Genomic DNA, 72,089 nt, shown 5'->3' on the forward strand with positions numbered 1-72,089 from the left:
ACTCTCATATGCTTCTATAAGTTCCTCTTTCGTAAGTTCGCTCATCAGTTTCTCTTGCTTGCAACCAAGGACTCAACTGCTACTCCTCACATTTCAGCTTTTAGAGGCCTATTGCTTCATATCAGCATACTCACATAATCACCTGGTTTTGTTTCCGAGTAAAAGGATTAGTTTAAGGAGCCACTTAGTCATCACTTTTAGAACTGTATAAAATTTTTGGCTAAGTACCTAAATTATTTTCTCAAATTATCAGATATCCTATAAGAAAGCATTTTGAATGTTTTTATAAAAGTATTCATGTTTCTATAAATCGAAAGACAATACAGGTTGCGATTAGATGTCACTAGATTAAAAAAAAAAAAAAGACAAATTTCATTCAACAAATAGAGGGTGAAACAGCTTTGCTTAGCTAACATTCATTCCCAGAGCTCTTTGTGTGTTACAATGAATACATAAATAACAATACAACTTTCAGTTTACAGAAAGCCTAATCTTTGGTTTGTGAATGTGGAAGAATGAAGGAACGTAGACCAAATAGCCGATGTAGGTAACACATATAGTATTGAAGGAGTTGAAGAAATAGTAGTGTTAGATTAATGATTCTTTAAACCCAGTGTTCAAGGGAATGTAAAAGGGACATTCCAGAGGACCAGAAGAAAACTGTGTCCATGATTCTCCCATGGTGCTCTCCTGATCTTTCTAGTCCTATTTTGCTCTCAATCTGTCTCACATCAATCTGGATCTTGTCTATGCTCAGACCTTCAATAGAGTTTAGCAATGATGTTCATTCAGCTCATCTTATGATTAGCAAAAAAACAAAATGCTGAAAACAAATGCTCCCTGTCAGTTGGGGCTATGTTGAAATGGTAGAACCACTCCATCCCTAAGGGATCTTGTAGAAGCATACTAGTCCTTGATGTAAAGCAACTTTCCTGCTGCAGTTGTGGCCCTGGTGGCTTCTCTAGAATGTATCTTTCCTCCAACGTGTTGGACTAACCAAGAAAAGAGAGCTAGAGAGACCATATGACAATGCAGTGCTCTATTCTTGTATACTTGGTATTTGAGTATAATTCTTAATGTCCACCAAATGCCTTAGCAGTAAAAAATAAGCACTTTGAACTAACATGTAATAGTCCAAGCTATCATTTTTGGTCATCATTTTACTAAGTGCTAGCTATTATACCAGACAATAGCAATACAATAAAAGGCAAAAAAAGAAGAAAGAAAAGAAATAGTCTATGCAAACCAGCTGTTTGTATTCTAGAAGAGGTGACAAATATTAACTAAATAATCACTTAAACATAAAATTACAACTCTGGCATTTAATATAATACAGAGATATGTAGTGTTAAAAGGGTCTATTAGATATTTGAGCTGATATTTGTAGGATTAGCAAAGTTAACAAGAATGAAATGAGAAAAATATAGTGTTTAGGCTGGGGAAGTCCAAAGCCCTTGAGGCAGGAGGAAGCATAGACAGAGTAAGGCTTGTAGAAGGTCAGTGCAGGGGAATACAGAAAGTGCTGGAAAGTATGCTGCCCAAAGAAGATGGAGAGCTGGGTAGAAGCCATGCCATACTGGCACTAAGCTGAGTGATTAATGAGATTGGCATTTTGTGGAACCACAAACAAAAGCTTCTCAGTATTGTAAGGTGCCACCCAAGGGGTTGCATGGGGCAGCCACATTAACATCTGCCATCTGGGCAGAGCAAAATGCATGAGATGAAACATAGACATTAGTCACTCAGCTTAGTGCCATTATTGAACTGGCAAGCCTCACACCTGCCCCTGGTAAGGCTCTGTCATCTTTAATCCATTCAAAGTGGATTAAAGAAGTTTCAACATGTGGTCTCTGGGAAAGATGGTTGCCCTGAATTAAAGAAAAGATAGGAAAGGGAAAGGAGAGAAAGAGAGAGAAAAGCATAGCCTATGGTGAGGTAGGGAAGGCGAGTAGCTCAGGGAGACCAGAGAAAGACCCACCCATTGAAGCAACACTGAATCAAAAGTTTAGGCCGTCGCTTGTCAGTTGTGAAGGGATCTTTTCCAGGGGTCCTATCAGCTCTCAAGGTTCCCGCTTTGGGGAGGAAAAAGCTCCCCATGTCCCATGATCCTGTACACACCTAATCCTTTCACCCACAGCCACCAGCAAACAGTGCAAGGCAGATTAATCCACAGAGAATAGTGTTTAACATCCCATAGGGTCAAATCCATTTTTAACAAAGAGGGACTTTACTGAGAGGGGCCTCTAAGTCCCTACATTTTAAGAAGGACTCTAACCTTCCTATGCTGGGCCTCAAACCCAAGCTCAGTCAAGCGTCCTTGCCTTTTATTCACAGCTGTAATCCCAGCACCTTGGGAGACCAAGACAGGTGATCAGGAGTTCCACCAGCCTGACAAACCTGGAGAAGCCCTGTCTCTACTAAAAAATACAAAAATTAGCAGGGTGTGGTAGCACATGCCTGTAATCCCAGCTACTCGGGAGGCTGAAGCATGAGAGTCGCTTGAACCCGGGAGGCAGAGGTTGCACAGCCTGGACGACAAGAGTGAAACTCTGTCTCAAAATATATGTAAATAAATAAATAATTAATTAATTTTGAAAAGCGGGGGACCTTTAATCTTCTTTGTCTTAGGAGAGACTCTCCTAAGTTGGGCCTCTAACCCAATCCCATCCTTTACTGGGGTAAAATGTACCCGACCACTTGCTCAAAGTTGATGCTGCAATCTATTTCCTTTGGGTCCGGGGTCTTCTCAGTATACTCCCTTCATGGTCACCAGGAAGATGTTACCAGAAAAGGGTCCTGATCCAGACCCCAAGAGAGGGTTCTTGGATCTCACACAAGAAAGAATTCAGGGCCAGTCCACTGAGTAGAGCGAAAGCAAGTTCATCAAGAAAGTAAAGAAATAAAGAATGGCTACTCCATAAGCAGAGCAGCCTTTTCTCCTAAATCTTGACAATAAATATATTTCTTTCTAATATTTGACAGTTACAACTCTCATGTGTTTTTTTCTTTAAACCTAACCATTTAAGGGGAATATGATATCCCCAAAAAAAGTGGAAAATATACAAATGCCTTTCATGGCCTTGTTTATTAGATTTGCCAAAAAAAATTCACTGTATCTATAAGCAAAAGACAATATTTCTATTTTTACTTTTTGGGTAAAAAAGTACTTATTTATATATAGTTCCCAGGTTTTTATATATTTGAAAACATGATTACCATTTTGTTTAAGAGATTTTTCACTGTTTGTACAGAGTTTTCACTACTCCATGCCATAACCAACTTATTTTATAATAGTATCTTGTAACAAGACCTGCCATCTGAAGCAGGTTCTCATTTAGTTTCATTTCTTCCTCATGCCTATGGTCTTTCTTCTCACAGTTTTCTTCCTGTAACTTTAGTGAAATGTATCCATAGTCAGAAAGCCTGTGTTCAAATTTGTGTTTATTCATTCACCTATTGTATGAACTTGGACAAGTCAAGTGAAATCTGGAAACTTTGGGGTCTTCATTTGTAAAAAGCAGATAACACCTCCCTCCCAGGTTTATTTGAACACTGAATAATATTTTTGTAAAAACGCATCTGTTTATAGCTTTTAGTTCTTAATTCTCAATACAAAAGGCAATTAATTCATTCAGAAATATGAAATGCCACTAGCCAATCAGGGTTTTGCTATTTTGTAGCCTTTCCTGATTCCATTACTCTCTCTTGATTTACCAAAGCACTTTGTATGTGCCTATATATTACCCTTATTACATTATACCATCATCTTTTGCATAGTTTTTTTCTCCTTGGCTATATTGTGAGCTTTACAATTAGAGAACTATTTTTAATAGACTTTATTTTTATAGAGCAGTTTTAGGTTTACAGAAAAATTGCCCAGAAATTAGAGTCTCCATACACCCTTTCCATCTCTCCCTTATATTTCCCTTGACACATTATTATTAACCAATATCCATAGTTTATATAAGATTCACTCTGTATTGTACAGTTCTACAGGTTCTTAGAAATGTGTAACTGTCATGTATCTACCATTATAGCATCATACAGAATAGCTTCATTGCCCTAAAACTGTTGTGTGCTCCACCTATTTATCCCTCCCTTCCTCAACCTAACCCCTGGAAATCATTGATCTTGTTACTGTCTCCGTAGTTTTGTCTTTTTCAGTATTTATATAGTTGGAGCCATGTAGTATGTAGACTTTCAAACTGGCCTCTTTCACTCAGCAGTATGTGTTTAAGATTCTTCCATGTGTTCTGCTTGATGGCTCATTTCCTTTTATTATTGAATGGTATTCTACTGTTTGAATGTACCCATTTGTTCACTCACTCACCTTTTGAAAGACATCTTGGTCGCTTCTAAGTTTTGGAAATGACGAGTAATCCTGCTATAATCATTTCTGTGCAGGTTTCTTGCTTGTGGACATAAATTTTCAACTTGTTTGCATAAATACCTAGGAGCATGATTGCTGGATGATGTAAGACTATATTTAGCTTTGTAAAAAAAAAAAAAAAAAATGCCAAATTGTCTTCCAAAGTGGCTGTGCCATTTTGCATTCACACCGGGAATGAAGGAGAGTTTCTGTTGCTTGACGTGGAATGGATTTTAGTCATTCTAATAGGAGTGTAGTGGTGTCTCATTGTTTTAATTTGCAATTCTCTAATGGTATATGACATTGAACATATTTTCATATGCTTATTTACCATCTTTATATCTTCTTTAGTGAGTTACCTGTTCACATCTTTTGCTTATTTTTTAAATTTTTTAACTTTTTTTTAACTGTTCAGTCTTTAGAGGTCTTTTTATGTTTTTGTATATCAGTTCTCTATCAGATATTTGTCTTGCAAAAATTTTCTCCAAGTCTGTAGTTTATCTTTTTAATCTCATAATAGTGTATTTGCAAAGAAGTTTCTAATCTTAGTGAAATTCACCTTACCACTTTTTCCCATGGATTATGGAAAGCTATATATTTTTATTATCCAAATTTTTGCTTTTTACTGCTACTTACTGAGGTGGCTCTACTATTCATTTGTGTATCCACTTACCTATCACCATGTCTAGAATTTATTCAGAAGCCTTCCAAGTAGTTTTGATAAAGTAAGTAAGTTTAGCACTTTCGGAAGGTATATCAGACAGGATCCTAAAAGGAAATGGCTAGTATAACAAGCTGGACATTTCAGGAGTGTTTTAATTAAGGGAGTACTGAGGTGTACTTCCTTAGAGGTGTGGGCAAGTTAAGAGAACCCACATGCAATATTGCAGTATCTACGGACCAGCAGCAGCAGGAATCTCAAGTCCAAAGGGCAAGGAGAGGAAATAGTTGAGAGCTAGAACCTCAGACAAGGTGACACCTGATGGAAGTTGTGATTGTAGAAGAACACAAATGTTAATCAGTCTTTAGACTCAGGGAGGGAGCAGGAGTACCTCCGCCTCATCTCCCATCTCCTGCCAGGTTCTTCAGTAAGCTGAATTCAGCCGGAAATCAGAAGGCAAGAAAACCTGCATGATAAAGCCTTCAGAAGTCACATTTCAGAGCAGAACAGAAAAGAGCAAATGATGGGCAGGGAGGGAAAGAAGGGCACAGAGAGAGTAAACAGCTCAGGCGGTTTCTTTAAAATTAATTGGAAGTAGGAAGAAGTGGGGATGCAATCTTAACGAAGTAGCTCTCTTACTGACTGGCAAAACTTTTGGTAGGGTGCAGTGGCTCATGCCTGTAATCCCAGCACTTTGGGAGGATGAGGCGGACAGATCACCTAAGGTCAGGAGTTCAAAACCAGCCTGATCAACATGGTGAAACCCCATTTCTACTAAAAATACAAAAATTAGCCAGGCGTGGTGGCATTTGCCTGTAATCCCAGCTACCCTGGAGCTGAGGCAAGAGAATCACTTGAGCCTGTGAGGCGGAGGTTGTAGTGAGCTGAGATTGCGCCATTGCACTCCAGCCTGGGCAACAAGAGCAAGACTCCGTCTCAAAAATAAATAAAACAACAACAACAACAACAAAACACCTGTCCCCAATTATTAGAATAGTGCTAACAAAAGTATCTTGATAACTTCATCCTGCCTTGATATAACAGCTCCAGGTTCCCTCCGATTTACCACATAGGTACTTCTTCCAAATCAAGCATAAAAAGGCAATATGGTATATAATAAAATCCAGGGCCAAAAGAGGTAGCACATCTGTCAACCCATTTGCCAGTATGCTGTGCACCAAGTAATCGTGACTATAACACATGATACACAGGACAGGTGTGTGTTTAGCGGAAAGTTAAGGTCAATGATCAAGACAAGCTACAAGCAGGTGAAGGAGGGTTAACTCTGAATGCATCTCAGGGTGATCAGAATATCCCATGGCCAACCCAAGTCTTTTTTTTTTTTTTTTTTTTTTGAGACGGAATCTTCTCTGTTGCCCAGAGTGGAGTTCAGTGACTCGATCTCAGCTCACTGGAAGCGCCGCCTCCCGCAACCCAAGTCTTTTGAGGATGAATAAGTTGTTACCACCTTTATCCAGCTCTACCTGGTAAGAAGATGCTCACGGGAAAGTAACTCTTCCTATTGTCTTTTTAAAAAAGAGCTCGTACCATGGCTGATGCTCTCCTTGAAATAAACAGCATAACTAAATTGATATCTATAATCTACTTTTAGAGAATGAGAAATTGCAAGGTCTTATATTTTCATTAAACATAAATATCAAAAATTAAAGAAAGACCAACACAAATAGGTCCAATTGTTTTTGACGACAGTGCAAAAGCAGATTAACAAAGGATACCCTTTTCAACCAACAACAAATGGTACAGGTGCAATTGGACATTTATAACGACGCCAACCAAAAAAGAACCAGACCTAAGTCTCTCCCTTTATACAAAAATCAACTCAAAATGGATCACAAATTTACATGTAAAATGTAAAACCATAAAATTTTTAGCAAAAAACATGAATTATTAAAGCCAAGGGTTAAAGAACTTGTAGACATGACATCAAAAGTACAACTATAAAAGGAAAAGAAATAATAAATTGGATCTCATTAAAACTGAAAATTTTTACACTGTAAAAGAACCTGCTAAGAGGATGAAAAGAAAAGCTATAGACTACCACAGAATATTTGCAAACCATATATCTGATGGACTAATATCCAGAATGTATAAAGAATTTTCAAAATTCGACAATTAATTTTTTAAAAAGCGCTGGGCACAGTGGCTCATGCTTGTAATCCCAGCACTTTGGGAGGCTGGGGCGGGTGGATCTCCTGAGGTCAGGAGTTAAGGCCAGCCTGACCAACATGGTGAAACTCCATCTCTACTAAAAATATGAAAAACTGGGTGCGGTGGTGGATGCCTGTAATCCCAGCTACTCGGGAGACTGAGGCAGGAGAATTACTTGAAACTGGGAGATGGAGGTTGCAGTGAGCCGAGGTCACACCAGTGCACTCCAGCCTGGGCAACAAAGCGAGGCTCCGTCTCTAAATAAATAAATAAATAAATAAATAAATAAATAGCAATGCTAAAAATACAAAATAGTGACAACTTCAAATGCTGACAAGGATATGGAGAAACTGAACCAATGTTAGATTTATGGTGGTAAAGTGGAATAGTATTACCACTCAGGAAAACAATTTGGCAGTTTCTTAGAAAAAATAAACATAAACTTACCATGAAACAAACATGAGAACTTTTTACACATATTGCCATTTCATCTTTATACTAGTTAATGAAATATAGAATATATCAAATTGTTATAATGCTAGTGCAATAAATTTATTATACAGGGACACCATCTCAATAGTCTGTATGCAGATGATAAAATGTAGTGTCCCTAGTCAAAATCTATAACTATTTTATTCAATTCAGAATGTGAACTCTATTTCATTAAATAATTATAACCTAGGATTCAGGCTCCTATCACTTAATGTCAAATTAAACCACTGAATTACACATAAAAAAATCAAAATACAAGAGTCAATGACACACCAATTGTCTTGTAATGTCATTTTATTTTCAGCTACATAGACATCTTTTTCATGTATTGTTACTAGAACAACTTGTATAGGGTTTTATGGTTTGGGGTAAACATTTTAAAAAAGGAACTTGTCTCTATTATACAGAGTTACAATATAAAAATGATTTATAGACTATATTTTTCAGCATATAGGTAGCTGCACTGTAATCCTGTTGAAGAAACTTTCCTATTTAAGCTTATAGGATGAAAATATATAATTAAAGTCTTCTGATCATAGCTTGAGACCATCAAGGGAATGTTTAGTTTCCTCCACAAAGAGCCACCAGGATTTTTTCATAATCTCCCTTGGTTTCATCCTGTTGATTCAAAAGTAAAGTATGTTACTCGAAACCATAATTACTCTAATTTTTTTAATTATACAAGAATTATTTTTAGACTTAGCTGTAGATGAGATTATACATTACCATTCATTTAATTAAACAATATGTACAACAGATAACTGACAATTTTTTCATTTCATTAAAAAGCAATAGCCTTCAAGACTGAGATTACAAACTTCTCTGAATTAATTATGTTTTATATTAGTGCCATTATTTTCTATGAATGAAATATCATACAGAATTAAATAAATATAACACAATATAATCTCATATCCTATGTGAGGAAATACCTGATTCACTTACTAGAAGAAGAGAAACGTATAGTGCCTATAATTTTCTCACATTTTCTGGGTAGATTTTAGTTATCCAATATGAATAATTAATTAAATTTAAATAGTTATCTACCTTTCAATAAGTCCAAAACCCTTGACTGCTCTTTGTCATATTTTTTTAACATTCTTATGAGATAACTTGAACATAAGTTTTAAACATTTTACATGTGATAAAATTAAGATAAATATTTTGAATAAGAAGTTTCTAATCCTCTGACCAATATTAATAGCAAAATAAACCATAATGTCTATCTACTTTAGGGGGAACACTAGAATATTTTGCTTTCTGAATTTATGCATGGGAAACTAAATGTTTCCATGACTTTGGTTGAAAAATGTACCTAGTATTTCAGTAGAGAACTCACTAGTAGATTTTACCAGTGAAAGTTCAACTTACTAATGAAGTATACACCATACTATATTAAATTAATCTTACATATTAAATTTATAGATACAATAAGTCAATTCTTCTCTTTGAAGAGCTTGCAAAAAGAACTTTCATTTATGGGGATGGCATTAGAGGAATCACAACATACCAGGATGGCTTGGCAAAGGGAGATACCATACATCTTCTGATAGAATGCTTTGATATCATTCATGTCAATTTCAGAACGTGAAACCATAATCCTGATCAATGCCTTATGGCGAGTTCCAGCACCCTGGCCAAAACAAATGATGGTGTCTCTTATATTCAGAAAATACTCTCATTAAAGAACATCAATTTTAAAGTTAAGGCTTCTTACTCTTCCATATAATTTCTATAGAGAAACTAGCTATACACACACACACACACACACACACACACCCCTTACACAAATGGTAATGAAATGAAAATAAACAATCCTCTACATTAGCAGTAGGTATAGAGAGCTGTCAACTTCCTAACTCGTCTCTCACCATCCAGTCTCTACACTATTCAGTAATTACAAATAAAGGGAACTTCTAAACTGGAAATCTAATAGTCTAGTCTATCTATTTAAAATACTATCAGTGATCTTCTGTTGCTCTTAGGATAGAAACTAATCAGGGCTTACGATATCCTGCCTAATTCTTTTCAAGACTTACAATATCCTGCCTAATTCTACCATCTCTTCCACTGTGCGCCTTCACTCTATACTTATTGTCTTGAAAAGGTTCTGTTAAAGCCTGTGTGTGGGTTACTTCCTCCTCTTGGATCACCCTTGCTTTATCCCCCATCTCTTCCACTCTTGCCCTCATCTGGCTCATTTCTATTCAAACTTCAGGTCTTAGTTTAGCTGACAGCAATGCTACATGAATTTCCAGAGTCTGGAGTCTATGTCCCACTTTGCTCTTCCATGGCACCAGGTGTTCATCATTACCCAACGAAATATCACACTAGAGTATCACAGAAAGGGGCAGCAACTATGCTAACCACTACAGAGCAGTACCTAGCACGTCTATCATTTCATAGATGCTCCTTCATATTATTCAAACAGTTAGATCTTTCTCTCTTTCTCTTTCTCTGAAAACCTCTTTATTTTGGAGCTGCAAAGAAAAAACGAAGATAACTTCATACTCTTCATTTATGGGCTCAAACTATCAGTACAGAAATGGCACCTTGTATAATGCCATGCATGTCAGAGAGTAAAGTAAAAGTGACATAGCTGATCTCAAATACATCTTTCTACATCCTTAATCATAAAATGACATTTCAAAAGAGTCAACTATTAATCTGTGGCATGAAAGAGTAATAAAAACGACAATTCAGACTCATAAAGTGGGAGATTATAAAACTCACAACCATAGAGGAAGTAGGCCACTAAAATTACGCATTAAAAAAGAAAGTATATCACCTTCCCAGTGGCCACACAGGTTTTAAGCAAATCACAAGTGAGCTATAAATCACTTACCAGGCTCACTTTACAATCTCACCTGTAAACAAAAGGGACTGAATCTAACAGAAGTTTATTCTAAGAAGGTAGTGTATTACCTCTTCCATTGAATAGAACAATGATTCTCTCTAATGGGAAGATATTAAATGTGTGATTTTCAAACAATATGAGGTTTTCTGTTCTTTCTACAAATAATTCTTCCTCTAAGCAGGGCATATAAGTAGAATGGTACGTACTTTCATGGCCTGATGAAGTTTCTCTGCAAAGAAAGCTGGTTTGCTTGTGGCACACTTCACTGTAAGAGGAGAAAATTTTAGTTGATGTATTTACCATGAAAAAAATGAAATATGCATATGAAAGAAACAGGAAATGTAGAATTTTGCCAACAGGATTCTATCCCTCATCACCATTCTTCACCTGTCATCTCCCAGTATAGGGCAGTTAACTTACGAGAAGATATATGTGACACTCTAGATGGTGGTTTTGAATATTCTCTCCCCTGATGACCAATTTTTTATTACCTTATATACATTTCAACAGCAATTTCAGTAGTTAGTGCTATTCTGCATATATTCTCCTTGGAAATGGAGAAACCGCTAGGTGTTCAAGGCTATATAAGTACTTTATTTATGTTACTATAAGAACATTTAAAAAGAACATTCTGTGAACAACAGACACTGCAGACTATGAGAGAGGGCAGGGAGAGAGGGGATATGGGTCAAAAAACTACTTATTGGGTACTATGCTCACTATCTGAGTGCAGTACACCCATGGAACAAACCTGCACGTGCACCTCTGCGTCTAAAATAAGAGTTGCACAAACAAATAAGTAAAAATAAATGAATAAATAAATAAAACACTCTGGGATAGGATGGGCTTAAATATAAAGCAGAACCCAAATAATATTAGCACATGTCAATTCATAGTGTTCTTCATCTTGTTGGGATCTACGGACCAACAACATTGGCATCAATGGGGAGCTTGTCAGAAAAGCAGAATCTAAGCTCCACCCCAGACCTGGGGAATCAGAATCTGCATTTTAACAAGCTTTCCAGGGGATTCAAGTGCGTAGTCATGTGTGAGAAACACTGTTTGAGAACATAGGTTCCCCAACCCTAATGGCTTTCTGAATAACCTGGGAAATCTTTAAAAAGTACTGATTTTTAGAAGCCAACTCAGACCCACTGAACCAGACTTTCCTGGACGTGCCCAAGATTGTACAATTAACAAGCAGTAGACCAAGACTTGAAGTTACATTTATCTGTTTCCAGATCCCGTGCTCTCAATGACCATTCTGAATTGCCTCTGTGGTGTGTGCCCAGCCTGGTACATTGCTTGATGTAAGTAGGTGCTCAGTAAGTATAGTCTCTCTCTCCATATTTTTGAAAAGGGGAATAATATCTGTTGTTATTAAGGTTATAGTACTCTGACAATCTTTTATGTTGCTTCAGTTGAAACAGATGCGCTACTTCTGGTTGTTTTTTTCTTTTATTGGTTTTGTTGCTGTTGTTGTTGTTAAGTATAGGATAGCATTGAAAATACAATTTCTAGTTAGAAAACTCTTTCAGTTGCAGGACTACATACCGATAGCTGTGAGGCATTTCTCAATGTCACCTTTCAACTCCAGGTCCAGAACTTTGTTCATGTCATGCTTACTGTACTTGGTGTATTTCTGAAACACTGAATATTAAATTTAAACTAAGATACATACAAAACATCCTTTTCTTTAGAAAACTTTAGCAAAATCAAGGCCACTGACTCAAAAAATTTTTTAGAATAACAACTTTGGCTAAACCTTTTAAAGCAATATACACAATTAATCATAACATGAATACTTAATCCTCTCCTAGGAATGTAACTCATATGGCCATTTTGGTATTCCTGTATATTTTGGGGAAGTGTTTGCAGGCGTTGACAGTTATTAGAAATGGCATGTGATTGACAACCGTAACACTTCCTACAGCAGTTCTAAGAACCACAGCAAATGGATCTTCCCTTATATAAAGACCTGTGCACTAAGTTTCTCTTACATTTAACAGTAGAAATCAGTATACTATTATAAGATGATGAACTTTGGTAATCATCATGACTTTTGTGCCTTGGCTTCCAAGAGGCTCAGAGCTAAATCTTGCCCTCAAAGGCCAGGCCTTTTTCTGAGTTTTGTCTTCTTGTTGTTTTTCCAAAGCACCTACATATTTCTTTCTTCATTTAGCTCTAAGGGTTTGTTTTGTTTTGTTTTTCTTCATACTAATTTCATTTGTTCTGTTATGCATGTCTTTTCCCACATATATTCCAAATCTTTCAGAGGAGTAAAAGCAGTGAAAATAACAAAATGATGCTCCACATGCCCAAGTCACAAATTGTATTAAATATTATAAAGTAGTGGCTGTACAAAATTGGACAAATGGACAAATAACAACAAGTCAGGAACGCTATATCTGTTTGATACAGGAGAGATATTGATAAAGGGTTCTGTTTTTACTTTCTCTTATTTGTTCTCAAAGAAGAAAATTCCATCTTCCATAAACAGATTCCAGAAAAAAAAAATTTATTGTTACCTCTGCGAAGATGTGGATAGCTTCTGGTGGTAAGGATGGTATTGAACACGTTTACATCTGTCCCCTTTCTCCTTTCTCCCGCTTCATACAAGGCCTGTCAAGAAACATAAAAGTAAACACTTCACTATCTGCTGAAATGATATCTGCACAATAATGTTAGACCTTGTCAAAGATTATCTAGGCAGTCGCTTTGTGCCCAATACAATCAGAGTAGTCAACAATAAGATTGCAAGTTCTTTAAAGATAGGGACCTTATTTTGTTTGTCAAATATCTCCCACAGTTTCTCTCAAGGTGCCTTGTAAACACTAGAGACTGAATATATGTTTGCAGAATAAATGTTTGCTGAACTAAATTGCTTCAAGATTATGCTCTATAGCAAGACAACTCCACGGGGATCTCTAAAAAGATTTTTTACTCTGTTGTTCAAAGTAATTATCAGCAAATGTTACTTATAAATCAATAATTCAACCATAACCTGGACCTTGCATTTTGATGTTAGAATTTCTGGATTCAAATTCTGACTCTGCAATTTCAAAGCCGTATAATCTTAGACAAATATTTCAACCTTACTAAATTACAGATTTTTTTCTATTATATATGAAAAATCTGATCCCTGCCCTATTTGTCACAAGCAGTCTCTATTAACTTTGAAATGTTAACTACCATCATTCTCTTGGGTCACACTAATCCATGTAGCCTCCATAAATATATATTAAGAACCCTGATAGTCTTAAAATGGAAAGCAAACTCAGAAATGTCAAAAGCAAATAAGAATTTTTTATTATGGGCAATTATTCAAATGCTAACTCTTGTTCTTTAATGTGCTTGAACAATTTCTATTGAAATGATAAAACCTCCAATGTATGTAAAAAGTTATTTTGCACTTTTCAAGCAAATTGATCTGATATGTATGCATTTATTGAACAAAGAGTTCATGAGTGCCAATTATGTGCATGATAATGTACTGGTATAGCAGAAGTGGGTGGGGATACACAAAGAAATCTCTATCCTTAGTGAAGCATTGTAATGAATTCTCTAGAGAATACTCTTCCATGAGAATGCATAATGCAAACATTAGTTGTCTGTTTTAAATGGAAATTCCAGACTTTAAAATGGTATGATTTTTCTTATGTTGTCAGTGGTTTTGCATATAAATAACCAGCAATGTCACTGAAACTATATAAAACAATATGTTAGAAAGTATATATTATTATAATTTATCCTATACTCTTATCATTGCAGTAATATTTTAACAATATAAATCGACATCTATAAACCATTCCAAAGTTCTCTGTTAAAAATAATGTTAAGTATGCTTACTCTTTCCATTGCACATAATAAAAAAAATTACATTTCCTTTTCTTATACTTAGTTCAATGAAAGGTCAGAGGTTTTTTTAACAAACAGTTCTTGTGAATGACAAATCAAATTTGTATTGTCCTTCTTTAGTTCTCTCTGGTTTTATGAATAATGAGAGATATTGAAAACTTACAAAGACTACATTTTTTCTCTTTTGGGCTACAGAAAGTCATGCCTCATTCAGGAAATGAACATTAAGAAGCCATTGGTCTCTCAGGAGATGTTAGATTTGCTTTCACAGGGCATCATGTGGTAGCCCCACCTAAGGTAGGAAGATGGACTGCAGCAGTATTTTGTAAGCACTTCCTTACCCTGGCATCTGAATCAGCCAAGTCTTCATTCACACCAAAGTCCTCAGATCGGTCACCCTGAAAGAAATCCCATTCTATTGTAAGTTCTTCTCTAGCATGTAATTGCATGATTTACTTAATTCTTTTAACCTCAGATAAATAATATTTTTTGAGAAAAGGATATTCTACTACTCATTTCTAAATGGAGCTCAGATCCAAGATTTTACCTGCGATGGTTTTAGATGTTCTTCCCCTCCAAACCTAATGTTGAAATTTGATCCCCAGTGTTAAAGGTGGGGCCTAGAGGGAGGTATTTGGGTCCTGGGGCTGATCTCTCATGAAGAGATTAATGCCATCTCTGGGAATAAGTTCTAGCTCATGAGAACCACAAGAGCTGGTTGTTAAACAGGCTGGTGCCTCCCCATTCTCTCTCTTGCTTCCTTTCTTGCCATGTGGTCTCTGCACACACCAGCTCCCTTTCCTCTTCTGTCAGGAGTGGAAGCAGCCTGAGGCTCTCACCAGACACAGATACCCAATCTTGAACTTGTTAGCCATCAGAATCCTGAGCCAAATAAACCTTTTTATCTTTAAAAATTACCTAGCCTCAGATATTCCTTTACAGGAACACAAAATGGACTAAGAAATTAGTCTTTATAAAACAAGAGGCATTTCCTAAAGTATCTGAGTTGTACCTTAGCAAGAGAAAGCAAAGCGTTCCGAAAATCTCCAGATGTGTCTGAGGTTATGTCTTTGGCCAAATCTCTCTTCAGTTCTGAGAAAAGAGAAAAATAGATTTTATAGTAAACCAGTGATGAATAATAATAAGAATGTCTGACATCTCTTAAGTTGGTTGAAAATTCACAGTGCCGTAGTGTTCAATGACTTATGGAACACGTTTCAAAATATTATCATTTTTAAATAAGAAGAGAAAAATTAAAGCAGATAAATTTTTGGATCATTGAATTTATTTCATATGAAGTAATGGGAGCAATTTAGATAGTACTGTGATTGAAAATTCACAGTCATAAAGCTTTTGTTAAGAATAAATTGTATAGGTATACATTAGTAATTCTGAAATACAACATGGCAGAATTTAAGCAATAGAATGAATAAAATAATTGTTTAAAAGAACAAAATGAGGTACTTGCTTGAATACAAATTATTTATTTAGTTTAAAAACTATAAATGTCTTAGAAGTAACGCAGTTTGATGACTTATGTGTATGTAAACACTTCTGCTTAACTACGTAAAATTATATTGTAATAGGAAAAATAAATTGAATTTATAATTGACTAGTGCTATGGTTTTGATATTGTTTGTTTGGCCCTGCCAAGGCTCATGTTGCATTTTATTCTCCATTGTTGAAGGTGGGGCCTGTTGGGAGATGTTTGGATAACGGGGGCAGATCCCTCATGAATGGCTTGGTGTGAGTGATTTCTCATTTATAGTTTCTTTAAGAACTGGCTGTTTAAAAGAGCCTGGCACCTCCTTTTCTCTCTCTCCCTCTCTGCACATAATCTGCTTCTGTCTGCTTTCTCCCATGAGTAGAAGTAGTATGAGGCCCTCATCAGAAGCAGACGCTGGTCCCATACTTCTTTATAGTATTTCCTTTCTTTATACATTACTTGGTCTCAGATATTCCTTTATAGCAACAAACAGACTAAAACAACTTGAAACTGAGCAATTTAATAAGCTATCACTGGCCTGTATCATGGCATAATGAAAAAAAAAAAACACTTATTTTTATAAACTCTGTTTTATCAAACAGAAAATTATTATCATCACTGATACATGGATCTAACATAAACATTGGTAATTAAATAAGAATTGCAGAAAATGAGGTTTAAAAGCTTCTTTAGTTTTATTATTTTATTAAATTCCTCTGAAAACGACATGCAAAAGCTATTGTATTCTCCATGCTTGGTATGAGAAGCAAGCAGAAAGATCTTCCATGTGCCACATATTGGGTTGGGAAAGCAAAAAAGCCAGCAGCTCAAGGAAATGAGAGAAGGAAAATGGTAACAGATTTGCAATTACCCTCTTTTTAGTGTTGAGCACGTCATTTAAATGAGATGCTTCACTGAAGAGACAAAATAAGCTAAGACTAGTCTTTTATTCTGTGAATTTAACTGGAGATAAAGAGTGAGTTGCTTATGTTCATAACGATAAAGTTAAGGTTTCCAACAGAGAATTATAAGCACCTAATTCTTTACTTTTTCAAGGACAAATGAAGAACATTTTGTTAGAAGATTTTTTTGTTATTATGTATTCTTTTCAAAATAAATGACATTGGGACATTTTTATAAAACACATTCCAGAATAATAGAAAAATGTTTTTCAGAAATTTTTAAAAATTCGGTGCTCTCAACTGAGGTTTCCATTATAATCATATGTGGCCATTTATCCTAGAGGAAAATTTTATATTAAAACGCAAGCTTGTTGGGGATTGGGACACCATCTCCGTTGTCAGCAACCTAGCAACACAAGCATTGCCTGGTAACAGCATTTAATAGACATGTGCCAAACAATAAAGAAACATTTTGATATGTAGAGATTCCAAAGCTGCCATAATTAACATACACATTCAATTTTAAGAAAGTATATCAGATTTCCTTTTCAACTAAGGAAATCTTGGTCCAACAAGATTGGACTGTTGGACATTACAACTTACCCTCTCTGTAGACCCTGTTAATGTCTCTGATTTCTTTGTTAGTTCTTGATGCCAAAATCTCAATCAGAGTGTCTTCATCAGTTCCAAGGCCCTAAATTTGAAGAGAAGAAAAGGAGAAATGTAGAAAAAAATCTTCATTCAAGAGGATCAACTAGTTTTTGGTGTTCCAAAATTTGTTTGACTCTGTCATTTAGTAAATTTCACCCACAATATTTAATAATTACAATAAGCTCTATTACATTGCCCTAAAACAAAATAAGTTTATCATCAATATTTTGGGTAAAAATAAAAACGCAAATATATGACTCATACAGTGACATGACGTGGAAGGTGTTAGTGCCAACATTTACGTTTTCATGTATATATTAATTCCTTCATTGAGTTATTAATTTATTTATCCTTCAACTTCCCACTGATTGATAGGCACTGTACTAGATTTTGAAAAGAACATAAGCGTAAGTGACTTGCCCAATACATCCTCTTGAGGAAAGGAGTTTGCTTAAATTGGGTGATTTACCTTCATGGCAGCACGAAGTTCATCAGCATCAAATTGCGCTGGAGTTTTTAGCAGAGCTAAAACAACCTCCTCAAGGTGACCCTTAAGGGCTTTCTTCAGTGTTTCATCCAGGGGCTACAAAAAAAAAAAAGATTAGAATCAGGGCTTCAAATAAGTAACATGCTAGGTTAAAAAAATGTGGTATTACCTGACTTTAAGTCATCATACAACTCATCCCTAAACCCAACTATCTTTTAGGGCTTCTTTCCTTCACATAAAACGTGTACCAAATATTTTGAAACATTATCTTATTCTTTTAGATCTAGAGGGATTAGAATAAAATTTACTGAATTCATCGATAACTTCTTAAAGGATAAGTTAGTAGTCTTTTATACAGGGGAGAAATCACAAAGTGGACTGTGTGCTAACAGAAAACAGAAGTAAAATTACTTTTAAAATAATATATTCATGTTTCCAATTTTTGAGGTTTGTACTTCTCAAATAAGCAGTATAATCAGATATTGAAATTATATAGTTTTCTAATTTTGTTGCTTTAAAAAACTCATATTTGGTATAAAAGACATAAGGTTTATTTTTAAAGTAGAATTATATATAAACTTTAGGCATTAAACAGCTCAGTTTAAATATTAGTACATTTCAATCAGACCATATTCTTTATTGACAACAGCAATCTTGGTGTTTATGTTCAAATTAAAAATTTGACCCCAGAGCACCACATCTGCAAAGAATATACACCAAGATGACTAATGTGTAAAAATAGGAAATTTGATAAAATGGATTCAATTGCAACGAAGTGGATAAACACTACAATCCCAATCATAGATATAATGAGAAAACAGTGGTTAGAAACTTAAAGAACTAGGTAACTGTGCTTCCGAATCCATGGTTAAGTATAAATATGCTGAAATTAAATATCTAACTTTACCACTCTAACTCACCTTTCCTGTTTCCTGGAGATATGCTGCTTTGATCTGTTGACGCTGTGCATTGTTTCGCTTAGTTAGAATGTCAATGATGGTTGCTTCATCCACACCTGGAAATAAAGGGCCGACAGCCTTTAACATCAATTTTCTTCATCATCAGTTGACATAAAAGAATTCATTATCGAGATGTTCCAAATGAACTTCTTAACAAATTAAGAGGTATAAATTATTTATCAGCATAGAAAATCCATGTTATACTACATATCAAGGAAGCACTTGGGAGAATGACATTTCATTCATTTGAGTTAGAAAGGAAGAGACAATTAACTTTTCCTGGCCCTCAGTGTTGCACTGTTTGATCCGAGTTCCAATTCTATATGTGAACAGAGGTTTTAATTTCAGCATGGAGTTTCTGCTAGAAATGAGCTAGTAATATCTGCTGTAACAGTAGAGATTCCATGGATTTGAACACAATTTCCTCAGTGTTAAGTAAATAATTATATCTTCATTTGGCAAAGAAATTTTTTATCTTTAAAATGAAACAGATTCTTCTCATTGCACATGTCTGTTTCTTGACAGTCGTTCAAATAGCCATTCTGAAATGTCCAGGAGGGAACTGTTTTGAGGAAACACATTACCTTTAACCATTATGGCCTTGTGCAAGGCAGCGACATCTGAGGATGGATTGAAGGTGGGATAGGGGCTCACTGCTGATCCAGGACCACCTTTGGATGATTTCACAGTTTGCTAAGAATGAGAGAGAAATAAATTAATGGCCATTTACTTATATTCGTTTTTATTTCAATATTGCAATCATCATTTTATTATCACTCTACTTACAACATATTCCTGCTCTTCATTTTCAATAAACCAGGCCTGCTTGAGGAATTCTGATACCATTGCCATTTTTGAAAAAGTGTCTGGAAAGAAAACAGGTAGATGCTTTTACAAAACAAATGCACCATACACAACCTCTCCTTCCTCGCCTCTTACATACATAGAGGCAGCATTAGAGAGTAGCCTTGCTCTTACTTTCCAGGATTAATTACATTTAGGAGCATAACAAAATGTAAGACGTAAGTTGTTTTTTTTTTTTTTTTTTTAAAGGAAGCTTTTATCCTTAAAATGAAGCCATACCCTCCTCTCTGAAACTGAACTCTTTCTTGGCATATTCAATTCTAAACTTTAGGGATCAGACAACTACTACAAGTAAGCACGCAGGCTGAAGAGAGGAGTTTGTGGTTCCCTACATTGTTCTAAATTTATAGACCATCCACCATATGCCAAGCACTGAGAGTACAAAAACATTGAAAAATCATCTTATGTACCCTCAGGACTTAAAGCGAGTGTGTGTTCTCCACAGGAAAACATAAAGGCTAAAGAAACTTGTTAGAGTAGGCCCTGGCTGACCCAAGCCTCTCTTGAAATGAGTCAAAATTAACCTGGCAGAAAAGTTAAAGAGCACAAACAAGAAGCTTGTCATATTTGGGAAGCTGAAGAAAGTTTGCTGGAGCAAGAAATGTTGGCAAAAACTGAAACAAGAAGTTTAAATGTGTCCACAAAAAGGGTTTCTTTTTATTTGTGTGTTTTTTAAAGCAGCATGGTTTCATTTATGTTTCAGAAAGACCATTCATCCTGTATCATGGAGAATGGCTAAGAGATAGACAAGATGGAGGATTAGAACACTATTTAGTAGACCATTAGACCATCTATGAGAGCCTGTCCAAAAGTAATGGCTAGATGAAAAGCTTAGTGATTGCTTTTGTTCTTGTTTTTGTTTTTGAGATAGAGTCTTGCTCCGTCGCCCAGGCTGGAGTGCAGTGATAGGACTGCAGCCTCCGTCTCCTGGGGTCAAGTGATTATCCTGCCTCAGCCTCCTGAGTAGCTGGGATTACAGGCACCGGCCACCACACCCAGCTAATTTTTGTATTTTTAGTAGAGACGGGTTTTCACTATGTTGGCCAGGCTGGTCTTGAACTCCTGACCTCAGGTGATCTGCCCACCTTGGCCTCCCAAAGTACTGGATTTACAGGTGTGAGCCACCGCTCCCAGACAATGATTACATTTATAAGGTAAAATAATTTGTGACAACCTGTACAAGTGAATTCAGATTTAAAATTTTATCTGTAAAAAGATATCCAGGTGATATTTCTCCCTGAATAATTTAGTTTCCTTTTCTATTTCTTGGTATAAAATTATTCAGCATTGAAATAATTACTGTCTTCACATTTCTTCCTATTTGAGCTGTCTAAATAGTAGTCCTACATATTTTTCCACCCAACACAAAAAATCCAGAAAAGGATTATTTTATACAGGATTTTTGGTTCTAACGGGAAGCCTAGAGGTGAAATTGTAACATGCATGTTCTTTTGGCAAACTCTATCTTAAAGGAAATTTCTTGAATTGCTATCGTGACTTCGCAGTATTTTTATTTAATGAGACATATAATTTTAAGATCTTAATTATATTAAAAATTAATGTATTCTCTGTTTTGGTCACACACACACACAAAGCCATCACGATCCTTTTAGTCTGGGGAAGTTTTTCAGAGGCCTTGCTGAAGGTCTACACTGATCTGTCTATCCACACCATTCTGTTTCACCCCTCTAGAGACTACTCTCATGAATGCTTGCGAGAGAGGTTGAGAGCATAATCTTGGCAGTTTTAAATTCTTGATATGAAGATAAATGACTCATGAGGCATAAAACCCATAAACTAATTCCACAACAGCATGTTCAGACAAACCCTTTCAATTTACACCTGCTAAAAAATAACTGGAGTTCCAAGTAATAACACTGAATGCATGAAGAAAATAATATCCAAAGCAGAAACCATCTCCACTTAATTTTCATGGGATTGCTCTTATTACTATTCTGTCATCTGTGAGAAGAACCATTTCCACTCATTTAAAGTAGCCTCTGTCCTAAATTTAATCGATAAATTTAAAATTGTTTCCTGAGGTGAAGTAACAACGTGCAATTTTGCACAAAGTTTTAGTTCCCATTACAATCTAGTCTGATGCAATTGCAGTTGCCACATGGAGTTTCATATTCCAACTTCCTAATTGGCACACCCAATACTTTAAAAGCAATTCTAGCAGCTTCAGGCACTCTAAATTTCCATTTTCATCATCTCATCCAAGCCTTCGATAAAGAAGAATCATCAAAATAAGTGTTATAATTCATCATTTGGCAAAGTACTACTCCATCACTTATAAAAACATGTTCATTAATTCCATTCTTTTCAATTAGCAAATAAAAACTTCAAAAGAAAGCAAAACAAAGACTAAAGATATAGTCCAGTCTAAAATTAAAGGTGTCTCTGATAACTTCAAAATAAACTTTACAAAAACTTTACCATAGTAGTTTTTTTGTTTTTTTTTTTACTTCTAAAAAATACTTGAATAATGTCCATTTAAAAAAAAAAAAGCTAGAGCAAGCCTAGGAAAAGGTATACTAATTACACAATACAAGATAACAAAAATAAGTGGTTTCAGTCACTTATTTGACAGAGAGAGCATCCCTAGAGGAGATAGCTTTGTGATTTATATCTTTTAAGTTCCTACATTCCAGCCTGAAGTATTTGGATAGACTAAACGCATAATCTAGGAAAGAAAAGCAGCCAATAGAGAATTTTCTTCAAGAAATCAATTAGAGAAAAACAGAATCTGAATTCAGCCAAATTCACCACTAGCTCTTAGCAAAGATTAAAGACAGGAGCATCAAGGCAGGATATAGAAATTGCTCTAAAGGAAACAGATTTTATCACATGCAGCTGGTTAAGGGCCCAAAGCCAACTGCACATATTAACTGAACTTCCTAATAATTATAATACATCTAACAAATACCAAATTTCTTATATATATATATTGGCCAAATTCTATCCATAAGCCATTCTGACTCTTCAATACCTATACTCTGCATGAAAATCTGCCTGTGCCAATGAGTTCACAAAAGGTTTTCTTTTTTCTTTCTTTTTGTTTGCAGTGTATAAAGCTTGCAATAGATCTTAAAGAGCCTGTTCTATCAACTTACAGATTTTAACTAACTCAATACAGATTTCAACTAACCAACAATAAGCTCTAAAACTAAGTTTATTTAAGTATTTAGCATGAGCTCAATGAAAGTGAAATTAGCCATTTATACATAGGCTAATCTATAAGGAAATTAACAATATTTCACATTTCTTCTAATTAATGGTCTTTTTGTGAATATGCATTGCCTACCAATGTCAAATTATCTATTATTTGAATGTATAACTTTCTAAAGAGTAGCATTTTTTGCATATTTATGTGTCCTAAAAGAGAACCCCCTTCATTTTTCCATCTCTCGGCCTCATGAAAGGCTACCTCTAGTATTTGTGACAGAGGAAGCTGAGTTTTGTGGTTGATTATATCTTCCTGGTTACAATCTAGAACTATCAGAGTTTTGCAATGATAGTAACAGCAACAACTAACCCTTGCTTGGAATAACAGCCTTTCATCATTATCCTCAGTTTCTATCTGGGAAAACTGAGTATTATTTTCAGGCAGTCTTCCTGCTAGTACTGGCAAGAATGGCGACATAAATCCATCCCTTTTGATTCCAAAGTGGTGTATATTTTGGCTGGGCATGGTGGCTCACGCCTGTAATCCCAGCAATTTAGGAGGCCAAGGTGGGCAGATTACTTGGCGAAACTCCGTCTCTACTGAAAGTACAAAAATTAGCCAGGCGTGGTGGTGAGTGCCTGTAGTCCCATCTACTCAGAAGGTTAAGGCAGGAGAATCACTTGAACCCAGGAAGAGGTGGAGTCTTCAGTGAGCCAAGATCATGCCAGTGTACTCCATCCTGGGCAACATAGCAAGACTGTGTCAGAAAGAGAGAGAGAGAGAGAGAGAGAGAGAGAGAGAGAGGGAGGGAGGGAGGGAGGGAGGGAGGAAGGAAAGAAGGAAGGGAAAGAAGAGAGAGAAAGAAAAGAGAGAGAAGGAAAGAAGGAAGGAAAGAGGAAAGAAAAAAAGAGAAAGAAAGAAAGAAAAAGAGAGAGAGAAAGAAAGAAAGAGAGAGAGAGAGGGGGAGGGAGGAGGGGAGGAGGGAAGGAAGGAAGGAAGGAAGGAAGGAAGGAAGGAAGGAAGGAAGGAAGGAAGGAAGGAAGGAAGGAGGGAAGGGTGTTATTCTTTTAAATTAGTGACCAAAAATAAAACGACATGATCAGTGTTCTTTTTAATAACTCACACCTGAGAATCAAATTCATTAACAGTCAACTTGTGCAGACCATGGCAGGTTTCACCCCAGCCTAAAGGAGTTTATTTTTAAATGCATGCCTTGTGCATAGTTTTTCCTCGAATATATATTTCACAAGTCCTTCCACACCTTCCCTGATGAGAGAAGGCAATTAAGACTAGACAATGGCATGATTTACAAAAAGCAATTTATGAAAGGTAGCCTCACTAATGTTTTGCTTCCGGGCTTTTCGATAGGGTGTTCTTCTTGCCTGGAATACTTGTTCCTTCTCCACATTCAGTTCTCTTTGCCTAACTAATAGCTACTTCTAAGTGAGGCGTCAGCATTGACCTCATCATGTTCTTCAGAAACCCTTCATTCGTTCCTCAGTCCTGGATTAGGTGACCTTCCATGCTCTCCCATAGCATCCTGACTTCACCCCTACACCAGCCCCACCATTCTGTATTATCACTTTCCATTGGTTTATTTATATTCCCCAGGAGCAGGCCATGAGGCCCGTGCTAACATAATAATATTCATTATGTATGTACTTCCAATACCTAGCAAAATGCCTGGAATTTTGGATGTTAATAAGTATTATTGAATGAGTATCATGTATCATTGCTAATATTTTTAAAAACATATCTACACTAATTTAACAAACATTTTCTCCCCACAACTATAGGATATAAAATACAAATTGAAGTGTACTAGTTCTTGATTATCTGGGGATCTGACCTCAAGAAAAACATTTAGCTTCTCCAGAGGGTCTTCATTTATAAAATAAAAATGTTGAAGTAATTAGTATCTAAGATCCATTTACAGCTCTGAAGTGCCAATCTTAAATTTTACTTCAAGTGGATGAAGATGAAGAAAACTAGCATAATGAAGGAAGGTATTGTGTAAATTGGATCTGTTCTGAGCTTCCTGATGAAATTCTGTCCAACTTTAAAGGAAAAGGAAATAGTTGACTTCAAAAAACTGTTTATAGTTTATCATTGAAAATTTTCCACTGGTTTAGCTCTTATTTTAAATGTCATAAATTAATAGGCCTAGAGAGAGCTAATGTCATATTCAGAAATCAACCTTTGCAGACATTTTGGTTGAAAAAGTATTTAATAAGCCTGAAACTCTGTTTGGTTCCTTAATAATGTTATTATTAACTATTTTGTCAACATCTGTTAAATGCTGACTATGTGCCAGATGTGGTTGAGCCTGGAGCTAGGGTGGTAATGTCACTTTTGGGGAAGAGGCCATTTCAGAATTATGAAACCAACATTTTACCACATTTGAGTCATTTGCAAAGTGCACTCACAGCTACCAAAATACTCCTGTGGAAAGGGGGTAACATTGCTTTTTCAAAGTTTATACAATCTTTTAGACATAATCGAGGCAAGAAAAATCTCATCCTTGTTAATTAACTAGCAGTGAACATAAGAAATCAGAACATTTAATAAACATTTAAAATGAAAAAACAGAAAAATCTTTGAAGGAATATGTTTAAGAAAAAATACCCAGATATATGGTCATGATTTGTAATCTCACTTTTACAAATATATCCAACACCAGTAAATAACTCTTCTTTAGTTTTGCTTTGCGCTTTTCTAAGGAGTTTTATGGCCATTAGCTCATGCAACACTCAAGTGGAATACCTGTTAGAGGGCCTTACTAACATTCCCTTAGGCTAATGTATCTGACACTACCCAGTAAGTATTTCCCTTCTTCTTAGGTTTTCCAGCCAGCATTTGAAAAGCCTGTATATGACACAGAGCCTACAAGAAAAGGAATGTGACCACACCCTCTTTAAATGAAACAAGTAATAAGCGGACCTTCTTATTTTAAATAGCACGAGCAAGCATAACATTTATTTTTAATTTAAATACCATGAGCAAACCTAACATATATTTTAAAATGTTTGTTACAGAGGACATGATTACCACTTTGAGGTCTGATCTATCTCGTTTTCCTTACAAAAGAGGAAAATAAATTATGAAAGTCCTACTATTTTGAAACAGTTCCCTGCAGCCCACTCTTATCACTTTTGTTCTTACCCCCAAAAAGCAGCCCCCATCATGATTTTTCTGTAAAACACACACAGCTCTTGGGAAGAAATATTTCAAGGGGAAGAAAAGGAAAAACACATTCTTTAAAGGCTACCAAAGGAAAAGCACATTCTTTCCTTCTTTCTCATGGTAACTTACCAAGAGTACAATGAGCCAGCATTAAGCAAACTTATCATATTTTTACTCGTATTTGTTAACTAAGAAGAACAAAAACATTGTAATTTGTGATTCCTAAAATATAAATATCCAATGTAATTCTAAAGAAAGATTTATGAATGACTTATCATGTTAAATGCAACTAACTATAAATCCTGTAGAAGCAGTAACATTTAACATAGTGATGAGAAAAGTTTTTAAAACAACCAAAACTAACTAAAAGGAAAACCAAGACTTACCTTTATCTCTACCTTCTTGCAAAGAACTAAGGGGAAATTCTTCTCTGAAGATTTCACACTAGCGGTGGAGACTTGGGCTCCTGATTTTATAGGATTTGAAAGGAAGCCACACCTAGCAACCAGAAGTTAGTAATTGGCTGCCTTCTGTTTGAAGTACGTGGCTCAGCTATGTCCAAAAACAAAGTGAAACAAGTCTTGCAAAACTACTCACTAAACCAACTCAACTGGCATTACAAAGGAAAAGAAATGGAAGGACTGATTTTTCCTCCCTCTGTATTTTGCACTTTTATTTCCAGATGGTATATTTATTTTGCACTTTTATTTTCAGAGTATACATCTGCCCCAATCCTAATACCACTGATTGGCACACTTTTGTAGTTAAATAGGTTGTAGACTAAAAAAAGTATGTTACCTTTAAAACTCAACAAACAAAAGTTTACATTTGAATTCCACCTCCACTTATTATTCTGTGACTTTAGGGGCATATTTAATTTTTCTGAACCTGTTTTTACTTTTGTTTTGTTGTCTGTTTTTTCCCTCCCTTTTAGTGGAGAATGGGTTCTCGTTATATTGCCCAGGCAGGTCTCAAACTCCTGGGCTCAAGCTATCCTCCTGCCTCTGCCTCCCTAAGAGTTGGAATTACAGGTGTGAGCCACCATGCCTAGCTGTTTTTACTTTTGTATATAGGAGCATTATCTAAGTTGTCTACCCACTAGAATTCTTGTGACAATGGAGAAATAACATATATTTGTAAATTTTAATATTACACAGTGCCGAATGACTTTCTATTTATATTTTTCTTGCCTTCAAAAACAAAAGACTTTTGTTCCTAGATATAGCTTGTTGTTATAAGAAATATAGAAGTAATGAAGTTCCAGATTGGCTCAAAATTTTGAACAAAGGTAATGCCAAAAATTTGATCATTATGATATTCAATAAAAGCATTGACATTGAAAGGCCTATCTACATTAATTCTTTTAAATAGAGTCAGTTACATAGAACTGTATATATAAATTGTAATATAGATCAGTTATGCATAAATTCTGATATGAATAGATCTTTGACATTGTAAACTAGTTGAACAACAAAACAAGGAACTAGACCTATGAAATGAAAAGATTATTGGAGCAGCAACTATTACAGAACACAATCCATAAGAAATGTCCCACCTGATGGAAGGAAAATTGGTTCTGGTAACTTCCATAGTGGCTCATTTTCATTCTTCGTGAAACCCTACAAAATATTATACGATGTTTCCATTAAAGTGCACAAGTGTAAACTCTCACAGCATTATGGCTCAATTTATGCTACATTTAGTGGTTTGTTCTTTTCCTCTTTTCCTCATAGATATCTCAGGTAAAATACATCAAGTTGAGGAAGTTAATGAAAATACTTTCTAAAGATCGGCAGTATTTTAAATTACAGTCTAAGTTCTCAAGGCCAATATCAATGAAGTCAACATATCCTGAAGTAGGACGATCATCTAATCTAAATATTTCAGAAAATGTCAATATATGGTTTTACTATCATATGTGTAAGTTGAAAAGTAATTAGTTATCTGCTAACAAGTTAACTGATACTGCAAATTGATTTTGACAAATGTAGACTAACTTTCTAATACCATATTTATGTCATCAGGTGAGAAGGAATAAGATAATTATACAAAATCTGGTTTTCTTTTTGTCTTTAATTTGCATTTGTATTCCTAACTCTGGTAATGGAACCATTGGAACATTCCTGTACAGTGACGCTCTTGTGAAATGAAGAAAAAAGTTCACTTACTTTTTATAAAATATAACAACCTAGAAAACATATATAGTCTCATTTTGTTTTGTGGCTGCTATTACCAGTGCCATAAACTGAATGGAATTATTTTATATATTTGGATTTGTAATACATAGACAAACCTAAAATATCAACAATAAACATGGTAATTGTAGCAGAATTAAGAAAAAAACTGAAAAGAATGTTTTTCCAAAATTAACTTCCAGCTGTAACACTAAAGGCAAGTGAAACGCCTAAACATAAAACAAAAAGAAAACCACTAATCATCTAGGTACATTGCTGTGAATAATCTGTCAGAATCTTTTTCTTCACACAATAATAATGTCGAGTAGATTTATGGAAATAAAAGAACAAGTAAAATACGTTATCATTAACAGTTAGGGGATAATCATGGGTTAAATGTTTTTTTGTGGGTGAAACGCCACATACTCCAGAGAAATGACTCACCACTCTTGCTGTTTCTAGAAGATGATGATTCATCGGCTCCACTTACTTTACAAACAGAGAAAATAAAGAAAGAGAAGGAAAGAAAAAAGGCAGTTAAAATCAATCACTATATGTTACATTTTTCACGGCATGTTTATTTTCACTCATTTGGTTTAGAATCTGATAGTGAAGAGGAAACAAAACAAAACAAGGAGAGGAAATATGGAGTCTCTCACATACATCTCATTGTGCATAAGACTCTTGCAAAATATCTGATCTTAGTAAGCTGCCCCCTCATCCTTTACGTTCAACTCTATCTAAGCATTACTTGTTATATGGAAGAAAGGGTATATTCTGAATGATCAAGAACAGCGTTTCACTGAAATTCCAAAATCTCCCCACAGCTTCCTCATACCCCTATCCACAGCCAGTGAAAATCATTATTTTAGCGTGTATTTCTCATGTGTCCCCAGGTCAAAGCATTTTGAGAACTAGTGATATAAATGTTTTTCCCTTTGCCTCTTAACATGGCAAATAATTATCACACACACACTGAGTTATTGGGATTCTTCTTATTATTATTCCTCAGTTATTCACATAAATTAAAGACAGAATTTTTTTCACATTCTACTCTTTCAGGTTAATGAAGTAGTCACATGGGTAGCGAAAGCCAAAGGGAGGTACCTTTGTTGGACTTCACTTAGGGAAAAAGATCTTACCTCCCTGCCTCTCTATGTTTCCTTTTGTGGGTGGAATATCTTAGAGAAGACAAAAACTCAAATTCAGTGATGGCTTAGTATCTATCACTGGGTGACTTAGGAAAAGTCAGCCAATGACTTGGTGATTCAACTATTATACTTCCAACATCAGGATCATGCTAGGATTAGTAATTTTGTATTTCACAAGTCTTTTTCTATTTCCCTGAATATAGTATCCATATCCCTCTCTATATTATTCTAAAGTAAGAGAATAAGACCTTGTCACATTCACTATGATGACAAATTTTACTTCAATACATTTTCAAGAAGTTTTACAGAAGGAAAATTAAGATATGTGTTAAGGTCAAAAGGTCAAACTCTGCTTTCTAGGTTCCAGCTGTTTTAAAATAGTCTAGCAGTTACGTACAAACGTAAACACAGTCTTACAGTGCAATCTAGCAATTGTGCTCATAGATATTTACCCAAATGAGTTAGGAAATCACGTTTACACAAAAACCTGAACATGTATGCTTACAGCAATTTATTCATAATTACCAAAAATCGGAAGCAGCTGAGATATTTCTCAAGAGGTAAATGAATACATAGACTACAGTACATTTATATAATGGAATATTACTCAATGATAAAAAGAAATGCTTTTAAACGAGGAAAAGAAATGAAGGAATCATAAATGAGTATCGCTAAGAAAAGGAAGCCAGTATGAAAAGGCTATGTCTGTTTCTTTCCAATAAGATGCATTCCGGAGAAGGTAAACTATAGAGAAATTAAAAAGATCAATGGTTGCCAGGAGTTGGTGGCAGAGAGGAGTAATAAATAAAAGATTTTTAGGGAAGTGGGCTGGGTATGGTGGCTCACACCTTTAATCCCAGGACTTTGGGAGGCCGAGGCGGGCGGATTATCAGGTCAGGAGTTCAAGACCAGACTGACCAACATGGTGAAACCTCGTCTACTAAAAACACACACAAAAAATTAGCTGGGCCTGGTGTTGCACGCCTGTAGTCCCAGCTACTCAGGAGGTTGAGGCAGGAGAATCACTTGAACCCAGGAGGCAGAGTTTGCAGTGAACCAAGATTGTGCCACTGTATTCCAGCCTGGGCAACAGAGCGAGACTACGTCTCAGAAAAATAAAAGAGATTTTTAGGGAAGTGAAACTATTCTGTGTGATACTATAATGGTGTTTACATTTGGCAAAACGCATAGAAATGTATAACATGAAGAGTAAGCCCTAATGTAAACTATGGCAATTAGCTAATAATAACGTATTCACCAATATAACAAATGGACCACAACATTCCAAGACATTAGTAATAGGGGAAACTAAGAGCAGGCGAAAATTGAGTATATGAGAATTCTCTGTACTTTCTGCTCAATTTTTCTGTAAACCTAAAATTTCTCTAAAAACTAGAGTCTATTAATGAAAAAGAAGAAAGTTCATTTGATTATATACTTTCTAAGATATACCAGTACCATATAATTTCTAATACAATAATTCAAAAATTGTTATGTAATCAGAACACAAAAAATACAGTAAGTCTTCACATAATCATTGACAACTCCATGGATTTATCACATGAACCAAAGATTCATATCCTTCAATTTAATAATTTTGTTTTCAATTTCTATTTTAACTCAATAGGTTTAAAAAGTGATTTAAAACAATTATTTAAACTGGAATAGTTAAACAAAAGCTGGATCCTTATACTATATTAAAAAATAAAAAACATGGATCTGGATGGATCTAGAATTAAAATGGGAGTAAATATATAAAACAAACTATAAACTTTACAAGATATTCTGTAAATATCTTGTAGCTAAATTTGTAATGAAAGGTTTCCAGACCAAGTCACAATAAATGTTTGCTTTGCATTGGTTGGGGTGGATTTTGGTTAACTTTATTATAAATAGATTATTATCCAATAGAAAAATGACATTTTCTTTCAAAGAGAAACTTGATAAATCCTAAATCTCATTTTCTCATTTACAAGTCGAATATGATTATACTTTGTTAAAAGTAACTTGCAAAAGATCACTATTCAGGATGATCTATTCTGGGAATAATATACATAATCTCTGTGTTGGGAGACTCTAATCTGTGGCTGAAAGCCTGCTATTATAAAAGAAGTGAGAGGTGTTTTGAATATAGGCAAATAAAAATCCTCAAGTGGAAAAAATAAGCAAAATCAGTAGATTCTTTTTTTTTTTTTTTTTTTTGAGACGGAGTCTTGCTCTGTAGCCCGGGCTGGACTGCAGTGGCCGGATCTCAGCTCACTGCAAGCTCCGCCTCCCGGATTTACGCCATTCTCCTGCCTCAGCCTCCCGAGTAGCTGGGACTACAGGCGCCCGCCACCTCGCCTGGCTAGTTTTTTGTATTTTTAGTAGAGACGGGGTTTCACCGTGTTAGCCAGGATGGTCTCGATCTCCTGACCTCGTGATCCGCCCGTCTCGGCCTCCCAAAGTGCTGGGATTACAGGCTTGAGCCACCGCGCCCGGCCAAAATCAGTAGATTCTTACAACAACTTCAAATTTCTTTACATGCACTAACAAAGTGTTACCATCTACATTGTACCAGGAGCTCTTATAAATTGTAAAGCAAGCAACCCAAACAACAACAAAAATGGATGAAACCTGAGTACAGTCAAATGCCTCTGAGTCAGCAGATATGCAAATCCACATTGCCAAACAAACAGCAAAAGTTGTTCACATTTACAGTGGTGAGAGAAATAGTGTTTAAAGAAATGACCGGATATGGATATATACCCATCAGGCTGGTGATCACCTCAAATTTTCTGTAACACCTTTACTGGCAATAATGGTAAATACTATTAGAAAAGGATACACTCATATACTGCTGGTGCTTGTTTGCTTGTTGGTTTGAGAGTCATTTGGCAGCAACTAATAAAATAAAAAACACACAGAAGAAGATAATTAAGAGGGGCAGAAAGCAAGCCAAGAGAATGTCATCCTGATGAAGCAACTGTAGGCAAAAGTGTCAGGAAGAAAGCTGTGAAAAACATTGCCAAAGGATACAAAATGGTCTTTTAGAAAGAGGCTCTAAAAGGAAGTCATTTAGAAATGGCTCTAGTACTTGGAAATTAAGAAAGAGGTGGTAGTATTAAGGATAAAGGGTTTTGGAAACACACTGGAGAGAAATTGAGAAGACCGTAGGAGCTGAGGATTTGGAGTTAAGTGTAAGCAACTCTTAGACATACACGCTTTCACTAAATGGTGGAAAACCGAAAGAGAGTAACAAGATAATAATTGTGAGGTAGCATTGGGAAGTCTGAACATGTTTTCAGGTAGACCATAAGGAGCTATAAAGGAAGAGGGAAGTCACAGGAAAACAAACAAACAAACAACAACAACAAAACAGAATAGTTGATGGAATAAGCTTCCAGAATATTTGGGAGAACAGGTAAACTGGTACAGAGAAACAGTTACTAGCCTTCGAGATGAGGGCCATTCCTTTCACTCAGGATCTCCTCATATCTTCCTTTCCTGGTTGGAGATTTGATAGGAGGAAAGAGATGAACCCTAGTCCTCTGGTGGGACAAATAGAGTAATGGTGAGGGGCAGAGACTAAGAAACAGCACTGGCAAGAATTTTCAAAGGGAAGATGATGTGAAGACATAGAGAGAAGACAGTCATCCACAGCCAAGGAGAGAGGCCTGGGGCAGATATTTCCCTCATGGCCTCAAAAGGAATCGACCCTGCTAACTTCCTGATAATGGGCTCGTAGCTTCCAGAACTGTGAGGAAATAAAATTCTGTTAAGCCACCCGGTCTGTGTAGAGTTGGGTCTAGACGCTTGTATGGTCTTAAGGGAGGCAATGGATGGGCCAGAATGTCTCTTTCGTGAAGTAGCAGTGCACCTACAAATCTAAAGATCACCAAAAAGTCCCTTGATGTGCACCTCCAAGAACATGCAGAATTGGTTACAATTGAAGTGAAAAGACACCTTTTTTGCACTATTTTGGACAGTAAGTGCCCAGTAGAATAACCCTTTGACTGATTTTTGTTCTTGATATCTTGAAGTATTGATTATTATAAAGAATTTTGCAAGTAGTTGCCTAGGCTGGTCCAAGTATATTGGTGTTTACAACTAATTGAACACAATCAGTTACAGATTTCATTGTTCCTTCTCCACTCCCACTGCTTCACTTGACTAGCCTAAAATAAAAAATAAATAAATAAAATAAAATAAAATAAAATAAGACTTTGCCGAGAGTATTTGGTTATCTCGGATTTTGACAAGGCCCCAAAGCAAACTATTTCACTTTAATGTTGCAAAACAGATGTAACCATAGTTTAAAGGTAACAATGCTTAAATTTTGTAACAACACATCTTTTTTTTTTCTACATGCATAATGATAGCAAGGGATATAAGACAAATTTTAATAACCAAATAATTTAAAATAAAATGTCTTGCAATGTAATTGTACAGAAATATTAAAAGTGACACTTGTGTAGCTACTTAGTATACAAAAATCATTCTCTTTTCAAGTATTTGTATTTTTTATATATCTATACAATTATGGAAGGCCACAAAACTGCCATAAAAAAGAGTAAAAATATAACATAAGAAGGGGGATAACCTGCACCCTTTACATAACTATGATCATCTTTAAGCTCAAAGCCAAACATGCAAATTCTAACATTTTCCCTAAATCTGATACATAACCAGGAGTCCTTTGGAGAGACTAAAAATAAGCAAAATGTGAAAAAGAAACAATTCTAAATTCCACATGTAATAGCCAGATTCAGAAGAACTCCGAGAAATTTAAATTCAGCTAATGGGTTTACAGTGGTCAATCCAGAGAATTAAAGATTCTTAGCCTCCATCAGAAACTCCTTTTCCTATTTGAAACTGTATCCTGTTGCCTGGTTAAGGTTTGGCATTTTTAAGAAGCTGTGGCAGGTGCTTATAATATGCACATTGCAGTTTTATTTCCATCTGGGTGAACAAGAAGTCAGCTGCCTGGAGCTGAGACTTATTTGCTTATGGACACAGGTAAATTTGCTTAAAGTGTTCTAAATGTAAAGAGAATAAAGGTTTAGTTGGGTGAAGGAGGAGCACCAAAAACTCACTGGGATTAGAAATGATGGGTTAGGCAAATATTTTCATAGTATTTGATATTTGCAATATGGAAATGAAATGCAGATCAGAGCTGCCTCATGGACTTCTTAAAATACAGTGTTTCCTAAACTTCCTTTAAACTGAAACATCTAAGTTACATTTCTATGCAGCTTGAATGTACTAAACTTAATATAACTATGAGATATTTTTTAAAACTCTATAGACAGAGTTTTGTTAAAAATAAGTACTGCGTTGAGGAGAGCTATTGTATAGTGAATGTCACTAACAGAAGAAACGTGTTTCTGGAAAACTGATGAAGAGCCCATTTGGTGAACAAAGTTGCTTTTGCAGAAGTTTCAAGAGTTCAGGATGTCTAACTCTCGTTTGATGAATCATGACTTTAGAATTTGCCCGAAGTGGGGAATTAGGGGAGAAAGATTTTCAGGGGATTGCATAATCCTCTCTGAAACTAAGTAATGGGAAGATAGTACCATTCCTGTTCTTGAAATACCTGTATATTTTTAAACAGGCAGTTCAACTTTAACTTGGCAGATGCTTTAAACTGAAATATGAGCTCTTTAGCAAAAGAAGAAAACAAATGAGGTGTTTTCAAATTACTCATTTCACTTAAAAAAAAAAATGGTAGAAAAACCACATTTTTCCCAAAGGAGGGGACTCTTAGAATTGCTTAAACTTCTTGTCTTGAAGATCTTACATTGCTTAATAAATTAAAGTTATTTCAGCTCTTGAGACATCATTTCTGCTGGTCTTACAGAGGCTCAGAAGACTTTCAAACTGATTTCTGGGGCAAGGCATTCTCTGAGTTTGAGCTCTCTCTGTTGAAATCCTATTCACATTTTTAAGACCCAGCTGGAAAGCCAGTCCTCTACAGTATAGTTTCAAATCTTTATAAAAAGGAGTGGTGCTTCTCTAAAAAGCATACTGCGCACTAGTTGGATCTCGAATACTAAGCCATTTTACTTGACTTTGTAGTGTACTTGTTTTTATATTGTATCCGTCCCCTCCTAGACTGTTTCTTTACTATTCATTCACATTCATACCCCATGTTTTTCACAATGCTTTGCACATTGTAGGTGCACACACAAAATACTCAACATTTATTCAATTATTTAGCAAAGTGATTCGACTGTGGCGGTAACTATGTGTTAGCTCTTCAAAAAAAAAAAAAAAAAAAAAAAATTAGCAATCACATGTAATAGGTGCTATTCCAGGCACTAGGGGTTCTGTGACTGAACAGGACAAGAAGTCTACTACCCACACAAAACTTACATTCTAGTAATAGAAGTTGTTGTTACTTGCGTCAAAAAAAAAAAAAAAAAAAAAAAAAGCTTAATCTTCATCTTATAGGATTTCCAGTCTACTCATAAATAGTGCAGACTTTGAAACAGTACCTTTACCTTAAGCAGTAATTGCAGCCAACAGATCATAAATAGAAGAGTGTCTCATCTTCTTACAAGCATAGCCAATATCTTCAATTTAAAAAAAAAAAAAGGCCAGGTGCAGTAGCTCACGCCTGTAATCCCAGCACTTCGGGAGGCCGAGGCGGGAGGATCACGAGGTCAGGAGATCGAGACCATCCTGGTTAACACGGTGAAACCCCGGCTCCACTAAAAATACAAAAAATTAGCCAGGCGTGGTGGCGGGTGCCTGTAGTCCCAGCTACTGGGGAGGCTGAGGCAGGAGAATGGCGTGAACCCGGGAGGCGGAGCTTGCAGTGAGCTGAGATCGCACCACTGCACTCCTGCCTGGGTGACAGAGCGAGACTCCGTCTCAAGAAAAAGAAAAACCAAAACAGAATGGACTGATAACATTAAAGGCAGTCATGATTAGACCTTTGAAGGCATCCAAATTTAATATCTGCCCCTTGTGGCCATGTTGTGATGAGATTACAGCATCCATTCATATTGTGGGTCCCAAAGGACTGTGAAAAAGGGGGCCATGGAAACGCTGTTATCAGTGTTGTGTTTAAGAGCAAAAGTCAAATTGAGGAGGAATGATTCATCTTACCTGGGTCAATCAAAGCAGGGGCACAAAGTAGGGACATCAGAAGATAATTCAACTAAATCCAGCTGTAGTAGCTGTCAACAGCAGAGGACAGGGCGCCAGACCCTTCACAATGTATGTAAAAGGCTGGGATGGGGCAGATGGTGATAATTACTGACATTTATTGACCTCTCACAATGGGCTGGGCTATAGCAAGTAGGCTTTACTGAAGGAGAGGGTAGAGAAATAGGTTCAAGATGGGTTCCGGAGAGCTTAACAAGGTAATCAATGCAGTGTCCTCAGCAACTCTCCCGGGAAAAGTGCCCTGTAAGCAAGGGCAGCTTTAAAACCAGTATGTCTCAATTTTACTGATTAATCATTCCTTAATATAAATAGGATCCATGGTGTCATTCGAGAAAAATGACGAGACAAGTCTCAATCATTTTAGATTTGCCAAAGTTAAGGTTGTGCGTCCATGACACCGTCTCAGGAGGTCCTGACAACATGTGCCCAAGGTGGTCAGGGCACAGGTTGGTTTTATACATTTTAGGGAGACATGAGACATCAATCAATGTATGTGAGAAGTACATTGCGTCCTTCCAGAAAGGTGGGGACAACTCAAAGTAGGGAGGCTTCCAGGTCACAGGTAGGAGAAAAACAAATGATTACATTCTTTGAGTTTCTGATAAGCATTTCCAAAGGAGGCTATCAAAATACACATCTAAATCAGAGAGAGAGCAGAGGGATGACTTGAATAGAATGGGAGGAAGGTTTGTCCTGAGCAGTTCCCAGCTTGACTTTTCGCTTAGCTTAGTAATTTGGGGGCCCCAAGATTTTCCTTTCACAGTGGTATTATTGATTTGTATTTTTAAATATAAATTCCCCAGATTAGTCAGGATTACTAGTATGGAAGCTGAATTGCAATAAATTTAGTCAGAAAGTGGGAAATGTACTGGAAAATTACTGGGGTATATTTTGTAACTCCACGTTTAGACTTGACTCTCAGACTCTTTTGGAACCAGAAATTTGAATCTTGCTGGAAGTTTCTTTTTCTTTCTCTTATCTCTGCATTTATCAGACTAGTTTTTCTCATCATGGTAGCAATATGACAGCCAACATTCTTATCCTTACATCTCACAGCTTCTTTCTGAGGCAAGCATTGTTTTTTTCCACTGTTTGAGAAAATTAAAGTAAAAATCCTGTGGATGTGTATTGATTGATTTAGCCTGAGTTAGTGGCCTACACCTAAAACAATCCACTGAGGACATAGAGTTGATGACTGTGATGGCAAGCCCTCACTAGAACCACATGGTTAGTTTTACCTAGAAGAAGATAAGGCTGTTCTTAACATCAGGGAGGAATACTTCTTAGACAAAATAATGGAAGTCGACAACATTCTTTCAGAAATGACATCCACTCACTGTCTTACTTGGAATCTCCAGTTTTATTATCTGAAAAAGTTTCAAATCCATAAAGTTTTATCTAAAATAAATTATCGGCCGGGAGTGGTGGCTCAAGCCTGTAATCCCAGCACTTAGGGAGGCCGAGACGGGCGGATCACGAGGTCAGGAGATCGAGACCATCCTGGCTAACATGGTGAAACCCCGTCTCTACTAAAAAATACAGAAAACTAGCCGGGCGAGGTGGCGGGCGCCTGTAGTCCCAGCTACTCGGGAGGCTGAGACAGGAGAATGGTGTGAACCCGGGAGGCGGAGCTTGCAGTGAGCTGAGATCTGGCCACTGCACTCCAGCCTGGGCTACAGAGCAAGACTCTGTCTCAAAAATAAAAAATAAAAATAAAATAAAATAAAATAAAATAAATTATCTATATTTTCATCCTGGTATTCCTAAAAAACATTATTCTGTAATCTAAGCAGTGAACTACGGTTAAAATGGAATTTTGAAAGAAGGAAAAAAGTAAGTATATTACTTCCATTGGGTAGCAACAGACACATAATAAAATCTTCTATTGGTACAGACTTAATCTGAAAAACAAACTAACTATCAGCATAAATACCATCTCATGACTATTGCAGCACTAAAAGTAATTGGCTTAATTCTTTATGCATTTGATGTTTTTGCAAAAGTGGTAAATCATGTAACTACTTGTCATAATCAACTATAACATGACCAAATTTGCAAACATAAATAAGGCCTATCTTTTTATGATTATAAATCCTCATTTTCTTTCATTTATGCTTATTCTTTATGAAAGATCATGAAGATAGGCAACTATAGTTTATTTTATGCCATTTTATGATCTTTTTGTGAGTCTGTCATTCTTGTTAACACTAATCATAGCCCTTTTCATTTGTATAGCACTTCACTCTTTATGAAGTCCCATTGTATAATCTTCTCATTTTGTTATGGTTGACTGCCAGGTACTTTTTAAAGCCCAGCTCAATCACAACGTAATGTAAAATACCATTTGGACTAGATTGATGGACTTTGAATAAGGTGTGCTTCTTTGAACAACTATGGCTACTGAGAATCAGAAACAAAATAAAGATTAATTTTGAATTTTTATGACCTTCCATAAAATGTACATTCAACTAGATAGCCCTCCAAAGGTAGCAAATTTGAGATAATGAGGACTTATTAAAATTACGCTCAGTTGGAAATTTTGTGACTGGTTTTGAAGATTTCTCCAGTCTCCACCAGTTTACTGCTTAGTTTGGAGGTCCATTTATAGTCAGAGAAGATGAGTGTCCAATGAAAGGCTGCAACCTACCCAAAGTTCTAGAAGGTCCATAGAGACATAAAGTATATAGAGACAGAGAGTACTTGGGAATGTCCATTTTTTTATACTTAGGGAGAGGACCACTTCTCATCTGGAATCTGAGATTTATGTTCAGTGGAGTTCTTAGAATCTACACTTAAGTCAATAGTGTATTTACCAAAGGTATTAATTCAAATCACTTTTTGGTTATAACTCTAACCAATATATATGTCATTGATGGCTCCAAAGGAAGGTAAGGTTTGATTCAGGTTTTAGAAAATAGAATGAAATTGCCCGAAGCCTTGGCAGATAGGTATGCAATATTACATTTATAGTTTCTTTAAGAGAAAAACAAAATCTAAATCAAAAACTTTCATTTTGTTTTAAGAAATCAGGAAGACATTGTTCCATTAAAATATAATGTATTCTTTCTATGAAGACTGGCACCTTGCTTTTCTTTCTTCTCACATATTACTGAGAGCATTAATCAATATCCTCCAGTTTTAATCAGCATTAAAATCTTTCTCTCCTAATAGTTGATCTTGCCTCATTATTTTTTTGCTGCCTGAAATAGTGATATCTTTCACATATATTCATTGCACTGGCATAAAGGGAATTATGATTTCAGAATTATGGTTCTACCTGAAAATAGATGTATGTATGTGTGTGCATGTATTCTATCAATGCTGAAAATGTACGTAAAAATATGTGTAGCAAAACAATAAAATCTTTCGTATTTCTAATTTGTCAGTTTAAGCAAACACCATGTTCATTAGGAGCCTGTTGTCCTAGCTCTGTACCTAGTTTTAAATGAAATCATGTTTTCCAGGTACAGGGAGTAACTATTTCCATCATTTCTAAGAACACAGAACACAAAATGTATAAAGTACAAATAGAAGTTTCTTCATATGCCTTAATACCTAAACAGACCTAAAAATGGGAAGACAGCATATTTAATTTCTTTTTTCCTTTTCAATTTGCAGTTAAGAGCTAAAATGGTGATGACTTGTCTTTTCCCTTCCCATTCTGTACCATCAGCTTCACATACATCCTCAGCCTAATGGAACCAGTTTCTCTACAATTTTCAAAATGCCCTTAACTCTCATTTATGCACATTTGCTCATCTTGTTCCCAGTAAATATGGTCCTTTCATTTATCTATAAATTTTTGCATTTATGAAAGCCCAGTTGCAACACACATTATATATTTCTTAACTTTCTCATTCAGTCTTTTGAGTAATCAATCTTATCCTTATTTATATTAATATTTAATGCTTCCATATTCTTAGAAACTTCATTAGCGCATCTGATGTCTTTTTAATGCCTCTTTGAACCTCAGAACTATCATGTTGGAAATTATTTCCATTTCCATTTTTCTGATAAGAACTGAAACTCACAGAATTTTAGTCTTTCTTCCCTAAAGGCAAAGTGAATTAAGTGACAATATTTGAATTAAGGCTAGTTTGCTTATGATTTCAAATCACATGTCCACCTACCACTTAGAGTCATGTTCAATATATAATAGGTATTTGAATTAATTGTTATCCATGCATTCCCATTCAGAATTAGAGAGAAAAATAAACATATAACTATGACTTAAGAGGAATTAACTGAAGTTTTTCTTTAGCAAATTTAGTGTGAACATATAGTTATTTGTGTGGTTAAGTCCATGTAATTACAAGTTTGATGTGTGTATCCCCAACAGACTACAAATTCCTTTGTTTCTTATTGGTCCCATTTCCTAGCACAGTGCCTGGTTCCTAATAGGCACTTAATAAATGCTTGTTACATTGATAATGAGTGATGAGGTGTCTCTATATTAGAATGAGCTTACATGTCCAAGGAGTTCTTTAATAATAAATAATCAGAGAGAGCAATCTTGTTTACTTTTCACCATTGGAAAGTTGGTAGTATTTCTCTTAGAGTAGCCCAAAACGAAATGTGCCAGGAGTGCTTGAGCAGGATAAAGCTGATCCGATACTGACCTGCACCATATTTCAACACAAGTCCCATGATTGAGCAACAGATATGGAAGATTAATGTCTGTGAAATCAATTCTAGCTTCATTATCTGCATTCTAACATTCTTTCCCCCCCTTTCTTCATCTTAAAATGAAGTCCTTCGCTGCTAATAATGTGATGACAATAATGAAGAATGGTTTTCTTGTTTAATAACATGTTGTGAATATGTCATTAACAAAATTCAAAGTGAACAAAATGGAATTTAGAATGATCTCATTGTAAGGAACAATAAATATTACTTGGGTATAACTTTAAAAACTGATTGGAGGTGGCAGGGTTGTTGGGGCTAAGAACATATTAAGGATGAAGCTAAGTAAGAGAATCAAAGATAAAAGCATTGTTAATACCTCACTGACTTGGATAAGTTCCCGAGTAAATACTTTACAAGAGGCCAGTGCAGAGCCACTTGAAGTCAAATGAGTAAGGAGGGAATTCAATCCATCCTGGTAAAACTGAATGAACACTTTTGTTTCTTTAATGCACTGGCTATTGCTATTATTTCTAATCAATCAACAGTGTTTTTGTGCCCACGACTCTGAAACTCTGAAACATAAAACTTTGCAGGGCATTACGCCCAGGTGGCAAGAGGCAAGGTAATGATGTTATTGTGTTTATTTATGGTTGACTAGCTGATTCTTTGCGGATTAAGACTGAAATGCAACAGATCCCACCCTCCAGTGTACACTCGGCGACGTATTGAGATCTTTCAGGCAAGCTTGAACTTCTCTGAAAAGACCAGCAGCCCTGTGACTATCCCTGGCAACTTTCAGGATTTAAGTAACTCTCATTCTCTAAGATTCTTACATTAAGTGATCCATTCTTCGGCAGCATAAATGTTTTACCTACTCTAACAAGGTTTGGCCATTTAAATTACAAAACTGAATTGGTATTGTTCTGCTGTAGTACAGACAAATATATGTGAATGTATATGCACGGTGTGCATTTTACATTCAATGTCAAGGTTCATGGAAGAAGTAAATTATGTTTTCTCGATATTTTTGGCCAAATGATAATTGGCAGTATTAAATTTGGAAAAAACGTTTAAACACATGGAAGTAATAGACTCTGCTACTGGACCTGAATCAAGGAGACAACAGTTATGACAATATGTTCCTTCTACTCTGATTCTTGCATGGAAGCCTCATTGGCACTTTGCTGAGCATCACTGTAGAGATTTTTCTAAGAATAATAAAGCAAATTTTGATTCAGAAAGATAAATCTAATCACAGTCACTATTCAATTTAAGGCCATTTTATATGGAAAATGCAGCACTAAAAATGTACTAATTAAAGCTAGTAAAATTTAGTAATAATTCACTATATAAGACATATCAAACAGAGTGTTTCAACCTACTTTCTTAGTTGAATAAAATACATGTATCTATAAATGTGTGTTTATTTTTGAGTACAGATAGATAAATTTGTCTACATGCCAACATTTAGGTCATTGTGCCACTAAAGTATATAATTGACCACATGGAACTTTGTCTTCTGACTGCTTGATTCTCAATCTAGTACAAAACCACTCTCAGGACAAAGACATTGATAAGTGCTTAGCATTGTCCTCTCAAATATATAATTACAAAGTCTTTTAAATCAAAGAGAAAGAAGTGAAATCCTATCTGCTACAACAATCAAGAGTGAAACTTTCCATTGGTTTAACACTTTAGTGCTTATAAAACTCTTTCATGTATATTTATTTCATCTTCATAATTGTATTGTGGGAAGGTGACATAATCATTACACATACACACATATATACACACACACACATACACACACACACACTGTCTGTGTCTTACTCTGTTGCCCAGGCTGCAGGGAAGTGGTGGATCACAGTTCACCACAAGCACATGTTACCCATGCCAGACATATATTTTAGTTTTTTATAGAGAAGAGATCTTGTTATGTTGCTCATGTGGGTCTTGAACTCCTGGTCTCAAATGATCCTTCCCCCTTGGCCTCCCTGTACACACCCTTGGCCTCCCAAAGTGCTGGGATTCCAAGTGTGAGCCACCATTGGCCCATTGTACGTATTTCAAACTGAAGCCCAGTGAATTTTGGACTTAGCTAAAGCCAGTGATTGCAAAATAAAAAAGTTGCCACTTGAATCTAGGTCTTTTACCTTCTTTGAGTGAAGGGCTCTTTATGCCAGATCATGATGCCCACCTTGCCTTTGACATTAGGAGGCACAAAATTACTACCTGGAAGGCAAAGTTTTGGATTTCTAATAAAATCAAATAGAGGCCAAAGTATGAGGACTTCAGTGACTATGAACCCATATACTGAAAAATCACCCATGAACTCCTATATCTATAATCCCATAAAACTACAAGAATCCCCTTTGTTTCTCCATTTTGGGAATGTGTGAGAACCTCAGAACTACACTTTTACTTCTAACTACTACATCATTATTCGGTTTCCTGTATAATTACAGTTTCCTGTGTAATTCTTGAAAAACCAGCTATTCTGGAGTTAGCACTCATAGTGTGTTCATACTTTTCAAAAGTTTTTTCCTTTTGAAAACTTTTATTCTCCCCAGTAATTTTTCATACCTGACAGTTGAGACAAAGCTAGGTGATGAAATAATGAGACAGTTCAGCTTACTCATTGTCTTTATAATGAAATGAATACAATGCAAAGGCATGGTGCATGCCTGGTTTTTGTCCATTTATGATCTTTTCTCAGGGTTGATTATTCTTGAACTCTATTTTTCATAATTTTCTTTAATATAGTCTCTGAAATTCTTTCATTTCTCAAATTAGCTTTTACCCTTCAGTTCTTATGTTTAAACCTCTTTTCATTTTTTCTTAGCCTCTATTCACTAAAAGTAATTGACTATAAATAAATGTTTAGATTCCAATTTTTAAAAAGTACTTTGGAAAAATAAATAAGCCTGATTCTCCTGGCAACTTACTTTGTATTTCAAACAAATTTACAGTCCCTAGAAAATTGCCAGATCTAAGTTATATTGATTACAGAAAATATAATACAAAATGCTTTATTCTGTCTTCAAAACAAACCAAAACAGAAAAATATTAAAGCATAAATTAAGTCAACTAGATAGATATTAAGATTTATTCTGATCTCAGATGTTTTAGAAAGTAATCAAATTCAATACACTTCTAAGTACTCTGCCACTCTGAGTCTAAAATGTAGTTAAATAATTGTTGACACTATTGGTTGAAATTCATGTCTTATTTATCTTTCTAGAAATTTAGAAAATTTTATAACAAAATACTTTGCTTACATCAATGATATCAATGTATAATTTTTAAAAAGTATTAAAATTATATTGTAAAAATATTGCTAATAGTTGAAGATCAAAAAATAATTTCTATGATTTTCATCTTTCTTAGGCTACTAGTCATTTATTTCAAATAATTCTTCAACATTATTATTATATAGAGCTCCCAAAGAAAAAAGAAACTTTACATTTTCTACATGTCTGGACTGAAAAAATGAAAGAAATTATTTTTTATTTTTTACTTTTTTATTTTATTATTATTTTTTTTTTTTGAGACGGAGTCTCGCTCTGTCGCCCAGGCTGGAGTGCAGTGGCGCAATCTCGGCTCACTGCAAGCTCCGCCTTCCGGGCTCACGCCATTCTCCTGCCTCAGCCTCCCAAGAAGCTGGGACTACAGGCGCCCGCCACTGCGCCCGGCTAATTTTTTTCTATTTTTTAGTAGAGACGGGGTTTCACCATGGTCTCGATCTCCTGACCTTGTGATCCGCCCGCCTCGGCCTCCCAAAGTGCTGGGATTACAGGCGTGAGCCACCGCCCCCAAATTATTTTTTAAAATAACAACAACGAAACCCTAGGAAACACTGTATTTCTTCTTCAGGAAATAAATTTGAGAAATTAAAAAACAACAAATCTACCAAAAATAGTTCATCACTTTCAAATAAGAGGAGATTGGGAAACTTCTAATGGGCCATGGACAGATTTTTTTTTCCTAAGTGTGTGCCGAATTTATATTTCAGCACAATTTCAAGAAAAAGAGCAACAGAATTAAGAAATGTTCCAGGAAATACCTTGTGCCATTTGACAGGATACATGGCTGATTCTAGGATGCATGACTCCTCTCTGAAAGCATGGGGGGACATATGTGGAAACACAGGGAGTATCAGTCTGAGAGTACTTTTTGAAAGAATCCAGATTGTGAACCATTACCTCAGGTGTCATAAACACCCAAGGCTGCTTTGGTGAGCAAGAGGTGGAACATCTTCTGGGTACAGAAGCTGGGGCTTGGCTTGCTACAACTGGTTCATCAGGGTGGGGCCATAATAGTCAACCAAGGAAAGCACTACGTCACACAGAAAATGCAAACGTCAAGCCAGTTGTTGGCCAGAGTCCTGAACCTCTTACTGAGAAAGAATTGTCCTGGCTCACTGTGGTGCGTACGGTGTGAATCAAAATGTTCATCAAGGGAGCTAATTTGTATTGGCACTATGTCAGTTTCATATATTGGGGATACAATTTTAAATATAGAGGCTACTGTATTCCTTTACTGGTTTGTTTACAGGATTGGGTGTACAAAAGAATTCATTCATCCAGTAACTTTACCTAGGTTTGTGTAATGAAACCTTGAATCATGAAGTTTTTTTTTTTTTTTAATTACACTATAACTTTAAACTTTCAATAAAAATGAAAATTAAGGCCAGGAGCAGTGGCTCACACCTGTAATCTCAGCACTTTGGGAGGCCAAGGTCAGGAGTTCGAGACCAGCCTGGCCACCATGGTGAAACCCTGTCTCTACTAAAAATACAAAAATTAGCTGGGCATAGTGGCAGGTGCCTATAATCCCAGCTACTTGGGAGGCTGAGACAGAAGAATCGCTTGAACCCAGGAGATGGAAGTTGCAGTGAGCCAAGACCATACCACTGCACTCCAGCCTGAGCGACAGAGTGAGACTATGTCTCAAAAAAGGAAAAACCTAAAAGTAGTCAGAAAAACAAAAAAATCTTTAACAAAAACCTTATAATTTTACAGAATCAATCACTACAAAGTAAATCTATAGGTTACAGAATAAAGCAATGGCATTAGGTGACAATTTAAAGCTAGAATTGATTAAGCTGCTTCCAGTGAGTACCCATGCATTTCACTGTCATTTTCCTACACATCTGTGCCCCTTGAAGTGAAGATAAGCTGTTAATTTACACTGTCAGGGTGAGGGATGCCCCTTTTAAAGACATTAGCTGTCAGTTTAGGAACAAACGGAAAGGCAGATTTGGGTTGTTTAATTAATTAACTAATTAATTAATTTTTATGACTCAGCTTCCAAGTTTAACTCTTCCCTTTTGGCACAGTGAATTTGGGGTCGTAAGCTTTACTTTTCCTTTCACAACAGTAAGGAAAAATTTTTTAAAGATAAAAGTGAGTCCTGAAATCAGACAAGTTTAAGTTTTCTTTTGGAAATGGTTCTCTCACCATTTTTCATGTTTTATGATGAAAGAGAAGTTATTTTGGAAAAGAAATTCGTTATTGTGTTCTTTGAAGTTCTCTGAAAGTGTTTCTATATTTTTAAAGACACTTGATCAAACTTCTCTAAGAGTTTGGCCCATAAGGAAAACAGATTAGTAGATACCTTATGAAGCTGAAGAAAAACAAGTGAATTATTTATTATTCCACTTTTTCTAATGCACTGTATGTTCAGAACAACCACAATGCTTATCATGGTATTGTCAGAAGACTATATGTCATAAAACAGAAATGAAAGGACTGTTCTTATGAAAAACACTGAAGAAAGAGAAGAGGGATGTTAGAAAAAATTGCCAAAGATGCGGGAGAGCCAGAAATATTACAAATACTAGAAACTAATGAGGAAAGAAAGCAACAGCATGGGCTTCTACAGCTGTAGTGTTTAATACTGGAAACTCCAGGCGCTCCGAAGCCCCATGGCTGAGCCTGTCTCAGCATGTTTCTCTTTTGAGTCTGTGTGCTGGCAAGGCATTTCCTCAGCTGGTTGCTATAGAAATAATTACACTACACAACTTTGAGAAGCAGAAGCAGACGGAAGTTACAGCAGAAACACTGTCATCTTGGTGTTGTTCTAATAGCCTTAGGATTCGAAAATGAGACAAAATTGAAAACAAAAGCACCATTATTTAAATTGGAAATTTAGAAATGTGGGTTATTGTTTAACCAAGTATTCAAATTCAACACAACAGAACAATTAAGTGAGTGTTCTTACGCCAAACTCCTCAGAGCCACTGGCAAATGCTGAGAGAAAACAGGAAGTAAGGACCTCTGTCAAGCAGAATAATGTCTGATTTTAATCAAGAAATTGAGGATAAGTATATTTTTGAAGGGATGATATCATCCGGTGAATGGCCTCTTTTGTTTGTAGTATGTGCTGGAATGTCACCACCTTGGGAAAAAAGTATTCAAAAATTCATAGCCTTTTTTTTTTTTTTTTTACTAACACCATATTCACTTTGATTCTTTCTTTTAAATTTTATTTCTTGTGAGATTTATCAACTATCTCTGTGTGATTGCATATGCATATTTGTATGTGCAGATATAGATAGATAGATATATGTCTTTCTATTTTCTCTGTTCCCTTCCATCTATTTTTTGATCTTTCTCCGTCGCAGTTCCCCAGTATCTTGATTTCCAAAGTTTTGTAATGAATTTTTATGTCTGAAACGGCAATCCCAACATCATTTTCTTCATGTCTCCCAAGCCAAGAAACTAACAATTTTCCATTAGGAAACAGCCAGCCACATTTCCCAATTTTGGCATGGTAACATACTGAAGACTCCCGTGATAGTAATTGGAGCTTTTTAGTCATTACAAAGTGAAAGATGACAGTGTTAAGACAGGACTTAAACTGCAAGACCATTCATTAGTTCTACAATGGCTATCAATTTTCGTTTGACTCATCTGATGTTGACTGCTTACAGTTCCAGCTTCTAAACAAAAGTTGTTTAATCTATCTACACAAGTTAATCATTCTATATTAAGTATTCCTGTCTATTTTAGTTTATCTCAAGGATTTCAAGTAATTCAGCGAATTGACAATCTAGGATAAAGGGATGGCTATAATAATATTTGCATTTTGAGAATCAATAATTAACAGGTCTACTCTAAGTTTAATAAGTGGAATAAATTAAATATATTAAATGGACAATTCCAATTAAGAGTTTATTAAGCATAGAGCATTGTAGTAAGTTCTGGGACATAAGATATTAATCCTGTTTGCAAGGATCTACAAATATAGTTGAAAAAAAACTTTATATAAAAATTTTAACAACCATTCAAAACCGAATATAGTAAATGTTAAATGAACAAGATAGCTGTTTGGAGGAAATGATTTCTGCTGAGAGATAGAGGTCATTGAGAAAGGTTGCCTTAAGTCTTAAAACACAGAACAGCATTCACATAGAAAAGGTGTCAATGAGTATTCCAAAGACGAGAAGCATCATTACCCAAGATAAAGAGACTAGAATATGCATAGTGGACTCCCTGGTTGTAATTCAAATTATAACTGGATTATTTGTAAAATGTATAAAACTGTATGCACAGAAATCTCTGTTGTGTATACTTGTAGCATTGCAGCTTCCTTCTGTGGGTCTGAGAATTGGTGCAGGTTTTTAAACTGGGTCAAGAAGTGATATTCCATGGGCATTGATGACATGAGGCTTCCAATTGCTCATCCACTTTTAATCATCGTTGATTATATATAGCCAACCATGCTCTTGTTGGCTATCCATCTTTTTTTTTTCTGTGTAAACACCTTGGGATATCAGCCATCACCATAGATCTCTAGTAGTTGAGTATATTGCACTTGACCCATGATATTCTGGAATACAATCATTTCCATTGACACTAGGAAGTCCAGTTCTCTAACAATATTGCCTACTGTCAACTTTGGTCCAGCTACCAGTAAGCTTCTCAAATATGCCAATCCCTCCATCACTAGCACATTCCTTATCAGCTTTGTGATGAGAATGTTCTCTGGCCCTCCAATGAACATAATCAGCTGGCAGTCTCTCTGGTGTTAAACAATAGAATCATTCTAGCATGCTCACTTCTCTGAGCCTTTTGAGCCCTTCTTCAAAACTCTGCTAAGACAGTTCTGTCATCTCTACTTAACTTAATGTGAGCCTTTGTCTTCCCCCTACAGAGCTTTTAGTAACCATCCAAGCAGTGCGTTGGGACCATTCCCAGTCCCTCTTGTTAGGGAGTTTTCAGTCATGGAAGAATGCTCCCTTGTTGACAAATGTTCCTTTACCGAGTTTCTCTCACTGTCCCCAGCTCTCACCCCAATCCAGCGCTGTCAAGATGTACTTCTTGGCATGCTCTCCTGATTCCTTTTGCTGCAAATTAATCACGTCTTGAGGTTCTTTTGGAAAGTAATTTTTTCCCATTCCCTGGTTGTCCCATGCTGAGACTTAGATACAGAACCAGAAGACAGGAGACAAAGGAAAGTCAGATCTTGATAAGGACAAATATCATCATCAAAGGCATCCATCTCAGTTGAGGTTTTGGTGTGGCCTTCAAGCAAGAGAAGGCTGCTATGTTCCAGCAAAACTGAATAGGCCACTCTTATATGCCCAGGGGTTCAAAGGAATCTGGGAGTTCTATAATTTTGAGCGCATCCACCTACAATTCTCTGCAACATCTCTATCAGGTTCTGACTTAGCATAAAACCTTGCCAAGGCTATTAACTCCTCTTGTGTTCTGTTTCTACTACTTTTACAGTGAAGTTTATCATCCACTCTTCCTTTCTATCTGTCTTCTAGCTATACAAAGTATGGGTTTCTTTAAATGCTGCCCTGAAGGCCTCCAATCTTTCGTACCATGCCCCTGGTTAGTAACGGACAAACCTGAGCTTATCAATTTTCTTCTTCAGCACAATGACACTTAGCAACAACCAACCAACTTACAGTCCTTATAATTAATAAATCCCTCCATGGCTCTGAAATGGCACCATTCATATTGGATTTAGGGCCCACTCTAACACAGTGTTATCTCATCTTACCTTAATTACATCTACAATGATTGCATTTCCAAATAAGGTCATATTTGCAGGTTAGGACCTTAACGTATCTTTTTAAAGGACACAATTCAACCCACAACAGCATTCAAAAGACAAATCTTGTGATGAAAATTTGTGCATAAGTTGTGTATTAGAGTATATTCCCAAGAAATTACAGAGAAATGGGAATAATAACAGAAGAAGGCCAATCAAGGATGCGTTATCAAGCAATTTCCAATGAAAGACATCTTTTGTTCAAGCCTGTCATGCATTTCTGGGCACAATATAGGTCTCAACTCTGAATTGGTCATTAGATGTAAAGAAGCTAGATTAGTCTTACCTGTGCACCTACCAGTCATTGATTCAGAGCTATGACTGAGGGAATGTGAATTCCCAGGCCTATTTAATTCCCTTGTGTGCAGATAAAGTGGTTGTGACAGCCTGAATTGCAGTTCCCTCACCCAGATTCACAAGTCAAGGTCCTAACCTCCAGTACCTCAGAATGTGACTTGTTTTGGAGACAGGGTCTTTAAAGAGAAATGGCCTCTCTCCCTGCCATACCAGGTGAGAGAGGTTTCTCAGAAAAACCAAACCTGCTGATGCTTTAATCTTAAATTTCTGGATTCCAGACCATGAGAAAATAAATGTTTATTGTTTAAGACACCCAGTCTGTGGTGTTTTGTTATAGCACCCCTGGCAAACTAATACAGCCACTGACAATCATAGGGTGCTGTCTCATGGGACTGAGAGCACAGTGGGGCAGCTATGAATGTAGTGAAAGAGCAATCAGAGGGAAGAGCACCCAGGGTGTCTGCTCTGGCCCTAAGCCTTCGTTGCCAGGCAACCATTTGCAGAACACGTGCTTTCTGTCCTCACAATTTTCGCTTTTGCACCATTAGATATCCTGTTTTTTCCAGAAAGGGTATAAAAAGGGTTCTACTGGAACCTGAAATTGCGACTCATACTTGGTCAATGTAGGCTGCTCTACAAAGTTTACTCCATTTTATAATGGAGGCAGTATCAACTATGGACCCAGGAAAATCATTTGGATAGATAAAAGTGAATGAGTAAATGCAGCAGCTGTAGTAGGATTAGGGCTGGGTACCAAGAGCACAGTTCCTTCAAGGCTGAGGAGATGAGGAAATGTGTCCCCCACAGAATGATCAATTTAAAAAAATTACAATAATGATGATCTAGTTTTCAAACTTTTAAGAACAAAACATAGATGCAGTTCTTTTTTTAGAAAGATATGCAAAATAATAAATGTGGTACAGCATTTTTTATTCAAATTAGGAATGTTTTGTATAAATGTATATAAAAATTAGGTGATTATATTTTTATTCTGTCAAACATAATAGTGGATGTGAAATCATTTAGCACTATTTTTAATAATAGAAATTGAAAATTTTGCATGTTACTTTATAAGTGATATGAGAAATTAATGTAAAAGGGGCTTTGGGTAATCTTCAAGGATGAATTTATGTGGAGACATTGTTTATATCCATACAGCAGTAAATATCTCAAACACAATTCAACTTAGAATAATCTTCAACACCTTTTTGGAGCTAAAATAAACATTTAAAAAAATATTGCATGGAAATTATATTTTGTTCGGGAAACTTTCGATGTTAGTTTCACAAAATGCTTTATTCACACCCAGTGTTAATTAATTTCTAAATCTACTAATTAAAACATCAAAATCTCATGTTGTAATACAATAAAGAGACAATTTTATTCCCAGGAAACTATGCTGAGTTAGTATTCAGAGCCTGGAAACTAAATATAGACAAAAATATTAACTTTCCAACTCAGCCAACCTCCAATAAATACATGTAGGAAAAAGAGTGGGGGAAAGGGGAGGGAGAGCATTAAGACAAATACCTAAAGCATGCGGGACTTAAAACCTAGATTATGGTTTGGAGGCCGAGGCAGGTGGATCACAAGGTCAGGAGATCGAGACCATCCTGGGTAACACAGTGAAATCTCATCTCTACTAAAAACACAAAAAGTTAGCTGGGTTTGGTGGCGGGCGCCTGTAGTTCCAGCTATTCTGGAGGCTGAGGCAGGAGAATGGCTTGAACCCGGGAGGCAGAGCTTGCAGTGAGCCAAGATCAGGCCACGGCACTCCAGCCTTGGTGACAGAGCAAGACTCTGTCTCAAACAAACAAACAAACCTCTAGATGAAGGGTTGATAGGTGCAGCAAACCACCATGGCACATGTATACCTATGTAACAAACCTGCACGTTCAGCACATGTATCCCAGAACTTAAAGTAAAATTTTTTAAAAATCTTAAAACAGAATAACTTCATGCTTACAGATCATAGGCTCACTGTGAGAAAAAAACCCCCAAAGTCCATAATCCTTACAAAGTTGGACAAGATGTGAACTGAAAAGGCAAACATTTAGTGAGCACACAAATCAGTGTATATTCTAATATTATAATGTTATCTCATTTAAACTTGTTCTTACTCATGTGTGTGTCATCCTAGTTTTCTCTGACTTACAGCACCTCACCCTTATTCCTCATCCATCCATGTCTCTGAGTGTCTCCAGAGAAGCTGCAGTATTCAGTGGCTGAGAATAGTGATTCAGAGGTCATACTACTTGCACTCATTTATCTTTGCAACCATATTGATTTAGCCAGGAAGTATTTTAGGTACTGAAAATACAGGACTGAAAAAGAGTCCATACACAGTTAATCCTTGAACAACATAGGTTTGAACCACATAAGGCCACTTAATACATTATTTTTTTTCCAAAAAAGTTACATCAAGTATGCCTGCCTCTCTTGCCTCCCCTTCTACCTGTCTACCTCTTTCTCTGCCACCCCTGAGATAGCAACACCATCCCTTCTTGTTCCTCCTCCGCCTTAGTCTACTCAACATGAAGATGAGAAGGATGAAGACCTTTATGATGCTGCACTTCCATTGAATAGAAGGTAAAAATGTCTTCTCTTCCTTATGATTTTCTTAATAACATTTTCTTTTTTCTAGCTTACTTTATTACAAGAAATCAGTATATATACATATAACATACAAAACATGTGTCAATCAATGGTTTATGTTATTGGAAAGGCTTCCAGTTAACAGCAGGCTATTTAGCAGTTAGGTTTTTGGAGAGTTAAAAGTTCTACTCAGATTTTTGACTATATGAAGGGTTGGCACTCCTAATCCACATGCTGTTCAAGGGTCAGCTGTACCTGTCTTCATTAAGGTGGTTTTTTAATGGTGTGATATACATAAATAAATTGAAAGATTCATAAATAAGTACATAAACAACTATCTTAACTTTCTGAATCTTTTACTTACTGTACAACCTTGAGTATGCTATTTAGCTAACTAATCCTCAGAATATTTTTAACCTGTAAAATTGAGATGATAATGTTGAATACAGTTAAGTATATAATATGAATATATGTGTGTGTGTATATGTATAAATATATACACATATACATACATGTGTGTATATGTCTTTATCCATTTGACGTTGCTGTAATAGAATACCCACAATCTTGGTAATTTATAATGAACAGAATTTATTTGGTTCATAGTTCTGGAGGCTGGAAAGTCCAAGAGCAAGGTGCCAGGATCTGGTGAGGGCTCTCATGCTGCATCACCCCATGGTGGAATGCAGAAGGGCAAGAGAATATGAGAGCAAGCAAGAGAGCATCAAACAGGCTTTTATAGATTTCCACTCTTGCAATAACAAACCCACTCCTGCAATAATAACATTAATTCATTCATGGGGTGGAGCCATCCTGACCTAATCACCTCGTAACTGTTCTACCTCTCAATGCTGTCACAATGGCAGTTCAATGTCAACATGAGTTTTGGAAGAGGCATTCAAACCATAGCCATACACACAGAGACACGCAAACACACACACACACACACACACTATATATATATATATATATATATATATATATATATATATATATTCTTTCTTGAGATTAAAAATTTGCTTTTATTGAAAGGTAACGATAAATAACAATCAGACTGAGCAAGGAGGCTTAGATAGATAGAAATCAAACTTATAAAACTAAACATATAATTCACTCAGGGTTTGCCCCATACATTGCCTTTGTTGACATGATGAAATAGAAAGAAAATTAGAATATTTCTTGTCCTTTATCATAAATTAAAGATTCTTTCTCCATCTTTTTTGACATCCAATGTAAAAAGATAATAAAGACTCTTTGATGCACCAAATCATTTTGCCAAAGAGGCCATTATTTTGTGTTAACTCTAAAACCTAGAAATCATTGTTTGTTTTTTAAAAAGTACTGAAATCTTAGCTGTCTATTGTATGAAATAATGTTGGTTCATATAGTTTACCATTTATTAATGGCAGTTTATGAATAAGTTCAGGGTTTTTTTTTCCTTTCTCTTATTTGATCTTCCAACAAATCTGTAGCCTCTTGTATGAGGAAAGCAATTCACACAGGAGCAGCTCATCTTATGAAAGTGTAAAAGGCAGTCTTTGTCTGTTTCCTGACTGTAAACAAAATGCAAAGCTTTATTTCTTTCATATTACCTCATAAGCTTGTTCTGAAGTTAAAATGAGATAATCCATACAGAATTCTTTGCACATTGCCTAGCATAGAGTAAATGCTCAATAAATGTTGATAACTGATCCCTCTGTATCTCATCTCTCGCTCTATTGTCACTGAGTTTATCATCATTTAGAGTATCACTGCTTTTGCCTTATTATATTTGCAGTAGCCTTCTGATAGGTTTTCCCTTCTCTAATATTACCTTTCTCCTCTTCCCTATAATTATGTGTTGTCACCAGATTAAATGTCCTCATGAGTAATTCCAAATTATCCAAGTTTCTGATCAAACACCTTTAATGAGTTCACACCTTGATTATTGAAGAACACCACTGTCTAGATCCACTGTCTAGATCCACTGTCCCTTTCTAATTTAGTTTCTTCTGTTATGCTTTGTAATGACTCTTGTGTTCCAGATAAAACAACTTGTTTGTTGTTCTTTTAAGTGTCTCAAAATTTACTTTCTACAAGAAATGCCCCCACTTACTATTCACCCCCAACAGGCACAGATGGACACACCAGTCCTCCAAATGTCTTCTTATAATCTCCTACCTGAAAAGATTTTTTCTCTTTTCTTACCTTTATTATTACTTTTCTCAAAACCCTTTCTATGAAAAAGGACTTTTTACATTCTAATTTCTAGCGTTGTTACATGTGTACATGGTGTATTTCTCTTAGGAGAGTATACTGTCCTTGAAGGAAAAACTTGTATCTGGTTCATATTTTTATTCCTAAAGTTTCCACATTGAATCAATATTTATTGACTAAATGGATGAATTAACTTTTTAAATTCTTCAGAAACATTAGAAGTTTAAACACCAAATAAAAAAAAATAATACTATAAAACTGATTTTTTAACCAGGTAGATGTGACTTCATTTTTGATATGATTGCTGGAAAACAAGGTGATTAACTCTGTTCCAAAATGACTCCCAACCCCTTGTATTCCCCCAGTAGAAAGCAACTGGAAGTTGATATTCCTAGTCTTCCTGATGATGGCTTTATCACATCTGATTCAAGAGACATGCACTTGCTTGTTTGCTATATTACAGGACACAAAACAGACAATAAATAGTAAAATGACAGTGAAGGTGGATGTAGAATTGTGAAGAAGACACACTTTGCCTACATAGGACTTTTGAAATGGATGTCTCTGGTTTAGTATTTTGCCGCAATTTAATTTCTCAGTAGAATGTGTCAGAATCTACCTAACTTGAAGTAGACTGCCAGCAAGTTTTAAGAACCTGTCAGGTGGCAGAATCAGAGGGCATAGCTGACTGACAATAATTTGAGGGGATACGAAGACAGGTATGAGTCTATTTGAAGCTGGGAATGTTACAACCAGGAAAGAGAAGGTGGAGCTAGAACAATTCATATTTCTTTACTTATGCAAATTCAGAAGCCACTGTTGAGTCAAACCAGGCATGAACAGTCACCCAGTACCTTGAAAAAAATTCCGGAGAAGTTAAGGAAATAATTATGTTAAATAAGGAAGAGAGAGTCACTAAAGCAAACTCAAAAGGGAAACAACCCAAGTCAAAGGAGGGGAAATATTGGTGATTGCAAAGCAGCAAAGGAAATAAACATATGGGGCCCATATGACCTTGTGTTAGACACTGTATTGCTCCATCCCATTTGTATTCCTCTTTATTTTACACATAAAGGTCATCAGCATACCTTTATAAGTTCTTATAATTATGACATATAATTGATGTTACCCAAATACCTCAGATCAGATTGAGATGAGACAACTGGGAAATTGATTAAGTAGTATATTATTTTTATTGCTAAGTCATGATGGCAACCACCGTTTGACTGGTAGAAAGTAATGCCCTTGAAAGTGCATGGTCACTTAAAAAGTGTCTCATATGTACTTGAAGTCAGTTTCCGGCTATAATAAGGACATGCGATCTGTAGCCAGTACTGTGCTAGAGTGGCTTTCTAGCATCTCAGCAGAGCGAATTGTGCACATTTCTTCCCGAATCCAAGTTCAGTGATTGTTGGTAACTTGAAATTGGCTATCATGGAAAACATGACAAGCTAGGGCTTTTCCCAACCTTGGTGAGGGGTTGTTAAATAGTACCAACGTGTCACCATGGCTGTCCTGGTGTTTCTTTCTACCAGGTCTCATTTGTGGTTTGATTTGAAGACCTTTGAGAAAGCCTTACCATTGCCACTCATCATGATGAGTTCGATAGTTGTGCCAATAGTATTGTTTCCAGATGCTTTAATCGCTTTCAGTCTTGGAGTTGCCAAAATATTCCTGGATTCCATGCAGAGATAGGGAAACTCTTCATTTTTACACTAGGGTTCTGAAAGCTCTTTATATGCATCCCCTGGTTTCTCACTGTATCTTACTGACTTCTCCATGTTGTCTCAAAACGAATCCAATAAACCCTGTAAGAGATAGACATTATTCCAACTTTGATTTGTTTTACTAAAGGTCCTCCTACCAACCTCCAAAATACATTTCTTCTTCCCCAAGAAAGCATTCACATATATCAGTAAATGAAGACAATGTTGGATGTATGAGCCTATGGGTAAATGAGAAGAGAAGAAATGCTGTCCGGTAAGAGGGGCATATGGAGTCCAGTTTAGTCAGCCAAAAATCAACCATGCCATTTAATTGTTTTAATTGTATAATTAGCTAGATGTTTCTGTTTTTCCTCCTTTCTCAAATTGACTCTTCACAATTTTTTACCCTGCTGTGTATTCTGGGCAGTTGATATTTAGGAGCTACCTTGATGGTTTACGTTTTCTCTAGCCTCCTGTTCAGTTTAGCCACAGGAAGACACAAGCAGGAGATTAGGAGGTTTTTGTTGGATGGCCTTCTCCATATAGCTGCTCTCTCTGGGCTATGATAACTGTTCTTTACCTGGTCTCTCTGGCCTGAGGTTAGTAATAGCTCCTTGCTATCGCTAGTCCTTGCACACAGCACTGTCCTTCATTGTTTTTGGAAAAACCACATCCCATACCTTTAAGAAACTCTGTCTGTAAAAATCTCATCAATTATCCCGTTTGAGTATGGCATCCCTTATTCTGCTGGAATCCTGGATGATACACCGATTAACCTAAATCATAGCCCATGGGGCTCAATGTTCTTTTCACTAAAGGTATTTCTATTTAGTATATTTATGAATCCATACTTAACGGTGTTTCAACTATGAAAAAAGTTTAAAATTATTCTGCCAAAGAAGGCTGTTTATTTGACCCTAATTATTGTACATTTACCCTACCTGCAATTTTATTAGATCTTTTCAGAGTTTAGAATTTTTTTTTTTTTTTTTCTTGAGACGGAGTCTCGCTTTGTCGCCCAGGCTGGAGTGCAGTGGCGCGATCTCAGCTCACTGTAAGCTCCGCCTCCTGGGTTCACGCCATTCTCCTGTCTCAGCCTCCGGAGTAGCTGGGACTACAGGCACCCGCCACCACGCCCGGCTTATTTTTTGTATTTTTAGTAGAGACGGGGTTTCACAGTGTTAGCCAGGATGGTCTTTCTGAATGAATAACTCCTCTTGACATAAGTATTGGAAGAGAAAATCAAGGATAATGGAGGAACATGGAGCATATTTAATCTTGTAATACATATAACACATTGGTTTGATATATATTGATATGAGAAAGAAATCCAACAGTTTTATCAGAGTATTAAATATGTAGCGATGAATTGGAAAAAAAAAATGGGCTCCATCTCCTCAACATTGTCTCTGGGTTCATTCACATTCAAGTGAAAACTTGATTGTGCAATCTGAGTTTAATGGCTAGAAAATCCACTCATATTATCAGGATCTTGAAGCTCACCTTACTGGGTTGAAAAGTTTCCAGAAAAAGATTTTCCTACCCATTAATGAAAACCAACAATTGGAATAATTCAAATCAGGAATTAACAAGGATACATTTAAGCTGCCTAATCCTCGAATCCCCTAGGCAATCCTGAGTCATTCATCTAACTAAGGTGCTGCTCCGATGATCAAGCAGTTTCCAGAGTGAGAAAGGGTGCCCTTGCCCTGACCTGCAACTAGAAGACTAGGAGAAAGGTTACGTTATGTGAATGATTCACATGAAAATGTGGGAAGGAACTGCTGTATCGTTTTATCATATTCCTGTGATGGCATACTTTGTAAAACCTGTATTTTGTACTATGAGGGAAATGTTAACTTAAAATTTCCTGTTTTTATCATACAATTTCTATTGTTTTACCTATTGGCTCCGATGAACATGATCTTGTAACTGTAACTCTGTTTCTAAACGTAGTTTAAGAATGTGAGTACTTGAAAGGAAAGGCGTGAGTTACTATCTGGCCCTCCCCAATCCCCAAAGGGCCTAACGTAATAATTTGAACATATTTAGACCTCTACACTTATTTATTGAAATGAATACAAAATATTAAAATGTAGTTAAAATCATATTAATTATTTCTGAGAGCAGTCCCAAACTTAAACATTTTTTTTTCTTTTCACAAATGAAAAAATAATATGCTTACAGAAACTTTGTATCTGCAAGAAATTCTATGTCTCTCTCAAGGAGCTGATGATTACCTAAAAAGATTTATCATCAAAGGCATGACACAAGTAGTCACTTCCCCTGGTGCTCCCTTGCCTGGAATTGTTCCTGGTGAAACAAAAAATTACCCACCCTGTGTGACTAAAAGAATTAAAAGCAATAAAGAATATGGACAGGGTAAGCTATGATTAATTGCTTGGTGAGATGAAACTTTAATCCAGAATATACATGAATCCTGGTATTTAATGCTCATGGTTTTTAAAAAGTAATCTTTGAGGTTTTTAACACACCTTCAAAAGCATGGATTTAAATATATTCTTTTGCCTTCATAAGAATTTCCACTTATGAGTTCTCAGTAACAGCAATAATACTAGATAAATTAAATAGTCTAATCAAGCATAAACTTTCCAATGTCATCAAATTTATATAGCATGAAGAGTTTTGATTAGATCTAATTAGAGTCCTAATTATTAAGACTTGCCTACAGATCAATATTTCCCTGCTTCTCTTCAGCAACAAGAAAACATGTTCCTATAGAAAAACCAAAATATCAGAAAGCATTGAACTGAGAAGAGGCAGGAGAAAGCATCGAACCAGGAAGAGCCAGGACAAAACTCTGAATCAGTACAAAGCCAAGATCGTTGTAAAAGTTTCTAATAAATCTGAGGGATGACTCAAGGATACAATGATAGAATGTATAGCAAAGTTGGTGATTTGGAGAGGCAACACAAGAAAGAAGACATTTTCGACTCGATTATGTATTCAAGATAAGATAGACTATATTGTGGTAGTGAAACGAACCCTGAAATCTCACCAGCTTAATATATAAAGCTGTATATCTTGTTAACCCAAAGTCAGCTGTGATTTGGTAGCTCTCAAGAACAGCTCCCTTTCCTCTGTACCACAGGTATCTGGGTAGAGCTCTTATAGCACCACCATCAGCAAGGGTTGGTTTAAGAGCTGTGTTGAGAGAAGGGGGAGCTAGGAATTGCGTCAAGGGAGTTGTTTCTGGACTCTTTCCAGGTGAGGATGTAAAGGGGCGAGTGGACAGAGGTACGAACCTTAGAACTCACCAAATATCCTTTGTGCTTCTCCACATTTCCCAGTCTCCGTGTAGTTATTTTAGTACAATAAGACTACCCTGACCAATGGGATATGAATAGCAATAGTATATCACCTATGAGATGGGACGTTTAAGAGACAGTGTGTTATTTCTCTTCCCTTGCCATGGTGATCACTGCAGTCCCAAAAGATAATGCTAGAAGATTTAAAAAGAAAAAAAAAAGAAAAGGATCCGGATCTCCAAGTCACTGTTTGGAAGGAAGCTGTCCTAGAGAGTTACTTGAACCACAAATGACTTTGTGTGGGTAAGACAGGAGTACATTTGTATGCAACAAGTCCTGAGTTTTGAGGTTTGTTTCCATAGCATAACCCATCTGTCCTTACTGATACCCTAGTGAAGATGAGTGCTTCAGAACTAACTTCTCCTATGGAGGACGTTCTGGAGATCTAAGTTTATTAGAATCCTACAATGATTTTTTTTAAAAAAGAGGCATTACAACCCAAGAATGAGCATTACATGATTACATGAATGAGAATGAGATTACGTGGCTAGAAATATGTCTATACAATTTAGAAGTTGCAATACATTTTCAATATAACAGCTAATTTTCCCAATAACAGACTTGATCTTACTTCTAATCATTTTCTCCACTTTTCCTTTAGAATCTATAAAATCCCTGCTGAGGTTATTTTTACCCCATGGTCAATACGTATTTTCCTAATAGACCCAAGTGACCATTTTTTCACAGTACAGAAGAATAAACTTTCATCCATCAAGTTTTTTATTAAAGATCTTCCCAATTGTAAAATTCTGCCATATAGAAAATAATTTCAAATATTTTTAATTGAGCATGATATAGATGGCACAAATCATTGATTCATTGTCCAATTGCTACATAAAAGACATTGTTAATATGTTGTAATGTGTTTGCTTCAGATGTGTATTCAGATAGTCCAGAAGTAGAAAGGGCCTGACCTCTAAAACTGGAAACAATCCATACTAGATATTCCTAGCAGAAACAAGGTTCTAAAATGATTTTAATAGGCCTGCAGATTTTAGTTTAAATAGAACTAGTACATGGTTTGAGAATACTTAAAGGAAGATGAATATCCTTGCCTCTGTGAGGGTCGAACCTCATGACTGGGAAAAGTGCTGTCATAGAAACCATGAATTACATTTATAATTTTGCTGTGAATCTTGAATCCCTTAGTTTCAGTCAAGATATATGAAGTCAGGTTTATGACTAAGAAAGCCACTGTTTCTTTCATGCAATGAATCAGAGGGAATAGGCAGTTAGCTAGAGCTAAGCATAGATTAGCAGAGACAGAAATGCTGAGCTGTCAAATACTTCAAAACCAATAGCAGCAAACAAAATATCCAAGTGCTGCTGGAAACTTGTAAGACTATTACAGACCTAAGAATTTTCAACACCCAAAGCAACCTAAGTCTTAAAGGTATCTTTCAGAATATGAAAAACCAGAGTCATGCTATAAAGTGATTGATAATAAGATATTTCTTCTTTATTTATAGTTCTTTAACACTTGCTTTTAAATATAGCATTCTTTTAAACACGTTATCCCTTGCTATAATACAAGAAAAATGACAGATGAATACTTAGAACCTCTCACATTTCTCACATGTGAGGAGAATTTTTTTCTTATTCGTATGGCCTGGAGTAATGAGTGAGGAAGAGGAAAGTAATACCTGTCAGCTGAAATCCACGGGATTGATTTTCACTGCTCAGAGCTGCTCTGTAACAAAGGAAGGGTGGCAACATAAAGACGAGAGAGAGGGAAGAGACTGGGCTGGGTTGAAGGAAGAGATTTGGAAACAATTTAGAAACTGAGGAATGAGATTAGTACAAAGCTGCCATTTTATGATGATTGGGTTTTTATTTGTATGAATGGAAGTCTTCTTTTGGAGAGGATTCAGTAAAGGTTATCTCTCTCTCTCTCTCTCTCTCTCTCTCTGCCAGTAAAAGATAGTTTCCTAAAAGTTAAAAAAAAAAAAAAAATTGCTGAAATGCGCCAAAGAGTGACCAGTTTGATAGACTGTTCTAATTGTTTATAAATATTTTAATTTTCTAGAAAAATATACTTAATCAGACATCAGTGTGCTATCCCACGCCAGCAGGAAAATACCGAACAGTGATAGACCAACCTGGTCATCAACTTAATGAAAGATCTCAAAATAACAAGCAGGAGTCAGGATGTGTTTTTCAGTGAGGAATGCTCCCACTAACAAGTAACAGAAAGTTTAACAATAGAGGGATACTTTTCTTATATAACAAGACATCTGAAAATAGATCTCTGTTGGCATTTGTTCAGCAGCTCATTGTGGTCAGGCCTAGCATCTCTGTTACTTTCTTTGTCTTTATTTTCTGATTGAAAAGTGTTGCTGCTTCATAGTATCAGGTCCTTGAGATGCAAGAAAACAAGGCATCCTCTTAGGTCCTCCTTAAGGTCCTCTTAGCTCAGAGCAAGGAGGAGGATGATGTGGGAAGCATGGTAGCTCTGAGAAGGTAGCATGAGAAACAGGCCTGGAGAAGACAGAAGAAAGCTCTTGTGTAGTTCAAAGTTACCTATATAAGTTCGGTTTATACAGGTGTTCCATAGAGGTTATATTTTTGGCTTTTTATGATTTCCATGTGAGTATTCTCAATACTCAAATATTGCTAATTAACTTGGGAATAAGAATATATCTGGGCCCTGGAGCATAACTTATTCCTTCTATCCACTCTCTTCTTTAAATTTATTTCACAAAATAGTATTGATGAAAGCAATTTGGCACATATTTGTACCATTAAAACTCAGACTCTTTAATTCTCAAAAAAGAATTAAAGATAGAAAGAGAGGTGAAGGTTATATCAACAAGTACTTTATTGGCAATATATGTAGCAGCCAGTATATTTTATAATCCCAAGATCTTTAACAACGTCAAAAATAGATGTTCTATATGCACAGATTGAGTTTCATTTGGGTTATGACTGAAACCTGTTATATTTCAACCTGGATGATAGAGATGTAAAAACTTGAGAGGTTTCCAACAAAACAGAGTAAAGTCAGCATAACCTATGCTCTCTACTAACTAAATGCACCTTTAGGCATGTTTAAAATAATGCAATACATTATAGCTACCAGCATCCTTCATTTTGTGCAGTATTGCTTTTTTTTTCTATGCGCTGTTCTGGCAGAGTTTCTCCAATCTGCACTTGTTCAATAATGAACATCGTTCATCTGGGAGATTAATTCTGGGCCATAGTGAGGAAGTAGTAATTAAAACAGTATTTTTATCTTCCTTACTCTGTGGGACTTCTTACCACATCTTTCAGTTAATGTTGGTTTGAGGTTAGACCTTGATCTCTTTGAAATACATTCCCATGAATGTGTTTCACCCAAGTTTACCTATCCCTTCTGAAGTTGAAGAGCTGGGAGTGCCCTGGATGAATAGATTTGGCATCAACAGAAAACTTGGGTTTTTCAGTTGGCTCATTAGACACAAAGGAAAGAATACAACTATGGACAAAGGTATTTTATTATACAACATGCAAATATTTTTATTAACTGGTAGAACAAGTTTGATAAAAGACAATCCATACCAAGATAAATAACATACAAATAGTCTATTCCACCAGCTAATTACAGAACATTGAAGAATGTGTTTCAGGCAAGGCATGGTGGATCATATTTGTGATCCCAAAATTTTGGGAGGCCAAGGCAAGAAGATTGCTTGAGGTCAGGAGTTCAAGACTAGCCTGGGGAATATAGAGACACCCCTGCCTCTACTAAAAATACAAAAAAAAAAAAAAAAATTAGCTGGTCATGGTGGCTCTCCATTGTCCCAGCTACTCAGGAGGCTAAGGCAGGAAGATCACTTGAGCCCAGGAACATGAGGCTCTAGTGAGCTGTGATTGCACCATTGTGCTTCAGCCTGGGCAACAGAGTAAAACCTTGTCTCTAAAAAATTAAAAAAAAAAAATGTGTTTCTATTTGCTTAACAGTGAGTATTCAAAAAATAGTTTTTGTGCTGTATTGATAAAACCTGGAAGTGGTGGGAATTGATGTCATGTAAAATTGTTAAGAATAAGAATAACCGCATGCAGCGGCTCACACCTGTAATCCGAGCACTTTGGGAGGTCGAGGTGGGCGGATCACGAGGTCAGGAGTTCGAGACCAGCCTGGCCAACATGGTGAAACTCCGTCTCTACTAAAAATACAAAAATTAACTGGGCTTGGTGGCGCATGGCTGTAATTCCAGCTACTCAGGAGGCTGAGGCAGCTACTCAGTTCAGGCTGAGAATCGCTTGAACCCAGGAGGCGGAGGTTGCAGTGAACTGAGACTGTGGCACTGCACTTCAGCCTGGGCAACAAGAGCAAAACTCCGTCTCAAAAAAAAAAAAAAAAAAAAGAATAAGAATAAATCTGATACAAAGAGGTATCTTTATATCTGTTATATTAAGTCAACAAAATAAACATTTTTCCATGATGAGGAGGATAATAATAATTGTAGCTACCTTTTATTGGGTGGCTTAATAAATATCTGGTGACATATTAATTTTACATCAGCCCATTAAGTCACAAACCCCCTAAGCAGTAGGTATTACTTTCAACAATTTACAAATGAAGAAAAAGTGTCCTGAGAAGGGTAATCATTTGATTAAAATCAAACTGATTGAATGTTGTAGCACTAGGAAAGGAGATCAGGTTTTCAATACTTCAAAGCCTTTGTATTTAACCATTATTTTTTTTTCTTCCCAAACTTTTGAATATATCCTAAGAGAATAGTGAAAAAGCATGAAAAATTAAGTATATGTATCTGCTTATCCAAGCATTATATATAATAGAAAAAACTTTGAAGTAATTAAAATGTATTAAGAATGTATTAATAAGTAAAAAGGCTTATGAGAGGATGGCAAATGGAAAAAAGCTCAGTTTACAAAAGATATCTGATCCAGAGCATAAGAAACAATATAAGCAATAGGAAGTATTTGAAGAGACAATGAACAATAATTTTCCAAAACTCTTCCATGGATTAGAAGGAGCAATACATTCCAACTCATTTTTTGAGGCCAGTATAACCCTGATATCAAAACGTGACAAGACATATTGCCGGGCGCGGTGACTCAGGCTTGTAATCCCAGCACTTTGGGAGGCTGAGGCGGGCGGATCACAAGGTCAGGAGATCGAGACCATCTTGGCCAACACGGTGAAACCCCGTCTCTACTATAAATACAAAAAAAGAAAAAAAAAATTAGCTGGGCGTGGTGGCGGATGTCTGTAGTCCCAGCTACTCGGGAGACTGAGACAGGGGAATCACTTGAACCTGGGAGGCGGAGCTTGCAGTGAACTGAGATCACGCCACTGCACTCCACCCTGGGCGACAGAGCTAGACTCCGTCTCAAAAACAAAAACAAAAACAAAAAACAAACAAAAAAACCTGACAGGAAAGATTGCATGGAAGGAATATACAATAGCTCCTCTTTATCGGTAAGGGATATGTTTCAAGATGCCCGTGGATATCTGAATCCGAGGATAGAACTAAACTCTATTGCCATCAATAGGACACGTTTCTATACATGTCTTCCCCCCACAAATTAAATGCCTTTTCTATCTCAACTGAGTACTTATCACACACCGTGGCTGCAACTTTTGCAGTTTGAGGTGTAGCAACAAAACTAGTACAACTTTCTTTTTTCCTATTTTGAGATTTCCAGGATAGAAGATTCATTCTTACTGTAGATCTTAGCAACCTCAGCCTACAGTTTTCCTTTCCTTAAGTGAAGAACTAACGGCAGGGAGTGCCTGCAGCTCTACGGTGTGGATACTCTGGACAAGGGAACAGGCAGGACAGAGGGTGCAGGACGGCTCAAGATTTCATCACGCTACTCAGAACAGCATGCAACTTAAATCAGGAATTGTTTACTTCCAGATTTTTCCATTTAATATTTTCAGACCACAGTTGATTACAGGTAACTGAAACCGTGAAAGCAAAACTACAGGTGAGGGGGGACTACTGTTGAGCAATCTCATTCCTGAACACATCCTTTATCAAATGTAGGTATTATTTATTTGAGCAATAGCTGATAGAAATCCTGATAAAGATGAAGCAAAAAAGCTAAAATAGAAAATGTTAATGTAATTTAGTTATGTTCATGTTCATTTTATATATAACACACTATATATGTAACATTATGTATTATATTATATATATATTTCTCTTCACAAAACATGCTTCTCAGAGAACCAAGAAATATAATACTATTCTTATGTTTATTTTATTCTGCCTTTACGTCAACAATGGCCAGTGAAAACAGCTTGGGAGTAATAACGAAGATGGCCAGTGAGCCGAAAGTGTTCCCAGCAAAGCAGCCCTCTGATCCATATACTTCAACTACATCTTACATCACCAAGGTAAATATGCTCCCCATGAAAGAAACAGGTCCAGCAAATGTATTTTGTTTTAATTTTTTCTGATTTGTGTAGGAAAAAAAATGCATAAAAAGGCATTCATATCTTTCAGGAATATAGGCAATTTTTGATTTAAATTTTGTCTTTTTTTCCTGATTTGTATAGAAAAACATGCACAAAAATGCATTCATGTCTTTTACAAATATAGGCAATTTTTGAACATTTACCTATGGAATTAAGTGACATCTATCTTAGAAATAATATAACATTCATCCCAGAAATCTATGAAAATACTGTAAACAAGAGTATGCCCTTGCGAGCATTTGGTAAATATGAAAAACAAAGCTCAATAACAAAGATATATCATAGAGTTGTTTTGAGGGATGCAGCCCAGATTCATGATATTCCAAATATTCCTGTAATACCAGTTCAGTGACACTTGGATAAAAGATGGACAACTGTTTTTCAACCTATAACTGGCCCCAAAAGTGAAGAATATATTCATTCCACAAGAGATTTTGAATATATCCTAAATTAATGTTACTTGTTTATAATTTTTTATTTTTAGAATTGACAGGCAAGAATGCATCTGAAAATCAATGAATAATGACTGGGGTTGGAATATTTTCCATTTTGACTACTTATTCATATTTTTAGTATGTACTTAGTATATGTTAGGCACTGCACTAGATGTAAAAACAGTATGAAAGGAGACAAAGAGAATTGGGTTTAGAGGTGCAAATAATATCTAGTTTCTGTAACTAGATATTTGTTACTAAAATTGAAAAGCAAAAATCTTGAAATAGACAATATTTTTGATCAGTTGGAATTTTGAGGAGGCTCCAGTTCCGGCATATTGATATGAGGAAATAATTGAAGCAGGAATTGTAGTTCTATTCATGGATGTAGTGCTTGAATCTAGAATACTACCCGTCATATAACACAGGCTCAGAGAACAAATGCTGAATGAATGTGTAAGCTGCTCAGGATTTTACAAAGATGTAAATATTTGAGTCTGTTTAGATAATAACAGAAAGTACCAAATACAGCTCTTATTTTGTCTGGCCAACTTCTAGTGTCTTATTCATATTAATTTACTTATGCTTATCAGTCCTGTGAAATTGGTGCTGTTTTTATTCCCATTTCATAGGTGAGCATACAGAGACTTTAAACAACCTGCCCAAGGTCCCGCAGTTAGTAAGCATTGGAAATGGAATTTGAACCCAAGCCATATGGTTCAGGATTCTGTACTATTAGACAATGTGCTACACTGTCTATGTGGGATCTTGGGAATTTTAAGAACTATCGAAATCAAACCTCACCTGGGGACCCAAAGCATTGTGGACAGAATGTGTTAGGTATTCATTCTTTCAATTCCCAGTCTCTCATCCTGTATTAAACCACCAATCAAAGAAGAAGTCAACAATCCAACCCTGGGGGGATGGGCGTAGAGATTAAGTAATTTTGCTATTTTAAACAAACAATAACATTAATATAATATTCAACTACCCTTAAGAAACTGGTCATACAACCTGTTTGTAATGATACATCAGGATAAGCAAGACTCGTTGAACAAAATAGCATTAATTTTGAAATTATATGCTAAAGCTAGACTGAGAATTCACCTATTATGAACAAATCAAAGTGTGAGAGTTGTCAATATAGATAATAGAATCTTTTAAGATAAGTTTGCTATAAAATAATGAGTCTTTGGCTATTATATAGATACACACACGTATGTAAACTTATGAAGAATGATCCCATTTAAACAAGACTTAAGCTTCTGCTTCATGTTTCTTATTAAAATGTATTTTCTTAATAAAATGTATTTTCCTATTAAAATGTATTTTCTTATTAAAATGTAGTTTGTGTGCAATTTTCAAGAATTAAATAAATTATTCAGTAGGCCAGGTGCAGTGACTCACGCCTATAATCCCAGCACTTTGGGAGGCCGAGGCAGGCAGATCACAATGTCAGGAGATCGAGACCATCCTGGCTAACATGGTGAAACCCCGTTTCTACTAAAAAAAATACAAAAAATTAGCCGAGTGTGGTGGCGGCTGCCTGTAGTCCCAGCTAGCGGGAGGCTGAGGCGGGAGAATGGCCTGAACCTGGGAAGCGGAGCTTGCAGTGCAGAGAGATGCGCCACTGCACTCCAGCCTGGGCAACAGAGCGAGACTCCGTCAAAAAAAAAAATTATTCAATAACTCATCTTCTATTTTGAAAACATATTGACAAATAAAATTCAAGTTAGCTTTCGAATAACACATATGAATGGCAATCTTGATTAGTAAAAGGTTTGGATTTAAGACTTCTTTCCTTATTACTTGAAATGCAAACACGAGGCATTATAGACAATTGTGTTAGTTATTGTGTTATAGTGTGTTATAACACATTATAATTGTGTTAGTCATTGTAGTAAATGTAGAATCAATATCATTAACAAAGCCACTGTGGTGATATATGGACAGGTTGTGTTTATTGTTCCCTAATCAGCTTCTTAATGAAGCAACCTCTTAGTCTCTGTGGGTTTCTCAATATTCCAGAGAAGTGACAAAGCCACTGGCCACCTCAGGTTTCCACAATATTCTGCTGTAAGGCAGGCCAAACCAGATCAGAGCAGAACAATAAGCTCTTCTTAGACTTCCTAACATAATGATAATAAATTAATCAGTAACATCAGCGCCTTTAGCATACGATTATTGCTGTGAGATCGAGAAAGATTTTGTCCCCAAATGCTCACCATGGGAATGAGGAAAAGAAATGACCTCATATTTGGCATGTACTAGAGATTTGGTAAACAGCTGATCAGAATAGTAATTTAGAAGAGATAATCATATGGGAATTAGAGTCAAATGATCAAAGTTCAAACGTCAAATTAACCACTTATTAGTAGTATGATCCTTGCAAAGTCACCTATTTTCTCGTGTGTGTGTGTGTGTGTGTGTGTGTGTGTGTGTGTGTGTGTGTGTGATGGAGTCTCGCTCTGTGGCCCAGCTGTGGTGCGGTGGTGAGATCTCGGCTTACTGCAAGCTCCGCCTCCCGGGTTCACGCCATTCTGGCACAGCCTCCCGTGGAGCTGGGAATACAGGGGCCCGCCACCACGTCCAGCTAATTTTTTTTTATTTTTGATAGAGACTGGTTTTCACCGTGTTAGCCAGGATGATCTCCATCTCCTGACCTCGTGATCCGCCTGCCTCGGCCTCCCAAAGTGCTAGGATTACAGGCGTGAGCCACCGTGCCCGGCCAAAGTCACCTATTTTCTCTAAGTAGTTATTTCCTCATTTGCTAATTGGATTTACATGACCAATTGTGAAGATTTTTTTTAGAATTATACAAGATAATGTCTAATAAATGTTTAAGACAGACCCTATACGTAGTAGATGAAAATTTTTGAGGTGAACCCTGAAAACACTGTGTTACATCTTTAAAAGTGTGTTTATATAGTCATATGAGCTTTTCATCTTCTACTTTTTTCTGTTTTCCTCCAGTTTTTTGCAAATGACAAGACGTGCACCAAATGCAACATAAACACAAATAACCAAGCAGATGGAGTTTATGAGAAAAGAGAAGGTGAACGGTGATAAACATTTTCTACCGTTATTAATGCTATAGTACTTGTGTTAATAATTTACCATTGACCCAACTTATTATCTAGCATTATAAAAATTTGCTGTTAAAAAGTTATAATATGTATCATAATAGGTCTTATGTTATACTTTATTAGGTTTTCATTTGTTTGATTGATATACAGACATATTTGACAATCAAAATCTATAGTTTGGGGGCCAGGTGCAGTGACTCACGCCTGTAATCCCAGCACTTTGGGAGGCTGAGGCGGGCGGATTACCTGAGGTCAGGAGTTCAAGACCAGCCTGACCAACATGGTGAAACCGCATCTCTACTAAAAATACAAAAGACTAGCGGGGTGTGGTGGTGGGTGCCTGTAATCCCAGCTGCTCAGGAGGCTGAGGCAGGAGAGTAGCTTGAACTTGGGAGATGGAGATTGCAGTGAGCCCAGATCGCGCCATTACACTCCAGCCTGGGCAACAAGAGCGAAACTCCATCTCAAAAAATAATAATAATAATAATAAAATAAAAATAAAGAAAACAAAATCTATAGTTTGTATTTAGGTAAAAGCTACCATTGAGGTATGAATCCTCACAGAAAATGAGTTTGCACCTAGACTCATGCCATAGTTAGCAGGTGACAGCTCCCCCTCCTGGCCAAGAGCTTAGATGAAACCCTGCATATCTGACCATACTCCTAAAATCTTTCAGAGCTTATCTTGTGGATCTGCAGGTGAGAAAATATCTAGGCACACAACACACATATGCATATACATGAGTTTATGCACACACAAAAACATACTTATCCACATTTCCATTCCTGTCCCACATACATAGGCTTGACAAATGCTGAGGACATGAAAGGCAAGATGATATATTTGAAAGGTACCCTCTCCTTGTGAATAGTAGTGCAATCCAGGAAGACATTAAATACTCACAGAAATCTACATTGAAGACTCCAAGACTATATTTTTACTTTATCAAGGCATGAAGTTTTCAGGAATAAATAATATCTACATTAAATTTAAATGCAACTGAATTTTTTCATAGACTTTTATTTGTTTCTCTCAGATTCTTCTTAATTTTTTGAGTTACTAAACTAATATTTATTAGATCGTACTCTGAGTCAGGTAGTATGCTAAATGCTAGGGATACAGCAATGAACCAATCAAGTGAAATCCCTGTCTCTGTAACAATAGAATTCTAGGCGGGGGAGATAAATGTTCACATTAATTTGTACTTCGTCTCTGAAGTTTTCAATGTGCAAAACATGCACAATAATTAGCAGTGAGTTTTAATCATTCCCCCAGTGAAGTTCAGAAACGTGAATTTTGATTCTCTCACTATTACTTAGAATAGTAATAGTTGGCCTCTTCCTTAGTAAATTTGTGGCTCTATTTCTGGCTTCTCACTGATGTTTTTAAGTAAGTCAAAGATGCTAATAGGTAGAAATATGAAAATCAGATATTGCGTTATGAAAAATGTGAAGATCAGTGGTACTGCGGCATAGAAGTCAGTGAAAGATACATCTATGTGAAAGAACTTACTGCCATTTTTTAAGAACTTGATCCTTCTCCAGTCATCCCAAATATGAACCATTTCTATCACTAAATTTATCATTCTCATTCACAGGGAATTATGGAGAAATACTCAATAAAGCATGTTTAGAAAAATTCCCATAGGCTTTGAATGAGCAGGAAAAATTTTATATATATATAAAAGAAATCCCTCTGTAGAGATCTTGCACAGGCACTGGTATTGTGTTTAATGTTAC

At 36.1% G+C, this 72,089-nt stretch overlaps 1 protein-coding gene and 1 long non-coding RNA gene across 2 annotated transcripts; both read right to left on the reverse strand.

Annotated features, from left to right (window-relative positions):
• Positions 1 to 7,967: 7,967 nt before the first annotated feature.
• ANXA1 (annexin A1) lies at positions 7,968 to 26,678 on the reverse strand. The gene is made up of 13 exons (XM_007969503.3): positions 26,494 to 26,678; positions 19,678 to 19,757; positions 19,476 to 19,584; positions 18,853 to 18,947; positions 17,915 to 18,028; positions 17,398 to 17,488; positions 15,419 to 15,498; positions 14,748 to 14,804; positions 13,077 to 13,170; positions 12,103 to 12,198; positions 10,755 to 10,813; positions 9,202 to 9,324; positions 7,968 to 8,309 (listed from the first exon to the last, which is right to left on the reverse strand). The coding sequence occupies exons 2-13, from the start codon at positions 19,741 to 19,743 to the stop codon at positions 8,253 to 8,255; spliced, it is 1,041 nt and encodes a 346-aa protein (XP_007967694.3). The 5' UTR covers positions 19,744 to 19,757; positions 26,494 to 26,678; the 3' UTR covers positions 7,968 to 8,252.
• Positions 26,679 to 27,662: 984 nt separating this feature from the next.
• Positions 27,663 to 29,521, reverse strand: LOC119624375 (uncharacterized). Its single transcript, XR_005240454.2, has 3 exons — positions 29,424 to 29,521; positions 28,726 to 28,770; positions 27,663 to 27,726 (listed from the first exon to the last, which is right to left on the reverse strand). It is a non-coding gene; the product is annotated as an uncharacterized lncRNA (long non-coding RNA).
• Between the last annotated feature and the right edge of the window lie 42,568 nt (positions 29,522 to 72,089).

This window comes from Chlorocebus sabaeus, chromosome 12, assembly GCF_047675955.1.
Source record: "Chlorocebus sabaeus isolate Y175 chromosome 12, mChlSab1.0.hap1, whole genome shotgun sequence".
NCBI lineage: Eukaryota > Metazoa > Chordata > Mammalia > Primates > Cercopithecidae > Chlorocebus > Chlorocebus sabaeus.

Coding starts and splice junctions, on each gene's coding strand:
- ANXA1 (XM_007969503.3), bottom strand. CDS start 19,743: ATGGCAATGGTATCAGAATTCCTCAAGCAGGCCTGGTTTATTGAAAAT. Junction 17,489..17,914: donor AACTTCGTGCTGCCATGAAG/GTAAATCACCCA, acceptor CTTCAAATTTAG/GGCCTTGGAACTGATGAAGA. Junction 8,310..9,201: donor CCCTTTGCCAAGCCATCCTG/GTATGTTGTGAT, acceptor TTGAATCAACAG/GATGAAACCAAGGGAGATTA.